The sequence below is a fragment of the Tenrec ecaudatus genome, chromosome 1 (assembly GCF_050624435.1).
Source record: "Tenrec ecaudatus isolate mTenEca1 chromosome 1, mTenEca1.hap1, whole genome shotgun sequence".
Lineage (NCBI taxonomy): Eukaryota > Metazoa > Chordata > Mammalia > Afrosoricida > Tenrecidae > Tenrec > Tenrec ecaudatus.
The window spans coordinates 146,079,485-146,149,043 of record NC_134530.1 but is presented as its reverse complement, the minus strand read 5'-3'; the positions used below and the strand labels follow the sequence as shown (position 1 = coordinate 146,149,043).

The 69,559-nt window shown below is 47.4% G+C and overlaps 1 protein-coding gene across 1 annotated transcript; it reads left to right on the top strand.

Moving 5' to 3' along the window:
* The first annotated feature begins 42,577 nt into the window (after window positions 1-42,577).
* On the top strand, window positions 42,578-68,790 carry ADORA3 (adenosine A3 receptor). Its single transcript, XM_075540401.1, has 7 exons — window positions 42,578-42,912; window positions 45,832-46,438; window positions 58,355-58,457; window positions 62,936-63,283; window positions 65,027-65,081; window positions 65,842-65,942; window positions 68,672-68,790. The coding sequence occupies exons 1-7, from the start codon at window positions 42,578-42,580 to the stop codon at window positions 68,788-68,790; spliced, it is 1,668 nt and encodes a 555-aa protein (XP_075396516.1).
* Window positions 68,791-69,559: the final 769 nt, after the last annotated feature.

Here is a 69,559-nt window from a genome sequence, read left to right as displayed (position 1 = left end):
ACCCTGATAGATGGCTACATGTTTAACTTCAAGCCTTTAAGACCCCAGATGCTATATCTTTTGATCGCCAGGCATCATCAGTTTTCTTCACCACATTAGCTTATGCTCCCATTCGTCTTCAGCGATCTTGTTGGAAAGGTAAGCATCCTAGAATGCCAGGTTTTTAGAACAAAGTCTTCTTGGGTTGAGGAAGGACTTAAGCAGAGGCCCAATGTCTGTCTGCTACCTTAATACTTAACCTAATAAATGTATGTACATAGACCTATATCCCTATTGTTATATATTAATATATGTACATATATACAGAAATAGTATTTCTTAATCAAGTAACTCAAACTCAGAAACCCAAACTCACTGCCATTGAGTTAATCCCAACTCATAGTGACCCTCTAGGACAGGGTAGAACTTCCCTGTGGGTTTCTGAAACTAACTCTTTGTGGGAGTAGCAAGCCCCAGCAGGTAACCAGAACTGTACACAAACACAGAGAGCTGGTCCTCGCCACACATCATGACTCAGATTCACCTCCACCTAACCAGATCGGCATGACTTTTGATTATGAATTCTCTGGAAACTCAGAGAATTTCAGCTACCAACTTACTCAACTACCAACTAATTCCATAAGATCCTAGAAGAGGATTCTGTATTCTCAAAATCTTCCCCTTATGCTGAGGATAGATAATGCACTAAAAAAGGTTTGCTCTGTCGGTGTTCAGAAGCTACCAGAATAAACCAAGCAATTCACCCCTTTCATCCATCCCATTCTCAGGTCAAGAGCTGACCCTCCAAGCTGATGACTGGCTTCAGGGAAAGTACAGCACCCCTGTACCAGTGCTTTTGGCTCAAAGCACCAACGAAGAATCATTGGCAGTCAGGCCTGATGGACTTCTGAGAATTGCTTCTCTGTTGATGGTATCTTCTAATGGTGAAATTGATCTGGGCAGTTTGTTAGGGTTGGGCTCTATTTCCTATTGTCTCTGGTAGATGATCTTAATGATCAATTATGTCACCTGAACTCAGGTTCTTAATCTTTATGTCACTGAGTGTCTCCCAAAGACAAATTAGGAGCAATCTGGAAATGAGGTGATTTTTTTAAAGCTGGCTCAAACGTTTCGTGACTGTGCACTGTAATGGATGACATTTGGTTACTCACCACAATGTGTCTTTAAAGACAGTGTCTTTTTTTTTTTAAATAACCTTTTCTGCTACAAACCACATAGGAAATACACTTTAGACTTTTTCTTGTGGCCAAAATGGAGTAAAAGTGAACAGATTTACCTTCCTGCCTAAAGTAACTGATTGGTGGGACAAGATTTATGAAACAACAGTGTACAGATTTTGAATATCAGCCAGTGTGGGACAGTCATCCATGAAATGAAGGGAGTCCTAAAATTGCCCAAACTTACTTCCATATGGACGTTTGCAGGCTGCAGTTTAGGGATGACAAGTCCAGGTAGGGCCTCGTGGTTGAGAAGATGACAGTGAGAATCCCACGTGGCCAGAGTTTGCAGAGCAAAATGCCGGAGTTTTACACAGAGAGAATGCTCTGGCTGTCAGAGTAAGGTTTCCATCGAGTCTGTCACTGAGTGATGAGCATGTGCATAGAAGGAAGTCACCGAAGGCAGAGGAAAGAATCACTTAAAAGGAGCAAAGTATGGTTACGTGTTGATCATTGCGATTGGTTCCCCTTTTCTCCCTTCCTCTCCCCGCTTTCCACTACCCTTCTGGGATTGCTATTCCTACTCATGTTCCTGGATTCCGTGTGTTGTGAGGCCCTTTTCTTATCTAGACCTGTGTACATGCTCCGATTGACACATAACCATACATCCTTCTCCAGGGGGGAAGAACAACAGAAAACATGGGGGAAGGGAGACAACAGTTGGTGTGAGATATGAAAATAATAATTTATAATCTTTCAAGGGGTTATGAGGGGAGGGGAAGTAAAGAAAGAGGAGCTGATACCAAAGGCTCAATAGAAAATAAATGTCTAGAAAAAATGAAGGCAACATATGTCCAACACGCCTGATGCAATCGATGTATGGATTATAACAAGAGTTGTAAGAGCCCCCAATAAAATTATCTTTTAATAATAAAAAAGGAGCAAAGTAAACAAGCCTTAGAGCTTAGACAGGGCCAGAGTACTTTATGTTTCTCCCTTCCAGTGTGGAAAACTTCATAATAATGAGCTATTGGATAGAGTACCCAGAAAGATATTGGCTCTATCACAGGGGAGAAAGGCTATTCTTCCACCTAACAAAGACTCAAAAGGATAAATTGGTTTTCAAATAGCTGTGACAAAAACAAAGATCGGGATTGTTTCTAGGAATGCAAAAAATGTCTAGCACCAATCCTGCAAAACTCACCAATCTGGAGTCCAGTTTTAAAAATCAACTAGCATATGAAAAAAACAGGAAAATATGGCTGAAAATGAAAGGTAAAATCAAAAGACATGTACCAGGGATGACACATGACAAAACTAATAGGTGAGGTTTAAAATCATTATCCTAACTAAAGAGTAATAAGTTCTATATCATGGGAGATATTTAAAAGACCCAAATATGAATTATAGAGCTGAAAAAGGATGGTATCATAGGTAAAAAACACTCTGGGTGAGAATCAAAGAGGATTCTCAGAACTCACTGCCATTGAGTCTATTCCAACTCACAGTGACCCCATACGACAGAGTAGAACTGCCCCCATAGACTTTCCAACCCTATACAAATGGTACTGGAGCAGAGTACCATGTCTTTCTCCTATGGAGTGGCCGGTGAGTTTAAACCACTGACCTTTGGCTTAGCAGCCAAACACTTCATGATGGCCCCGCCCAGGCTCCTCGGCAGAGGGTTAGAGATTGCAGAACGAGAGACTGTGAAACATAAAGACATAACAATAGAAATCATAGCACACGAAACACACTCACCTTTGTATCGTCACTGCAACACTGCATCTTTCTGCTACACCATGCTCTCAGCAAAGATCCATCTGAGTTCATCAATGATAGCCTTCCATTCACATCCTCTTCTAAATCTGACTTGAGTGTGTGGTCGTTCCTTTCCTTGGACTGCTATAGCTGTTTTAGAATTATCTTCAGCAAAATTTCACTTGTGTAGGTTAAAATGACAACGTTTGATAATGTCTGCATCCTCTTGGTTTGGCTTTCTCTGGAAGGAGCATGACTATGGATCTCTTCCAGTTGGTTGGTCGGGCTGCTGTCCTCCACATTTGTTGGTTTAGGCAAGTGGCAATTCCAGCACCGTGTTGGTTTGCTGAACATTTCATGTGCATGCCCGAAGGCTTATTTTAGCTGATGCTTTCAGTGTAGCTTGGATGTCTTCCTTCAGTGTCATTAGTCCTTGATCATGTGCTGACTTCCAAAAGGATTGAACACTGTACCATTCTTTTTAGTACAGTGAGTCTTTGTAGTTCTTCCTTCTTTTGATGGTTGCTGCATGGCTCAATATTTTGACCATGGCACCCCACCTTGTGACTTGAAGCTCTTTCAGCTTGAAGAATGCAGACCGTGTTCTTCCCTTTGGATTTTCTAACTCCAGGTCTTTTCACATTTCCTGGCAATACTTCACTTTGTCTTCTCAAGTTGCCCTTTTGAATCTTCTGTTGAACTGACTTCATCCTTTCTTCTTTTCATGTTAGCAACCGTATTTTTCTAGAGCAAGTTTCAGAGTCTCTTCTAACATCCACTTTTGTACTTTCTTTCTTGTACTTTTACTAACTTTTAAAAAATGTATGTCTTTCATGTCATTCCAAACCTTAGGGGGTCTTTGGTGATCAGTGTTCAGTGCATCAAATGGGTGCTTCAGAGGGTCTCTAAATCCAGGTGGAATCGACTCAATGTTGTATGTTGATGCTCATGGACTTGTTTTAATTTTCTTCAGCTCCAACTTGAACCTGCATGTGAAAAATTATTCTGGTAGAAGATACAAGGTTTTTAAAAAGTCAGTCTGACTAAAAGTTTGTCAAGTTTTGTTTCATTGATTACCCCCCCAAAAGAATTCCAAAGATTGCCAAACCAATGATCTTGCAGAAACAGTTTCTCAAACACCTCTTTAAACAGAAGTCCATTTGATTCCTGTGTATTCCATCAGTTGAGGTCTACATATATAATTGTCGTTTATATAAATAAATAAGAGTATTTGTTAAAAATACATTTGAGTCTAGGATATTTGCAATGAATAAGAAATTGGTTGTGCAAAAGTCCCTCGCGTGATCTCCGGCATTGTTTCTATCACCAAGGAAGTATTTTTTTCACTGCTGATCTTTTGTTTTCAGCGTTCACATTCCAATCATGAGTAATTATAAATGGATTTTCATTCCACGCTCGGTCAATTTCAGAAGTTGGTTAAAAATTAGTTTCCACATTCTTTACTTAGTGGTTAGTGCCTACATTTGAATAATAGTTGTATTAACTTGTCTTTCTTGCATACATATGGATATTATCCTATCACTGACACCAATGCACTTCCGCATAGAACTTGAAAGGCTCTTTTTGATCATGAATGCAGCACCACAGTTCCTTTTTAATTCATCGTTCTTGGCAGAGTTGACTATATGACTGTCTGATTCAAAGTTTACCAAAACCAGCCTGTTCCAGCTAATAATATATGCCCGGAATATCAGTCTTTACACACTCCGATTAATTTTTGATGAATTGCAATTTTGTTATTTAAAAAGTAAAAGCACAAAAGGTTATCACCAATGAACCAAGAAAGGAGATAATATGGAATTATTAAAATATGCAGTTAACCTGAAAGATGGCATAAAATATTTTCTACATACATTAAAAAGACAACAAGTGAATATTACTTACATTTTTTTTTGCCAAATAGAAACAAGCAGATAGAAAACAAATGGCTAGGTAGTAGATTTAGATCTAACACATCAGTGATTACATTAATTACAGAGATTGTCAGATTGACTAAAAACAAACAACGAAGACTCATCTATAGACTTCCTTTAAAGAAATCTGATTTAAATACCAAGACACTTTAGGCTAAACGTAAGAGGATGGAAATAATGTGCCATGGTAACACTAATGAATAGAATGCTAGAAAATGTCTATTAATACTGAAGTTGATTTCCGAGCAGGGACTATTGCCAGTGATAAAGAGAGTTATTTCGTAGTGATAAAATGCTCAATTCAAGAGGACATAATAATCCTAAACATTTAGGCACTTAATAATAGAGTTTCAAAATGCATGAAACAAAAATGGATAGAACTGTGATGATATTTGAAACTTCAATAGTTCCTCTCAGTAATTATTAGAACAACTAGGCAGAAAGTCAGCAAGAATACAGAGAAACCAAATAACAACATCAGTCAAGTGCGCCTAATTGAGATGTATAGAACATTCCACCAAATAATAGATTGCATTTTGTTTTCAAGTGCACATAGGACAGATTTATCAAGACCAAACATATTCTAGGCCACAAAAACAAGTCTCGGTAATTTAAAAGGATTTAAATTCTATAAATGACCATATGAAGTTTAAATTTAAAAGTAAATAATAAAAAGATATCAGGAAAATCCTCAAATATTTAGAAACAATAAAATCAAATTCTAAGCAAATGTAAGTTAAAAAAGAAACCCAAAGTAACTTGAAATAAATAAAAAATAAACCATGTCAAAATTTGTAGGATATAGCTAAAGCAGGGCTTGGAGGAAAATTTATAGCAGTAAAACATATTAGAAAAGAAGTTAAGTGTCCAATCAATGACATCCAATTCCACTTTAGGACACTAGGGGATAAACAAAGCCCTAGAGCAAGCTTAAGAAAGAAAATAACAGAAATGAATGAAATAGGAACCTGAAAGATAATGGAGGTGGGAGGGGGGCGTCGTTGAAACAAAACTTGTTCTTTTTAAAAACCAACAGAAGACAAAATTACCAATATCAGGGATTAAACAGGAGAAAACATTAGTATTTTCAAGTTTTTGGCAGTAACTACAATGTATATGAAATAAATGTTTCTTTGAAAGATATAGCCTAATAGAGCTAAAGATTAAAGCAAGGGGGGAAAAGAGTCCTGGTTAGAGAAAGAAAAGGAAAATAGTTTGTGTAGATAACACAACTGCTTATGTAGAAATATTTATATAAATTCAATACACACAAAATATTGTGTTTCTCTGTTCTACCACTGAGCAATGATCATTTGACCCTTGAAAACAGCACCACTTGCAATGACAACAAAAAGGCAAATATTAGAAACAAGAAATGCCTACGGATCAAGTTAGCACCTGTTGGTTACCCTCTGACCACTGAAAAGTAGGAACCATGCTGTGAGACTGAAGAAGGCCTCATGAAAGGAAGACCTCCCACGGGTTCCCAGAGGACATGACTGGCTTGTTGGGGTGGCAGGCCTCTCACAAACTGCTTTCTTGAGTTAACACAATCCAAATAAAATTCCCAGAAGGCTTTTTCCTTTTGTAATGTAATGGGCAAACTAATTCCAAAATGTATGTGAAAATTTAAAAAAACACACATGACTAGATGGAACCAATTTGAGGACTAACAATACCTGATTTGAAGACTTGTTCTAAAACTAGAGCAATCGGGATGAAGGAGAGATAGACAGTGATGGAACAGAATAGGGAGTCCAGAAACTGACTCACACCTGTATGATCAATCAATTAAAAAATAATTTTATAGGGGGCTCGTACAACCCTTACCACAATCCATACATCCTTCCATCCATGCCAAGGCAACTCAATGATGAAAAAACAACAAATATTTTCAACAAATGGTGCTTTGAAATAATAAAGTGAATCTCTCTCTCTCTCTCTCTCTCTCTCTCTCTCACACAGGAACTTAAAAGGAAGCATAGACATGAATACAAAACTAAAATTATATAACTTTTCTAGAAGAAAACCTAAGAGAAAGTTTTTGTTTCTGAGGGTTTAGCAATGATTTCTTTAAAATGATACAAGGAAAACTAAGTTGTTAAAATTGGAATGGAGTATGGGGCTTCAGAAACATCCCCCTATTTGGAAAAACAATGGAATGACTTTGACTTTGATTGTGTTTTGTTTTGTTTTGGTATGAGGCTCAGGGTAAGGTGATTTGGTAACTCTTAGAGAAATGTCGGCATCAATTGTTTCCTGTGATCACTGCAAAATCTGCTTTTTGTCACACTGTTTATGGTATCATTTCCTGGGATCATTATAGAACCTATTTTTTGTCACCTATCTCAGGGTACAGCTTGTTTGATTTTCACTGTATCTTCAAAGCCGATTAGAATTAGCAAACCCCACTGTTTGCTTCTGTCTTGTGCTTCAGAACAAACTGAAGAGTTTCTAGAATCAACCTGGTCTCGATCTCTGACGGAAACAGTGACAGGTAATCTCAGACCCTTGTTCATGGCAACAATTTGAGCAGTGACTTCACCACAGAAGATATGAAAATATAAAATAAGAACATAAAAAGACACTCAATTTCATTGTTCATTCAACTGAAAGCAAATCATTGCTGCCCAGTTCATTCTGACTCACATCAACCCTATTGAGCAGGGTAGACCGACTCCATGTCCAAGGTTGTACATTTTTATGGAAACAGACAGACACAGAGAGGCTGGGGGTTCAAACTACCAACCTTCAGGACAGCAGCTGAGCTCTTTCATCTCTGTGCCATCAGGGTTCTTTCATTGCTTGTTAAACCAAACTAAACCAACCCACTGCATCAAGTTCATTCCGACATATATTGACCTGATACAGGGTTGCTGAGGCTATAAATCTCCAAAGGAGCAGACAGGCTCACTTTTTCCCTGGCAGGGAGCGGTGGGTTTGCATCTCTGTTGCTGCAGTGAGTGGCCTAATGCCTAGCCCATGATGCCACCAGGACTATGCACATTAGCACAACACTAAATAAAATCAAAGCAACTAGCTATCCCAAGGATCATGAAGGACCTACGGGTGGGAATGGTGCAATCATTGTGCAATAACACAGTTTGCCAGCAATAACACAGTTTGCCAGCTTTTAAGAAGTTAAAAATACATCTACCCTGTTACAGCCAATCCACCATGGAGTATTTATTTACTCAACAGCCATGAAAATGTATGGCCACATTCCATGATGCTCACCTTTCCAACATGATCACTGAAGACAAAGCAAGTGTATAAGCAAATGTGGCGAAGAAAGCTGATGGTGTCCAGCTATCAAAAGATATAGTGTCTGGGGTCTTAAAGGCTTTAAGATAAACAAGTGGCCATCTAGCTCAGAAGCAACAGAGCCCACATGGAAGAAGCACACCAGCCTGTGTGATCAGGAAGTGTCATTAGTATGAGGTATCAGGAATCAAAGAACAAAAAATTATATCATTGTGAATGAGGGGGAGTGAGAAGTGGGGAGCCAAATCCCATCTGTAGGCAACTGGACATCCCCTTACAGAAGGGTTGTGGGAGGAGAAGAGCCAGTAAGAGTGCAGTATAGCGCCGATGAGACGTACAACTTTCCTCTAGTTCTTTAATGCTTCCTGCCCCCCACTATCATGATCCCAATTCTACCTTAAAAATCTGGCTAGACCAGAGGATGTACATTAGTACATGTCAGAGCTGGAAACACAGGGAATCCAGGACAGTTAAACCTCTTGGGACCAATAATGAGAGTAGAGATACCAGGAGGGTAGGAGAAGGTTGGGGGGGGGAAGAGGGAGCTGATCACAAGGATCTACATGTAACCCCTTCCATGGGGGACAGACAACAGAAAAGTGGGTGGAGGGAGACATTGGGCAGTGTAAGACATGGACAAATAATAATAATTTATAAATTGTCAAGGGTTTGTGAGGAAGGGAGGGTGGGGGAGGGAGAGGAAAAATGAGGAGCTCATCCCAAGGGCTCAAGTAGAAAGCAAATGTTTTGAGAATGATGATGGCAACAAATGTACAAATGTGCTTGACACAATGGATGTATGTATGGATTGCGATAAGAGTTGTATGAGCCCCCAATAAAATGATGTTATAGAAAAAAAAAGAAAATGTATGCCCACATGAAGACTTGTACATGAATGGTTATGGTAACTTGGTTTGTGATAGCCCTAACTAGAAAGAATCCAGCTGTCCATGGACAGATGAATGCATAAACATGTTTATATACAATTCTAGAAAACCGAAACTGACCCTGTAGTGAAGAAAAATGCAAATCAGTAATTAGAGGCAGGGTGAGTTGCAAGGCAAGTATTACAGAGGGATATAATAAGGTTTGGGGAATAATGGCTATGTTTATTATCTTGATTGTGCTGATGGCTTCATGAGTGTTCACAGATGCCCAAGTTTATCAAGTCATGCACATGAAATGCGTGAAGTTTATCATCTGCTAACTACAAACATGAAAATTTCTTCTCTCATATAGAGTTACTGTCTTGCAAATTCAACGGGGCAGTTCTACCCTATCCTGTAGGGTCATTATGAGTCAATAAAGGGATATGTACATATACCTTTATATATATATATAACATTTTAGATATCTACCCACTGTATTCTCAAGCATATAAATAAAACTAAAATACTTTCTTGATATGCACTATAATCTGTTATTTCCAATCCATTCATCTGTGACATTTAATTTAAAATATGTTCTAATCACAATCTACTAAGTTGATTTCATTTTTCACTAATAGGCTGACAAACTTACTGTCATCGAGTCGACGCTGACTCATAGGAACCCTGTAGGACAGGGTAGAACTGCCCCTGTGAGTTTCTAAGACTGTAACTCTTTTTAAAAATTTTTTGGTGACTGTAACTCTTTAAAGGAATAGAAAGCTTCCTCTTTTCTCCTGAGAGTAGACTGATAGAGGTAGTTTTCTTTTATTTTTTAAAATCATCTTATTGGGGACTCATACAATTCTCATCACAATCCATCCATCCATCCGTCCATTGTGTCAACCACATTTGTACATTTGTTGCTACCATCAGTCTCAAAACATTTGCTTTCTACTTGAGCCGTTGGTATCAGCTCCTCATTTTTCACCTCCTTCCCCACTCCCCTCTCCCTCATGAACCCTTGAAAATTTATAAATTATTATAATTTTGTCATATATTTCACTGTCTGACATCTCCCTTCACCCACTTTTCTATTATCCATCCCCCAGGGAGGGGGTTATATGTAGATCCTTGTAATCAGTTCCCCCTTTCCATCCCACCTTCCCTCCACCCTCCTGGTATCACTACTTTCATCACTGGTTTTGAAGGGATCATCTGTCCTGGACTCCCTGTGTTTCCAGTTCCTATCTGTACCAGTGTACATCCACTGGTCTAGCCAGATTTTTAAGGTAGAATTGGGATCATAATAGTGAGGGTGGGGGGAAGCACTTATGAACTAGAGGAAAGTTGTGTCTCATCGTTGCTACACTGCACCCTCACTGTCTCGTCTCCTCCCCATGATCCTTCCATAAGGGGATGTCCAGTTGCCTACAGATGGGCTTTGAGTCCCCACTCCACAGACTCCCTCATTCACAATGATATGATATTTTGTTCTTTAATGCCTGATAACTTATCCCTTCAGCACCTCGTGATCACACAGGGTGGTGTGCTTCTTCCATGTGGGCTTTGTTGCTTCTGAGCTAGATGGCCGCGTTTACCTTCAAGCCTTTAAGACCCGAGACGCTATATCTTTTGATAGCTGGACACCATCAGCTTGTTTCACCACATTTACTTATGCTCCCACTTTGTCTTCAGCGATCATGTCAGGAATGTGAGCATCATGGAAAGCCAGTTTAATAGAACAAAGCATCCTTGCATTGAGGGAGTACTTGAGTGGAGGTCCAATGTCCATCTGATACCTTAATACTAAACCTATAAATATATGCACATAGATCTATTTCCCCATCTGATAGAGGTAGTTTTAAAAAGAGTATTTTATATTTTTTAGATATATTTGAAAAAGTAATGGCTTGAACCCCAAACCATTTATTAAATACATTGACAAACTGCTGGGTGGACATTTCTATGTATTTACCACTACATGTTATCTTCCTTCTGCTAATGTGACTGAGAAATTATAGAGCCATAAAGTAAAAATTTTAATCTTTCAGATTCTTTCATTGGAGACTATTTGAGACTTATTGCCATCCTTGTGCCACCATCTTCTTATTGACACATTTGGAAGATTATTCACTATTAGGTTCTGTGTCAACCTGACTGCCCTAGGAGTTATAGTTTAGACCTAGTTAGTAGTAATCCTTCATAATTTGACCTAATAAAATGTCATCAATCCCCTCCCTAATGGGGTCTGCTGTGATCGTCAATCAGTTGTAAGAAGATGAGGGTGGGATACAAAAACTGTACTCAGATCATGGTCCTGAAGCCACCAGCAAAAAGGCATTTCCTCAGCGGTGAGGCCTGCTAAATGGATCCTGTGGGAAAGTTTGCTTGCTTTCTGTGGGAGTAGAACCCGGATCTGGCGCACCAACCTCCCTTCTCTGGATTTGAGTCAATGGCCTACCTACTGCCTGTCAATCCTGAGAGCCCGCAACAGCCTTCCATTTGAACCGCTGGTCTCTCATTCATTTGCCAAAGTTTGACCTGTTGACCTTGGACTCATTCACCTTGGTCCTGCCAATCTTGGGTTCATCTGACCCTGCAGCTACCTACGTCAAGAGAAGTCCCCAGCTTGAACTTGTCCACATCAACAACTGTGTGAGCCATTTACTTGGCACAAATTCACATACACACAAGCTTTACTGCTTTTGCTTCTCTAGAGAACCCAGCCAAAGACATTTGACTTTATAATCTCAGAATGATCATTCTTCTAGGAGGACTCTAGTCAAGACAAGTACAATGGGGACTTTGGGGAGATTCCTAGATGGCATCTACTTGGCTGCAAAGTTAATAAGGTTGTCAAAATCTTTGAACTTCAATCACATGGGTAGTAGCTATTAGCTCTCATCTCCCTGCACTCCCCCCATTAAAGGAACGCAAGCACGTTGTTCCTGGCAGTGAACTCGCTCTTTGGGGTAACACATGCAGTTTATGAGGAAGTTACTTTTAGATGTTGCTTTTGTCCGGCGCTAGAGAAGACCTCTGCATGGGTCTTGTTTGTTAGCTTGCAGCACATTAACAGTGGTGGTGATGCATGTCTGTGAGCAACAGGATTCCTGTCCCCTTACCAAAAAACAGAAAGACCTCACTGCCATCAAGCTGATGCTGGCTCATGGTGACTCTACAGGACAGGATAGAGCTGCCCCTGTGAGCGTCCAAGATTGTGGCTCTTTATGAGCGTAGAAAGCCCTGTCTTCCTCCTGAGTAACCACTGTCCCACCAGGGCTCCTGGCCCAGCACCAAAGAGGAAAAAGGCATGAGTCTACAGGACAGAAGCAAACATGGTGAAAACAAGCTAGCCTCGGGGTAATTTCACTTCTGCTCTGAATCAGCGTTCCTGTGTGCCACTTCATGTTTATGTGCCTGGGAGTCTCTTCTCAGCGACACATCTCTCCATATCACAGGAAGTGGTATATTTTTCAAGCTCTGTACATTTTATACCTGTAAAAATTTCACAAAGTAAACAAACCCAAAGGAGATAGAACTCAGGGAGAGTTGTGAGTCTGGTCTTAACCTCTTTCTAGAGAGTGGCTAAAGACAGACCACTGGAAAAGCTGCCATTATTTCCCAGCATGTCGGCCTTCTCCGTGGAACCAGCGGAACCAGAGGAGTGTCTGTGCAGACCAAGGCTCGTGGTACACAAAGGGGTCATAGGTTGTAAAGGACTTAAATGGCTAGGCTTGGCAGAATGGCGTAAGTCACGGTTAACTTAGCTCCAAAACCCTTAGATCTGGAGTCCACTCAGTTAAGAGGTAGCCAGAGGCTGTACATTCAGATTCAAACTGTCTTGGGGAAGGGACCTGAGTATAGCATATAGCGCTCGCGCTTTGGGGCAAGCGGGGACGTCAGGGTCACCTTCACACCGTCCTTATTGAGGAAGTAGGAGAGAGCAGGCTATAATGACAGGCCCTTTGGACATCGTGGTAGGCAAGTTTTGGTTCAGATTCCGACTGCTGCTCAGCATCCTTGGAGTTTTCTACTTCTAAGGAAAGGAGGAATGTTTCCAAGCCACGCCTCTGTTTGTAGCACCTTGGCTGGGCCTGTGGAGACAAACAAAGACGAGCAGGAGGAATTGCTTGGAGCGGGTGTATCTTAGTTCAAAGAATAACATCTTTGTTTTTTAATCCCTTAAAGAGGTTTTGTGCGGCAGATTTACCCAATGCAATGTGTCCTTTGCACGTCTTGACTGCCGCTTCCATTACCAACGATCGTGGATTCAAACATGATGAAATCTTGGACAACGTCAGTCTCTTCTCTGCTTATCATGATGTTCCTGGTCCGGCTGTGAGGACGTTGGTTCGTTTACACTGAGTGGAAAGCCACACTAGAGGCTGCAATCCTTGATCTTCATCAGTAAACAAGGTTGGGTCATCTGCATGTTGAAGATTGGTCATCAGCCTTCCTCCAGTCTTGGTGACACATCCTTCTCCATGGAATCCGGCTTCTCTGACTGTTTGCTCATCATACACATTAAATAAGTATGGTGAGAGGAGGATACATCCCTGATGCGCTCTTGTCCTGCTTCTAAACAATGCAGTATTCCCTTGTCTGTTCACCCAACTGCTTCTTAATCCATGTATAGGTTCCAAGTGAGCACAATTAAATGGTCTGGAATTCCCATTCTTCTCAAGGCTATCCATAATTTCTTATGATCCACACAGTAGAATGCCTTTGTATAGCAAATGAAACACAAGTAAACATCTTTCTGATACGTTCTGCTTTCAGCCAGGATCCATCTGAAATCATCAATGTTCAACACCCTCTTCTGGACCCAGCCTGAACCTCTGGCAGCTCCCTGCCAATGACGACTGTAACAGTTGTTGGATGACCTTCAGCAACATTTCACTTGCATGTGTGTGATACCACTTCTATAATGTGAGCCTCTGTTGGGTCGCCTTTCTTTACAATGGATACAAACATGGCTCTCTTCCAGTCAGCTGGCCAAGTAGCTGTCTCCCAAGTTTCCAGGCGTAGAGCAGTGAGTGCTTCCGGTGCTTCATCAGCCGGTTGAAGCATTTCAGTTGGTGTTCCATCGACTCCTGGAATCTTGTTTTTGGCTAATGCTTTCAGTGTAGCTTGGACTTCTGCTTCCGGTTCCGTTGGCTCTTGCTCATGTGCTGCTGCTTGAAAGGGTTGGATGTTAGCTGGCTCTTTTAGCACAGTGACTGTATGCTCTTTTTATCTTCTCTTGATGCTTCCTGCATTGTTCAATATTTTGCCCTAGAATGTTTCAATATTGCAACTCAGGGCTTGAATTTTTCCTTGGGTTCTTTCTGCTTAAGATATGCTGAGCATGTCCTTCCCTTTAGGTTCTCTAACTCTAGTTCTTTGCACATTTCACTACACTACTTGGCTGTGTCTTCTTGAGCTGTCCTTTGAAACATTCTGTTTAATGCCTTGACTTTCTCATCTCTTCCATTTGCCTTTGCTATCCACAATGAAAAGCAAGTTTCAGAGTCTCTTTGGACATACACCTTGATCTTTTCTTTCTTTCCTGTCTTTTTAATGACATTTTGCTTTCTCCGTGAATGGTGTACTTCATGTCACCCCACCGCTCATCAGGTCTTCTGGCATTGGTGTTCAAAGCACCAAATCTATCTGTCAATGTATCAGCCGGTGGTGGCGGTGTGCTGCCATGGTGCTGAAAGCTAGCTCCCCGATATTTCAAATGCCAGCAGGGTCACTCAAAGTGGACAGGTTTCAGCAGAGCTTCCAGACTAAGAGCAGACGACATGGAAGGGATAAGCTGTCCACCTTAGAGGGATTAGTCACCGAAACCCTCTGGGAAGAATCAAAACATTTCCAGTGACTGAAAACCTAATGAACTGAAGCAGGACATTGTCAGAAATCGTGCCTTGAGCTCCTTCGTAGGTCAGAAGCACTGAAAATATGACGGAGGAAGAGCTGCCTCCGCCAAGTAGAGTCCACCATAATGACGAGGATGACGTCGAACCTGAAGGGACCTCCATTTGCTGATGTGCATGACTCAAAATGAGAAAAAGCAGCTGCAAACATCAGTGAATAGTCAGAACGTGCAATGTACAAAGGATGGATCTAGAAAAAGTGGAAGTCGTTAAAAATGAAATGCATACAGATTGATATTCTAGGTGCTAGTGAGCGGAAGTGGGCTGGTATTGGCTCCTTGAATCAGAATCATATGGTTTACTCTGCCAGGACTGATGCCATCAAGAGGAACGGCGCTGCATGCTTTGTTGAACAGGTCTGTCTTGAAGTACAAGGCTGTCGGTGATGGAATCATTCATGTCTATCCACAGATGAGGAAATCCAACCAAGATGATTATTATTCAATTTTATTCACCCACCGCTACAGCTAGTGATAGAGAAATTGAAGAACTCTATCAAAATGTTCAGTCTGAAACTGATCAAGCATGAGATCAAAAAGCATGGGTAATGATTGACAGTTGGAATGCACATGTTAGAAATGAAAAGGAAGGGGCAGTAGTTGGCAGATATGGCCTTGATGATAGAAACGAAGCTGGAGATGACATGGTTGAATTTTGTAAGACCAGTGACTACTCATAGCAAATACCTCTGGTATGTATGGATTGTGATGAGTTGTATGAATCCCTAATAAAATGCTTTAAAAAAATAAAGAAAATACCTTTGTTCAACCACACAAAAGGCAATTATTCACGTGGATTCCTCCTGCTGGAAGACACAGAAGTCAAGTTGGCTACATGTGTGGGAGGAGACAATTCAGATGCTCAATATCATCCGCTACAACCAGGCAAGGGCCGACAATGGAACAGACCTCCAGTTGCTGATATGTCAATTCAGGTTGAAGTTGAAGAGAATTAAAACAAGTCCACAAGAGCCAAAATATGACCTGAGCATATCCCACTCAAATTTCAAGAACATCTTAAGAACAGGGATGTGTAAGCATGTATCAGTGCATTATGTGTTTATATGTATTTGTGGGTGAACATATGCATATGTGTGAGTATGGGTCTGTGTGTGTGTGTGTGTGTGTGTGTGTGTGTGTGTGTATTTGAGAGAGAGTGAGAGATTGTATAGGTAGAAGGGTCACGATGAGTCTAAATCAACTTGATGGCACTGAGTGGATTTTTTTGTTTGGGGTTAGTAGGATGGGACTACAAATATCTAAGCCTGAGCAGGAGCCAAGAGAGCCAGGAAAGGTCCCTGGTAGATGCTGTAGCTTCCTCTAAACAAACAGCTCTATGAGATAAGGGTAGGAAGAGTGCCTAAAAATACCCAGAAAACCTGAAGGTGGTCCAAGACTCTCTGTGTGGAGGTCACACACACCAATACTCGGGCTAAGGCTACAAAATAGCTGTTGTTCTATGGCTGGATGGCGCCGTGAGGCTGTTGTGGGCTACACAGTGGGCTGCTACCCACAAGGTCATGGCATGGGTTCAAACTGCTGCTCTGTGGGAGAACACTGAGGTTTTCTGCTCCGGTATAGTTTGATTGACAGCCTCAGAAACCCACAGGGTTGAAATCAACTCAATGGCAGTGAGTTCCCTTCTCCCCATCTCGTTTACACCCAGATAACCATCAGTGGAGACCTCCTGAGCTGCCCACCTCCAGACTGGCTCACCTCTGTGGTCTGCGGGGACCACGGGGTCTCTCACTCACAGAATTTCGGACCGATGGCCTCCTCAAACTGTGTCCAGGATGAATCACATGGACGGTTTCTGTCACCCTCCAGCCACTCACCCACCCCAGGGCGAGGGTCTCTTGTGCTTCTCCAGTCTTGCAGCTCACTCCACAGGATCGTGGTTCTGAAGGGCTCCCAAGAACCCCAGAAAGGAAAGGATCTGGCCTGGGTTTCTCACACCCAGCCCAGCAGAGGCCAAGAAGGAGCAAAGAGCAGACCTCAGTGTCGTCCTCCTGCCGTGTGTGTTCTTGTGAGGCTCTGTTCTCTGTTCATGTTAGAAATGCTGTCCCAAGTTCACCAACCTGATGGTGTAAATATAGGAGAGGAAACAGATGCTGGTCGGGCCGGAAGCCTCTGAGGAGAAGACAGGGGTTCGGGTGGTGAATTACTGATAAGAGTCCACCCTGAGCATGGCCTCACCGGATTTGCTTTGGGACCTTTCTGACGTGGCTCCAGCTGAGGCCATCAGAACTTGGCTTCTCCACAGGCCTCTCCCCACTACTGTACAATGGGAGGGGGGTTATTTTTAAGTTGATCTTTGTGACTTCCTCTATGCCTGCCTCCTGGCTCCCTTCTCTCAGACACGCTGTGAGCAGCTTCCTGCCCTGGCGGACTCCAGCTCAGGGCGCTGTGTGCACACAGTCCTGAGAGGCGAGGGCTGGCTGTGCTGTGCGGGAGCACTGCCATGGATGGGGGGTGGGGATGGGGTATCGTCGTGGCAGGCAGAGCCATGACAGGACTTCTGGGGACAGGCCCAGTGGGATGGGATGAATGGAGAAGGAGAGGCCGGCTGGCATCATGCCGCCCACCTGCAGATCCAGGACTCTCAGGGCCCACGAACGTCGATGGCAGGGCTGCTGTGGCAATCTGCAGCTAGTCCTGACCCGGAGCGCCTCTTCCAAATTGGCTGACCTCTGCGGTCTGAAGGGTCCACCCTTGGGGTCCCTTGGCTAACGGAATTCCGGAGGAGCTCGTCGGGCTGCGTGTGCACCCAGCATCCTCAAATTGTGTTGAGAATGAATCACACGAGGGTTGGTTCCACCCTGGCTACCCGCCACGTGAGGGCAGGGGAGGCGACATGACACCATTGTGACTGCTGGGGAGATTGTGAGTGCTTCCTCTCCAGTCACATGGGGCACATCCTGGGAGACAAAGCCCCATGCAACAGTCTCAGGAAGGCCCTCTGCTGCTCCTGGGGTCCCTGGGAGCAAAGGAGAGGGCCTGTCGGGGACCTCCTTCCTTGTCATCCACCGAGAGACCGGGAAGGTCCTGTGCTTCCTTCAGGGCACGCCACTCCCCACTCCCTGGTCTCTCCAGCACCACAGCCAGGGCCTCCCCCACCCCTCCCCGCCCTCTCCCCCTGGGACTGTCTCCTCAGAGCATGAAGGCCTGTGATGCTGCAGGGGACGGAGGCTTTCTCTGCCAAGCCCGCAGGGGCCAGTGGCCGCTGTGGGATCAGGCAGGAGGAGCCTGGGGCGGTCCCACAGGCCAGTAAGCAAGCAGTCCACGTTCTCCTCAGAACAGCCTTGCCAGGGCTCAACCTCGAACCAGGGGTTCCAGCGAGAGGGGCTCTCTCTGGAAGAAGAGCTAACCTGACGCCAAGGCTATCTCTCTGTGAATCCAGGACTCTGGTGGAGTGGGTGACTCATCTGTACAAACAGGCAGATCCCATACTTCAGAGTTCTTCCAGGATTCCAGGAGCTGCTCCGAGGCAGTGTGGGGCAGTGGTTAGGGGTATGTGTGTGTGTGTGTGTGTGTGTGTGTGTGTGTGTGTGTGTGTGTGTGTGTGTCTGCCCCAGGTGAAGGCTGGTTCTCCCCATTGGCAGCAGTGTACTCCTTGACCAGGTGTTTAACCTCTGAATGAGTTCCGAGCTACTGAAAGGTAGACATGATGAAAATGACCGGCTTTTTTATAATTAGTGTCGGATTACGCAGTAAACAAGGGCTTATGTGTGCTTACTTACTCATCCTTAATGAGCACGTTCACAGTTTTTCGCCACACCAAAGATCTTGCTGCTAGGTGTGGCCCGCATCTGACACTCTCCCTCCCCACAGCACCTTCCTACAGACTCAAAACCTCCTTTCAAATACGCAGTCCCCAACAGGGAAGAAATACTCAGTCGGCAAGGTGAGCATGAGCTATTTGTGTTTACTTACTCTTCTGTTGAGAACAGTTGAATGATTCAGTGCAAGTATGCCCCGGCATACCTTGCTTACTGGGTCATCCGCCTCAGATAGGAAGCCCCCATTTGGGATTAAGGGGGCTACCTGTGTCAGAGCCTTGAGCTCGCGTGAGACCCAGTCAGCCCCCAGAGTGCTAGTTGCTATGATTGGCAGTACTTTATGGCTGTATGGATCCTGACACACTGCCCTCAGACCCATTGACAATGAAGTCAATGCAGTCTCACAGCGACCCCCCGCTGTCAGTCTTAATGGGAGCAGACAGCCTGGTCTTTCCCTCTCAGCAGCTTGGTGAGTCACACAGTAGGCACTCAGTACAATCAAACCAAACCAGTTGCCGTCCAGGCTACCAGAGCAGCTCCTGGTGCCCCAGAGCAGGGTTTCCATGGCTGCTCTTTCGGCAGCACATTCTCCGGGGCCTTCTGAGGGGCCCAGGGGTGGGTTTGAACTGCCAACTTTTCAGTTAGTCGTGGCGCGACCGAGCTGTTTACAACATCCAGAGACTCCAGGCAGTCAGTATGTTTGGGGCTCTTTTGTTTCCCCCTCCCCCCACCCACAGCAAGCTGGCTGTAAGGGAGGCAGGGCGGCCTGCTGTGTGCCCTAAGCTCACACTCCAGCGTCAGGGTGGGGTGGCGTGGGCCCTAGTTCAGAGTTGCTTCTCACTTGCCTGTGTATTCCTTCTCTGGACTTCTGTGTTCATGTATACAATGATCCCTGCCCCCACCGCCCCGCAAGACCCCCGGTAGCTTTACCAAGGAATTCACCATGGCACATAATACGTGGAAACGAGTCGTTGGAGCAGCCACGGCAGAGTTCATGTCCAGCAAGGAGAAGGTCCTAGGGGTGTCGCCAGTGGCCCGTAGCATCAGTCGGAGGACTTTCTGGGGAGACGCGCCCCTCTGTGCCCTCCCGCCCCGCTCCTGGCCGACCGCAGAAGGTGCCAGTCTGCAGATTGCCTGCGCTCGCGCTGCTCATGTGTTCCGTTTGCTCAGAAACAAGAGCCAGCATTATCTGCAGGAAACGGAGAGGGTGCCAACTCCAGAACAGATACAAAACGCTCTAGTCATGGGCACCGGCAGGGCTGGGGGTGGAGGCCAGAGAAAGCGAGTAGGCCGGCCCCTCCGCAGTGACCCAGAGCGTTATCGCCCCGCTGACGTCATGGTCACTGAGGCAGTGTCGAGCTCCGCGGGGCCTGGGCAGGCCCCTCCTCTCACCTCCTTGCAAGGCCAGAAGGACATGCCCTGTCTCAGAGATCTGGGAGGACTCGGGCAGCCTAGCTCCAGGGCTCCAGTCTGGGGCTTGACCTGGGACGATTTCACTTCTTTGGCCCCTGGGAAATCAGGAGAGATTCCAGATCTTCGGGACCAGTTCCAGGGGTCACGGCGGCTTAGATAATGCCCGGTGCTTGGAGTGGAGAGGGCACACACATAAATGCAGGGCACACGATAGTGCGGGGCTCCCGCGGGCCCATGTCTTCCATGCAGCATTTTGGCTGGAGTTGAGGTGGCCCCTGTATCCTAGAGAGCGTTGTGGAGCCATCTGTCATTGCCTCCAAAATGAGTGACACAAGAGAAAACGGACACTGTGATCATGCTCTGAATTATCTGGCTCTTGAGACACCGCCCTCCCAGACTGAGGTCTCCTCCAGCGGATCCCACAGCAAAGGCCACCAAGGGTCAGGAAACGGAGCCCTGCCCCGCCCGTCCCAGGACACGGTGCCCAGGAAAATCCGTCAGTCACGAAAGGGCAAATATTGTAGGAGGCCAATATTTTGAGGTCAAGAAAAGGTTTTCACATTAAAAGAAAAAATAATAATTCTCTGATCATTATCCAGGGTAGGAGAGGAAGGGAGGGGGAGGAGGGTATGGTCTAAAGTAGTGCCCACTACCAGACCTTTCTAGTTTCTAATATCCATTGTAATGGCTACACAGCAACTCACAGACGAAATTCACGGTTAAAGGGTTTACTAAGCAGGTTAACAGGTTGTAATGTCCATGAAAAACGCTCAGGGTGGTTGTTTGCCAGGAAACATGGCAGAGTTTCAGGTCTGCTAAGACATGCCCAAGGGGGAGTACCACTCCACTGTAAGCCTCAACCCCAAGGCATTCAGCAAACCCAGCTCCCTGAATTAAGAGCTCAGAGGCACACCACTCCAAAAAGCCTCAGCCCGAAGGCATCCACCTTCACGTCCATGGGTCAACAAGCCCAATGTCCCCAATTATGTGCCCAGAGGCACCCTACTCTGCAAGCCAGCCTCCTGCACAAAAGCACTCAACTTGACGCTTGGCTTAGGAAGCCCGTCACTCTGTTCCATGCGCTGACTCCTGGTTCTGTTGCTGCTGCTCCTCTGATGGTACAGCTGTCCAGAGGATCCAGGAAGTTCACTGTGCAGGGATCCCAAATCCGGAGGACACATTCCACTCCGGGCTCTTGCTGGTAATAAGACCCTCCTTCCTCCTGCTTCTCAGAGGGCTCATTTTATACATTGCAGGCTGGCACTCCAGGGAATCCTGTTCACAGTGACTCACAGGTGACTCCTATCAAAATATTTTCCCACCTTCTCATCAGGCTCATGCAGGGAAAGGTCATTTGTTGGGAATCAGAGGTTTTGGCTGGAAGAGCCACATTAAATAATTCACTGCCCCTGCAGAGGGGACGTCACTGGCTAGAGGACAGACCAGGTTAAGTTGGATGAAGGGGAGGCGATATGTAGCATACAATAAGCAGACGATGATGGTGAAGGGCAGTACGTTGGGAGATGTGCAGAATTAAAGACAACATAGCAAGTACAATTACACACACAATACCAAAATAGTGGTGATCTACCGGCAGAGGCTCGAATAGACATGCAGCCTGACCAGGTGTAGGAGGGAGATAGGGAGCATACTCACAGATATAGAGATTTGACCAGAAGTGTTTGTATGTGTATATTTACTGTTGCTTTAAATACTATATCCACGAATGCGGTGGAGCATACAGGGGCAAAGTTATGAAAAGTTCTTAGGCATAACCAGATAGATATCTTGAGGGAGTGAGTCACTGGGCCTGGGACTCAGGGCAGCCATAGTCTCAGAGACACCAAGGTCAATTGGCATACCATCCTTCACAAAGATAATCGTCTACATTCTAATTTGGTGACTAGTAAATGGGCCTGAAAAGTTCCTGAACAGCCACATAAGACACAACTATTGGTCTCTCCTGAGGAAAGAGAATGAAGAAGATCACAAAACATAGGGAAACAATTAGTCCAGTGGCCTATACAAACATCAGTCTCTATAGCCTTGAGGCCGGAAGAACTAGATGGTGCCCGGCTGCCACTATAACAGCAGTAAAAAATTTAAAGTGACAAAGCTTACAGGATGGATAGAGTTGAATGCACCCCTTTTTAGAATAATCAGTAGGGCAGCATTTACCCAAGGACAACGCTCAGAGGACAAGGAAAGGACACAGGGAAACAGGAAGCCCAGGGAGTGGGTGGGTAAGCAATGGTATGCCGAGAGGGCTGCAATGGATGAGTTGAAACAAAATGTGTATGAACCGTCAGCTGGAAAACTGATGATCTGCTCTGTAAACCTTCACCTAATTTACAATAAAAAAGAAATAAAGACCCGGTGGTGTTCTATTTCTGAGAAAGCCACCCAAAACTCTCTGGAGCACAATTTTGTTCTGACACACACAGTTCATCCCGAGTCAGAACCAACTCTATAGCAACTGGTTTGCTGTAATTAAAGACGCAGCAATCCCAACCTGCTCTGCAAATGCTACAAGTCCTCCCGTAGGGCTCCTTTAACTCGGCCCCACGTGGTCAGAGCTGCTTCTAGCTATCCTGGATTGGGAAGGAAGTCTGTCGTCGTTGTGGTTGTCGGGTGCCTTCTAGTCAGTTCTGACTCACAGCCACACTATGCAGGAGAGGGAAACACCACCCAGTCCTGGGCCATCCCCCCCAATTGTTCCTGTGTTGGAGCCATAGTTGCAGCCGCGGTGTCAATCCATCTTCCTCTTTTTCCCTGCCCATCTCCTTTATCAAGTGGGACTAAAGCTGTCGGGTCCAAAAGTCTGCTTTTGTTAAGGAGGAAGTCTTTCCACAGCCCTCCAGGCTCCCCATCGGCTTTAGAGAGACACGGCCAGCATCCTTGCAGGGCACAAAGTACACAGACCTCGGAGCGGTGCAGTGTCGCATGCAGGACTTTGAGATGACAGATACAACTTTAACGCTGTGAGGGGGGCAGATACACAGACGCATGAGGCACTATAATTCTTCAGCGACAGTTTACTAGCTAGTGGGGGCAGCAGCCGTGTCAGTCACTAGCTTCACAATGGGGCAGTAACTGCTCACAGAGAGGAATGTGTGCGCTGATGTGGAGTAGGGAGGAGGGAGCTATGAGCACAGGCGGGGTGTCGCTTGAGTCCTCTGTGGAAGGAGGTGGGGTGTGCGTAAATAAAACAAGTTCTACCTGGGGGAATCATAATATTATGCTCTACCCAGCACCATTCCCCAGGGAGGGTTTGCCAGATATTGCTGACCATTGATGCCCCAGGTGCTGAGCTGGAAGCTCTCCTCCAACTCCAACGACTCCCTCAAGCTCAGCAGGCATTGTCTGTCTCATCACCTCTCTCTCTCTCTCTCTCTCTCTCCCTCCCTCTCTTCGTGTTATGCAAACCAATACTCTCAACTGTGATTGTGGAGTCCTCCCCCCCACCTGCTAGGAGGGCGGACAGGAACCCCCGACTGGAATCGTCAAGCCGCAGACCCCCTCAGAAACGGAATGCCAATCCTCCTAGGAGCACAAGTGTTCAAGCACGTGACGACTACCTGAAAAGGTTGGGAGTTTAAACCCGCCCAAAGTCACCGCAGAAGACAGGCCGACTATTCCCTTCCAAAAGGTCACCCAGCCTGGTCAACCCTGTGGGACCAATCTACACATGCGGCCATCATGAATCGGAACCGAGTCAATGGCAGCGAACAACAAGGCTGTTCTGGGGGTGCTGATTGACACCTAGCCCACTCCCCGGGGAATGTGAAGACGTTCGCAGCAGCAGAACAGGGCATGATGGATTGGCCAGGCGAGGGCCGAGGGAGGCTACGAGTATGTCAATGGCTGGGAAGACCTGGGCCAAATGCCGTCGCTGGGCTGCGCACCGGCCCAGCCTGCAGCGGCCCACGCAAACTGCAGCAGGGAGTCACCACTCCCAGCTCAAGCCCGCAGACCGGTTTATTAAGACGAGCAACCTCTTTTGAGCATCGGACGCCTCAGAGCAGTGTATCCCGTGGACTCCGGGGCCGCAGCCACGGCCCAGAGCTTCTTCAATCATGGCCGAAGGCTGCTACAGAGCCCATCTGACCGGCTTCTATATTAACCTTTAGTGAAAAGCAGCGGGAATCGGGTTACATGGGAACAACCTGACTGTCTCAGATAACGTTATTTACCGGGGATCTAAAGTAATACAGCCTCACAAAGCCCTTGCTCACAGGGGTAGCAGTTAGAGAAGGCAGAGGCTGGGAGGGACAGCTAGGTCTCTTCCTCGCTCCGTGACCCACCACATGCAGTGATGTTCTGAGTTGCCTTTGGCAGGAGCTGGAGGATGGACCATGGTTACTAAACACACTGCTGGGCTGGCCAGGGACACTCGCCTTACCCACTGACTTAGCCATTCACTAAAGACTTTCGGCCCTAAACGGCAATTTGGGTCTCAGTTGGACTTTGAAGCCCAGCTGGATTGGGGGTTGGGCCCCAGCGTTTCCAGTTCGTCCCCGTGATGCTCAGTCATGCCTCACTCACTCCTCACCCAGCCTGCGATCCCACACGTGTGAAATGAGCCCTGCAATGCGGACTCCCAGCGTTGCGGTAAGGAAGTGTCACAGATGCAAGTGAAGCGGCCAGCACAGTGCCCTACACGTGATAGAGCTGGCCTCTGGCCATGGCAGCGTTTGGCATGATCGCGAACGGGCTTGGGAAGATGGAGGGGGGGATACATTTGAGGGGAGTGGTGCGGGGCTTCAAAAAGTTGCTGGCAAAATGAAGTGAAAAGATAACAGAATTTCCCCAGTAACTCTTCCAAGTCTCCACGTTGGTCACCAAAATGGAAGGGGACAGGGGTCAGGGAGCCTGTACTTACCGCTTGCTCTAGCTGGGGGGGGGGGGGTGCCGGGGGGGGGCTGTATCTACTCATTAGAGAGTTTGATCACCTCTGTTGAGGCGAGGCCCAAGAAGAGATGATGGAGGATGTGGCCCTGCTGTAAATACTAGACCTGATCGTTTCTCTGTCTAGAGTGCACTTCTCCACCTGCTGGTGCTGAGCTAAAGGGCATGGAGATCCACACTGGGTTTCCCAGTTGGTCTGTGGGAAACCAGTAGACGAGGCAAGGACCTGGTGGGGCCTGGGAAGAAACAGCAACACCCAACCGTGATGGGGAGCATAAGTATTGTACAGAGGAAGCCAGGCTGTGAAGAAACTCAAAGGCACTGAGAAAACCCTGCGCCTCCCAAGCATGAAGCAAATGCCAGTGGACTCGTGTGCTGACAGAGGAGGGAATCGGTCAGGAGCTAGACCGATGCCAAGGGAAGGGCCCAGGGATGGTTGCTCGGTAGTAAGTAGGCATCCTGGAGGGAGGCTCTCACACTGGCATCCCCTTGCCCTGGCATCATCTGTGCTGGCCTTAAGTGAAGAGAGGTGGGACTGGGTGCCCACCACTGTACCATGTCACTCAATCTTTACACCTCCGTTTCCGCCTCTGTGAAGGAGCCCCGCAAACGTCTTCCGGATGGGGTGGCGGTTGTGGACTGAGTGAGCTGGCGTGTGTGAGGGGCATTATGCACGGTAAGGCAAAACACCGTCTTGTCTGTATCGGGGCACGCCAGGGTTTGGAAGGAGAACGGTGCGTCTACGCAACCTTGGTGAGTCAAGAGGGTTGAATCTGGACTATCCTATGGAATGGACTGGGCAGTTTGCTGTTGATACGTTCTCTCTCCATCTCTGGCTCTCCCCTTGGCGATTCATCCTCCCCACTGCCCCCTTGCCCTTAATTCTTACTTCTATTATCACCTGGACCACTGGAGGCCATTGGCTGTGCTGAGGTCACGAGGCTGCAATACCAAAGTGCCGTAGACAGAGATTGCTGTCTCCGCAGTCCTGGAGACTGGGGATCAGCAAGCAAGGTCTCAGGAGGCCACCAGGGAGGCTCTTCGTTCAGCTCGTCTTCGCTTCTGATGGTTCCCAGCAAGCTTTGGTGTTCCCTGGCTTGCAGATGGGTCACTTGACTCTCGGCCTCTGTTGTCACAGGGCCATTTCCCCTCTCTATTTCTCTATCCCTCCATGTATTTTCTCTTCTTTATCCATCAACACCGTTCCTGTCCGATTTGGGCCACCCCACAGGCCCTCGGAGTAACTCAACGGACAACATCATCAGAAAAGTCTATTTCCAAGCTAAGTCACATTCATAAGGACTTGGACTTAGACTTCAAATTATCTATTTGGGGACCGAATTCAAGCCATCACATGTACCGAGCCTTGCCCAGGGGTCGGGAAGTGGAGACGAGATTGCGGATAGGTGGCATGAAGTTACATGGCTTGTTTGCTTTCCCAGGAGCTGACTGGGTCTTGAGTGGCAGCGGGAATGTGCTGCCCTCTGGGGGCCGGTGCTGAGCACAGCGCCCCACCAGGAACGCAGGCATTTGAAACCGACTGCCAAGCTGAATTTCAGGCAGTTTAAGGACTTTCTCTATTTCTGGTGACCGGACCTGGAGCCTTGTGACACAGCCGGAATGGGTGTGTCCTGTACGGCCCCCCAGGCGGGCGGCTCCCTGGTCTGCTGGGCAGGATGTCCTGTTAGTCAGTGAACCTTGACCTAGCTTTCCAGGTCTCACACAGCCTCACGTGGAGCTCCTCCCCAGGAGCAAAGATCATCCTGCAATTCGACTGGAAGCCTTGGGGGCCACTGGCTCCTCCGTCACAGCTGCCGTACCCCAAGTCTAGGTCCTAGAGAGAAGACCCCTCACAGTCGTTCCCGGTCCGCTCCTAGGGAAGCATGACTGTGAAGGACCCCCCTTGGGATGAGGGCAGAGGAGGGGCAGCGCCCCTGCCATTCCAAGTCCTCTGGGCCGGACAGAGAAGCAGGGAGGGTGTGAGGTTGGGGTGCCGGGGGGGTGGTGTATTAGAGCAAGCGTGGTGACCCTCAGTTCTGCTGTGGGTTGCAACCCAAATGTCGTGTAAAAGCAGAAGACTTTGGGGAAGTGGCGAGGGGGGCGAAGAGGAAGCGAGCCCGCGGAGCTTGTGAAACTCTGCAGGCAGCTGGCAGGTTGGGGAGAGAGAAAAGGCCCCTCGCCAGTCTGTCCGCTCGCTCCTGTGTGCTGTTGCCTAGGGTCCGTCAGGTCGATTTCCACTCCTAGTGACCCCTGGCTGCAGAACACACCTGTCCCATCGGCTCCCAAGATTGTGATCTTTGTAGGAGCAGGTGGCCAGGGGCCAGGGCGCTGGGCTCGAAGGGCCCGTTCCGCCGGCTCCTGCTCTAAACCGTGCTCCGCTTTTATTCGAGAGGTTTCTGAGCAGCTGCAAAGATGTAAGCCAACAGTCCCTCTGGCCAACCTCTGGGGAGGCTCGACTGTGTCCTAGAAAGAATCTCCCCAAAGGCAAGGCTGCAGCCCTGTGGTTCAACTGGGCCGGTTGCATCAGACCCAACTGGGTGCTCGCTAGGCCAACAAATGTCCGGAACAGGCCGTCTGTTGCCAGGAGGGCATGTTTCCTCCTAACCCGGCCCATGCTTCCTCCCAGCTCTTTTCCTCTTCCATGGAACCCTGTTTCCTTCAGTGGAACTGAAACAGACATGCCCTGTCTTCTCGAGGGGAAAATTCCCTGGGGCCACATTTTGCTGATACGGCATTCTACACCAAGAAGCCTTTGGGCACCCTGCCCAGATGAACGCTTCTTTCGGTCCCTGGGCTCTCCGTGGGGCCTCAGCCACCCCAGTGGCCTGCTCTTGCAATCACCCTCGGGTCCTTCCATTTCTTCTGAACTCGGAGTGCCTGTGGAGCCTGCGTTAGACCGGATCCGGCTCTGTCCCCATCCTCTCAGATGCCCCTTTCCTTCCCAGAGCCGAGTCCAGAAACGCCTACTGATGATCAGGCAGCACCAATCTGCCGGGTGTCTGGTCCTGGAGACGGCGTCACATGAGCATGTGCTCAGACGCTCACTGTGCGGCCTGGTGACTCAGGACAGGTACTCCGAAACCAGGAGCCTGGCTTTAAATGCCAGCTCTGTCCCGCCTAGCTGTACAACCGTGAGCAGGTTACTCAACCCTTTGGAGCCCAGCTTGCTCAACAGTGACGATAGTATCTGCCTTATCAGATAGCATGAGAGAGCTCCGGGGGATAAAGCCGCTGCTCTGGCAGCTGGTATGATGGACAGTGCCCACGAAGGTCTCCCTGAGGCATTGCTCTTGGGTGCTCATAGTGAGCCTGGACGGGGTTTCTGAGACTACACGTCTTGATGCGAGCAGACAGTATCATCTTTCTTGCCAGGAGCAGCTGGTGGGTTTGAACAGCTGACTTGGCAGTGAGCAGCCCAGTGCTGGACCCGGGGTGCCACCAGAAACGTCTTCATTATTGTATATCCAGGCCGGATTTATTTTTTGGATCATTTTATTGTGGGTTCTTACAATGCTTATTGCAATCCACACAGCTATTGTATGAGGCATATTTTTACATATGTTGCCATCATTCTTTTCTAGACAGTCACTTTCTATTGAGCCCTTGGTGTCAGTTCCTCTTTTTTAAAATCATTTTATTGGGGCTTGTACAACTCTTATCACAATCCATACATACATCCATTTTTATCAAGCACATTTGTACATTTGTTGCCATCATCATTCTCAAAACATTTGCTTTCTACATGAGCCCTTGGTATTGGCTCCTCTTTTTTCCCGCTCCCTCCGCACCCCTCCCACACCCTTATGACCCCTTGATCGATTAGAAATTATTATTTTCATGTCTCACACTGATCGCTGTCTCCTCCCTCCCCATTGTTTCCATTGTTCTTGCCCCTTGAGGGGTGTGTGTGGTTATGTGTCCATCTTTATGAGTGGTTCTCCCTTCTTCCCCTCCCCCATTACCCCTTCTAATCTGATATCTCTGTTCCCATTCCTACTCCTGGGTTGCATGTGTTGTGAGCTCTTTTTAAAAAAATCATTTTATTAGGGGCTCATACAACTCTTATCACAATCCATACATACATACATTGTGTCAAGCATATTTGTACATTTGTTGCCATCATCATTCTCAAAACATTTGCTTTCTACTTGAGCTCTTAGTATCAGCTCTTCATTTTCCCCTCCCTCCCCACTGCCCTCTCCCTCATGAACCCTTGATAATTTATAAATGATTATTATTTTGTCATGTCTCACACTGTCCGATGTCTCCTTCCACCCACTTTTCTGTTGTCCATCCCCCAGGGAGGAGGTTATATGTAGATCCTTGTGATCAGTTCCCCCTTTCTACCCTCCCCATATCACCACTCTCAGCACTGGTCCTGAAGGGATCATCTGTCCTGGATTCCCTGTTTCCAGTTCCTGTCAGTACCAGTGGACATCCTCTGATCTAGCCTGATTTGTAAGGTAAAATTGGGATCATGATAGTGGGTTGGGAGGGAGTGGGGAGGAAGCATTTAGGAACTAGAGAAAATTATGTTTCCTTGTTGCTACATTGCACCCTGACTGGCTTGTCATCTCCCTGAAAGCCTTCTGTAAGGGGATTTCCAGTTGCCTACAGATGGGTCTTGGGTCCCCAATCTGCACTCCCCCTCATTCACAATGGTTTGATTTTTTGTTCTCTGATACCTGATCCCTTTGACACCTCATGATAACGCAGGCTGGTGTGCTTCTTCCATGTGGGCTTTGTTGCTTCTGAGCTAGATGGCCGCTTGTTTACCTTCAAGTCTTTAAGACCACAGATGCTATATCTTTTGATAGCTGGGCACCATCACCTTTCTTCATCACTTTTGCTTAGGCACCTGCTTTGTCTTCAGCAATCGTGTCAGGAATGTGAGCATCATGGAATGCCAGTTTAATAGAACAAAGTATTCTTGCATTGAGGAAGTACTTGATGGAGGCCCAATGTCCATCTGCTACCTTAATAATAAACCTATAAATATATGTACATAGATCTATTTCCCCATCCTCATACATTAATATATTTACATATGTATATACCTTTATTTAGACCTGTATAAATGCCCTTTGTCTCCTAGTTCTTTCCTCTATTTCCTTTGACTTTCCTCTTGTCCCACTATCATGCTCAGCCTTCATTTGAGTTTCAGTAATTCCTCTTGGTTACATTACCCTTGACCATGCCCTATCAGGCTTCCCACACCCTCCTCACCACTGATTTGGATCACTTGTTGTTCCCTGTCCCTGGGTTTATTTTGGAAAGAGGGACCAGACTTCAACCTGGTGCTCCAAGGTGTGAATGCAACATGCCGGCGTGGAGTAGGGAACCAGTGGAGAGGTCTGAGGGGCTGGCCCCAATCCCAATTACATGGACACCTGCCCCTCCACCCAGAAGAATTTATTTCAGAGGACAGCACTGAAGGTGCAGCTCAGGGAGAGGGACATGTCTGATCAGAGCACACAGGAGCAAATGAAGTGGGAGGAAGAGAGAGTGGAGCACATCCTGGCCCACCAAGCCTTGAGGACGATATTCCCACGCAGAGCAGCCAATCCATAGAGAAAACCACATGGCTGCCCCACTATGAGACATGACTCCCCTCACTGACCCATAGCCCTACAGGGGACAACACTGGAGACACAGTGAGGGAATTCCGCCCGATCTGATCCCACCACACTGAGGCAAAACACTAAGGGTGTGGAACAGAACAGCAAGGGGAACAGAGCAAGAAGACCCCAGGGAAGACCAAAAATAGACTTTGGGTCCAGGGAGTGGCGCCCCATCAGACTTGACTGGAAAACACTCCTAAAGGTCAACAAACAGTCCTTGAACTAACTACAGGCTTTTCTTTGTTGTTGTTTGTCATTGGCTTTTGTTGTTGTTTTCTTTTCTTTTCTTGGTTTGTTTTGCTCTGTCTTGCTTTTGTGCATATTATTATCTCTACAGGTCTGTCTAAATAAGATAGGCTGGATGAACAATGAGGTGGAGAAAACAATGGAACCGGTGGTTACAGGGTGATATGGGAGAGGGGGAGGTGGGGGAAAGGAAGTGGTGTTGTGAGCTCTTATCTCTTATCTACGGCTGTGTACATGCTCCAGTTTAGTCTGAAGTGAGAGGCATCACTGGGGTCATGGTGGTGGGGGTGAGGAAGCCTCAAGGAACCAGAGGAATATTTTGTGCTTTATCAGTGCTTTCCTGTGCCCTGGTTGACTCATCCCTTCCCTGTGACCCTCTGTGGGGGATATTCCATTGTCTACAGATGGGCTTTGGGTCTCTGCTCTGACCCCTCTCATCTTCAACCATACGGTTTTGTTTGTTTGTTTGTTAAGGGTCTTCTGATGCCTGTTACCTGGCCCCGATGACACCTCATGATGCACAGGCTGGTGTGCTTCTTCCATGTGGGCTTGTTTTTTCTCTGCAAGATGGCTGCTTGTTTCACTTTAAGCCTTTAAGACCCCAGATGCTATATCTTTTAATAGCCAGGCACCACCTGCCTTCTTCATCACATTTGTTTATGAACCCATTTTGTCTTCAGCGATTGTATCGGGAAGGTGAGCATCTCAGATTGCCAATTTGTTAGAACAATGTGCTCTTGTATTGAGTGAGGATCTGAGCAGAGGCCCAAAGTCTGTCCACTACCTCACTGTACTGCCATATAAATATATGTACATAGGCCAGTATCTCTATTTTTATGGATTAATGTTTTTACATACGGCCGCACGTATGCACGTACCTCTATCCATAGCTTTGCTTCCTAGATTGTTCCTCCTTCCTTTTACCTTCCTCCTGTCCCACCCTCACACTCACCCTACTTCTTGCCTCATAGTACTTTCTCTCAGCTAGAGTGCTGTTGTGCCACCAGGATCTCTAGATCCTCCTTGTTGATGATTTTTATTCCCTAGTTGTTCCTCTGTCTATGGCACTGCTTGCCCGCCGCACCTTTCCCTGTCCCCTTCTCCCTCCAAGTCCCCCAGGACTGCTGGTCCTGCTGCTTTCTTCTCAAGCTTGCTTCCCATGCCTGTCTTATGCAAATAGGCATACCAGCAATGGCATAGACCAAACAAATAGAAAGAAAACGATTGAGGGACAAAAAGTAAGAAACAACAACAAAACATGATGCTTCCAGGGCTGTCCGCTGACCTTTGTGACTCTCTCCCCACTGGTCCTGGGAATTCCGGGAACTGCCTCTCCTAGCCTCAAGTCTACTTTGAAGGGCTCTTTAGGGGCTTTGTGGCTTGGCTTTGCTCCCATTACTGATCTGTTATGTTCCCGTCTTGGTTTTCCCCACTGCACTTCCACACTTCCTCCCTGCTGTGTCCCCAGTGTTGTCCTCTGTCTCAGCGTGCTCCAGTAAGGGGACAACATGTCATGAGTTCTTGTCGGCCCTACAGTCCTCTCTGTGCCTTCGCAGCTCCGTGCAGGGCGTCATCCTCCGTGCTTGCTGTGCCAGTATGGGGTCTAGTCTGACCATCCCTTTCTCCTTTCCTTCTTGCTCTGTTTCTGTGTGGGCGTGATATGCTAGCCCTTCACCCCAACCTGTAGGGTTAGTGTTGTTCTCTGTTGCACGTACTTCTAGGGAGGGAGTCGGCTTGGCTCTGGTGGGGGCCGGCCTGGTAGCCCAATCTTTTCATGCATTCCTCCATGTGGTTACATTGCGCTCATGGTTTGGTGCACCATGTTGGGGTCTGTATGCACACTCCTGAGTTTGTGGAGACATAACCAATACTGTCCCCCTGGGTGGGTCCCTCCATACCATCTTCTTACTCTCACCCTCCCCTTTTCTACCTCTCCCTTCCACCCTTTCCCCTTCTTTGTGTTGGATTAGTATGTACCTCCTTGGATTTGGTCTGACCTCTACCCAACTGGTTGTACCTCAATCTGTATATTGTGAGATAAGTGGCTTGTCTTCTCTACCTACTGTACTGATGATACTTACCTCGGGGGATTCATGTTGTACTTGATTGGCTCATTTAGCTTAGCATAATTTCCTCCAACTCTTCCCATGAAACAAAATATTTCATGTGATCATCAGTGCTTTTTAGTGATGCGTCATACTCCTTTGTGTGTATGTGCCAGAGTTTACTAATCCACTCATCCACTGATGGAGATTTAGGTTGTTTCTAGCTCTTTGCAATTGTGAATTATGCTGCAATAAACACTGGAGCATAGACAACTGGTTGGTTATGGTCTATTTTTCCCCTCTTATGATTATATGCCCAATAGAGGGATAACTGAGTCATAAGGTAGATCAATGTCCATTTTCTTTAAATATCTCCATATTGTTTCCTACAGAGGCTGTACATATCTACATGACCACCAGCAGTAGAAAGAGTTCTTGTCTTGCCACATCCCCTCCAGCATTTGTTGCTCTCTGATCTTCTGATTTGGGCTAGTCTCAAGGGTGTTAGATGGTATCTCATGGTTGTTTTAATTTGCAAATCAGATAGTAATGATTGGGAGCATTTTCTCATATGTTTATTGGCCATATGGATCTCTTCCCCAGTGAAGCTTCTTTTCCGTTCTTTTGCCCACTTCCTCAGGGGGTTAACTGTTTTCCTCTTTTTGCAGATCATGAGGGTATTGTAGATTTTAGTAATAAGCCCTTTGTCTGTGAGGTAGTTAGTTTATTGTGCCAACATGGCCAATAAACACATGTGGGGTTAATTGAAGGGCAGAGGGATAAATGGCTTAGTGAGCCTCACCTTTCTAAGTTCTCGGGTCTCTTGCTTTGTGATGGTCGGACCAGGGTGTAGCTGCCTTAGCCAGTTCCCTGCTTCAGATGGCAAGGCTCACTTCCTGCAGCAAGACATCCCTGAGGAGAAGCTGCATGGACCTACCCCGATGCAGCCCTGGGTTCTGGAGCAGCCGTGTGGAGACCCCTGCCAGCGCTGAGATGCGTAAACATTCACTGACTCAGCTTTCCTCCTGCAGTCGGCATCGTTGAGTCTGTTTTGTGAGATGGAGGAGGACTTTGTGGATTGGTGTTGGACATATCGGTTAATAGGCTAATGCCGGACTTGTGGGCTTGGGCAGCACTGGGCTGGGATGTTTTCTTGTTGCACACTTAACCTTTATATAACACTCTCTCTTCTACATGAGTTTCTGTGGATTTGTTTCTCTAAAGTACCCAGACTCACACAGTCTGCTGTATAAGTGCTAAAAATCCTCTCCCAGTCTGTGGATTGCCTTGTTACACTCTTGGTGAAATCTTCTGATGCACACAGGTGTTTTATTCTTAGTAGATCCCACTTGTCACTTTCAGGTTCACCTGTGTGTGTACCTTTCTCCAGGGCTAGATTTATGCTACCCTGTTCACTGAGGGGCTTTCCTAGTCATCTGTTTGTCTGAATGCATTGAGCACGTACAAGATATCCGTCGGGCACTGGGACAAGAGAGAGGAACGCAGAAACTACAGGTCCCAGGTCCTAACTTCCAGGAACTTTGGGCAGGGGTTCTGCAGAGGCAGTTTAGCAGAATTTGTACTGGAGGGGAAGCTGTGTGGGAAGTCTTCAGGGTCAGTGGGAGAGCCATCTTGCAGGGAAAGTGAGGCAAAGACAATGAGGCAGAGCAAGGCCTTTGAACCGAGGAAGCAGACAGCGCAAAGGGGAGAGGACGTGGACGTGAATAATCCTTTGAGGAGTCACGGGTGGGGTGTTCAGCCCAGTTGGAGCTTTAGAACATTTTGGGGGGAGAAAAGCAGGGTATTGTAGAGCCTGGGAGACCCCACAGGGGAGGGTCAAGTGAACCGTTGCAAGGAATCTGGACTTGAACCAGAGGCCAACATAGGGACGTGAGAGGTCTCTAAGCAGGAGAGCAGTGTGCTCAGGTATGAGTTGGAGTTCAATAATTCCAGCCCTTGAGGCAGGCAGGAGACTCGAGCCCAGAGCCCAGATGGTCATCTCCTTGAGAGGTGATGATGGTGGAACCCAGAGTGGCTGAGGGCAGCACAGGTACATCAATCAGCAAGGTGGCTGCCACACTGGCTTCTCTGTCCTCTTTCCAAGATTACCTTCCAGTTTCCATTTAGAGTAAAACTGATTCCTAGACCAAAGGTCGGGTGGTTGGGAAGCCTCCTCTCTAACTTCTCAAATTGCTCTACCTGAGCAGCGAAGGGTGTGCTGTTTTCTCAGAAATGTAAGGAAGGGCTTCCCCAGTCCACGGAAAAGAAATTCAGGGTATGGGCAGAGGAGGGTCCTGGACATAGAATTCCTGGGGGATGGGGTAGAGGTGAGAAGTGGGTGGCCCCCAAAGTGTCCCCTTTTCCAGTCCCTCACAGACTGGACGTCCTACCCCTGTGTCCACCTCACCGCTCTTTGATGGTGCTCAGACAGGAACCCCATTCCTCGCTTTGCTAGCTCAGCTCAAACGAGATGCAGCCAGAAGAGCCTCCACGTGGATGGGGGGGGGGGGGGGAGAGAACAAAAGGAACAAGAATTTGAATAATCCAAGGGAGCTTGGTCCTCCAAATGCAGGTGTCCCCAGTGAAGTCTCTCTCTGTCTCTCTCCCTCTCCTCTCCTCTCCTCTCCTCTCCTCTCCTCTCCTCTCTCTCCCTCTCCTCTCCTCTCCTCTCCTCTCCTCTCCTCTCCTCTCCTCTCCTCTCCTCTCCTCTCCTCTCCTCTCCTCTCCTCTCTTCTCCTCTCCTCTCCTCTCTCTCTGTCGTGGGCCACACACACATATCAGCCCCTCTTTCCTGGTTTCTGTGTCCTTTTCCTAAGCTCGGCTCTGGACCACAGACAACTGTTGGGTTGCTCTCCTTTTCCTCCTAATTACATCCATTCTTCATTGGTCTACATGGTAGGGTCCAAAGACCGGGCCAATATGTGAAAATCAGAGGTAGGCGAAGATGGGAGGCTGACCACATGATCACACCATGGCCAAAGTTTGCCTAACTGCCAAACCACAGAGAACCACGGCCCAGCCTAGCTGACGCATGCACTTTACCATCACAGCCAGAGAGACTGACACCTCGACATGTGTTCCTGCCACACACTGACATTGACTGTTAGTTTGCAAAATCACCAGACAATACATGTTTCTAATAACTGCCGTACATGTAAAGTGTCGGTGCTGTGTATTGAATTGTGTCCAAGTAGGTGCCAGCCTGGCCGGACCATGATTCGAAGTGGCTTGGCAGTTACGTAATGATCTAATTTGGCGGTTGTGTGATGACGTAATTTGGCAGTTATGTCAGGAGGCAGTTATGCCTGATGATGTGATTCAATGTAATCAGCTAATCCGTTGCAAGGGGATTAGTGGGGGGAGAGGGAATGAAGCACTCTTACTCAGATCACAGCCCAGAGCCAACGTAAGGAGAGTGTCCCCCCGGGGGTGGCCTGTTTTACCTTTTATCTGTAAAGAGCTCACAGGAGACAAAGATGAGTGGAGAGGAGGGTCCGAGGACCACAAAGAGAGAGGAGCCGGGAGCCAAGCTCCTCCTCAAACCCAGCGTCCCTGGGTAGAGGGCTCCCCGGGTCCAGGGGAAGATGGACGCCAAGGCACATGGAGCCCATCCAGGACCAGAAGCTAAGGGCCTTTCCTCCAGAGGTGACACAGAAAGAAAGCCTTGTCCTGGAGTCACCCCACCCTGAACAGCAGCTTCCAGCCTCCTGAACTGTGAGAAAATAAATACCTGTAGGTGAAAGCCATTGATTGACTTGTGGTACTTCTCATGGGGATAGGGGAGCTGCTCAATGGTCTGACAAGCTCTCTTAAACCAAGACCAAATGTCTGTGTTCCTGGTCTGCCACCAGGACACATGGGCACACACCCCCTGCCCCCGGGTGCCCGCAAAGTCAACTGTGATGCAAACAACCTGGAGAAACACCCCCACAGCTTTCAACCGCCCCAGGGCTTGTTCCCACACCTGAGGGTCTTCCTCCTACATGGGATTACTTGGCGTTGCTGGGGGTCTGGAAGGGGGGAGGGGAGGGAACGTACTTCCCCCATTGAGCCTCATTTTTAATGACGATGTCACCACCACCCAAAGATGATCAAGACTACTTTATAGGTGGTGGATAGGCTCGCTCCTCCCACCCCACCCCCACAGTCCCATGAACCTCTGCACATCAGCCTCTGTAACTGTGGGCAGCCTGCCCCCCAAACGTAAAGAAACCGCTGCAATAGAAGCATGGTGAGAGCCCCTGATGGAGGTGTGTGGTGTGGGCTGCGCTCGACATGCTTGGGAGACACACAAGTAGCGGCCATGCCATGGAAGAAGCGGGGCCCTTACAGTCGGGTCTGCCTCTGAGGGAGCAGTGATGGGTGCAGCATGGCAGAGCAGGGGTTTGGTCAGAGTTGGACCCAGGTGAGGTCAGTGGATGGTGTAGAAGCAGAGTAAAGAAGGACCCAGACAGGCCCTGCGCCAAGGCATCTTTCCAGTGTTAGTAAGCCCCCAGGGGAGCATTTTGTTATCTTTGGATTTTATTTTTCACTGTTCGGATATTGATGCTTAAGGAAAGGGCTGTAAGTCCTTCAGCCCTTACTGTAGATTTTGTTGTGTTTGTGTCGCTGTTGCCAGGTGCTGTGGAGTTGGCTGCCACCCTCTGTACAACAGAACAAAGCACTGCCCGCTCCTGCGCCAACGTCAGATACCCCGGGATGTGTGCGCCCCTGTGGCAGCCACTGTGTCCGTCCCTCTCACTGAGGATCTTCCTTTTCGCTCACCCCCCACTGTAAGTAGCAATGATGAAACATATAACTTTCTAGTTCTTAAATGCGCCCCCGACTATCACGATCCCAATTCTACCTGACAAATCTGGCTAGACACAGGATGTACATAGGCACAGATAGCAACTGGAAACACAGGGAATCCAGGACAGATGACCCCTTCAGGACCAGAGGTGAGAGTGGCAATACCTGGAGGGTGGAGGGAATGTGGGGTGGAAAGGGGGAACTGACTACAAGAATCTATGTATAGCCTCCTCCCTGGGGGATGGACAGCAGAGAAGAAGGCGGGGGGAGACGTAGGACAGTGTAACATATGACAAAAAAATAATAATTTATGAATGATGAAGGGTTCATGAGGGAGGAGGGAGTGGGGAGGGAAGGGGAAAATGAGCAGCCGATATTAAGGGCTCAAGTAGAAGGCAAATGTTTTGAGAGTGATGATGGCAACAAATGTACATATGTGCTTGACACAATGGATGGATGTATGGATTGTGATAAGAATTGTATGAGTCCCCAGTAAAATGATTTAAAAAAATAAAATCAGGTTTATCCCTGTGGGGAGGAAACCAAAAAAAAGAAGAAGCATGATGTCCTGAGACCAGGGCATGGCCTCTCCCGATAACATGCTCAAATGTGTGAGATGAAGCCTCCTGCTTCCAAGGCGCCGTCTGGCTATATTTTTGTTGTTGTTAAAGTTTTATACTTAGTGAACAGATTTTTAATTTTTATTTTCCCAAACCATTTTACTGGGAGGTAATACTGAGAGCATATCATTCGGTAGTTCAATCACATCGAGCAGTATTGTGCCATTGCTACCACGGTTTCAAAGATTCTCTTCCTTCTAAAACTCCTTGGTCTCGGTCCCCTTCCCCTCCACCCCCCCAACCCCCACCCCACCCCACCCCACCCCCCACCCCACCCCCACCCCACCCCACCACCACCCCCACCCACCCACCCCACCCCACCCCACCCCACCCCACCCCACCCCACTGCACCTCCTGGGAACTCTTATTCCACTTGGTGTTTCCTTGGGTTCGTTGATCCTGGGCTTCATCTACCAAAAACCAGGAAAACATATAACCCAAACTGGAGAGGGTTATCCCCAATGACAAAATGCACCTGAGATAACCCCCAATATGAATCCCACCATCACCAAAACAGAGAGATAGGGAGAGAGAGAGGGAGAGAAAGAGAGAGAGAGAGAGAGAGAGAGAGAGAGAGAGAGAGAGAGAGAGAGAGAGAGAGAGAGAGAGAGAAAAACATTGAAAATCAGACCAGGACAAATGAGCATCAGCGGTGGGGATCTCCTGACAAGATTTCAAGGTTTTAACCGTTCACGTCAGGTTTATCATTTTGATCTCCTATAGTCATCTCTCCAAAGCATTTATAATCTTTCCTTCCCATCTCTCTCTTCTGGAGAGAGAGAAATCACCAAAGGCTTATTTCCTATGTAGATTTCACAAGTGTATCTTGGGTTTTTACTCTCGTCTGCAAACCAGAATCTCACAATTTAGGCTCCTTTGGCCTCAGAGTATAAGGTCACTAATGGTGAGCTTCTTCCATGGGGACTTCGTTGACATCTCACTTAGATGGCGGCTGGATTGGAAACAAGCCTTTAAGACCCCAGATGCTATTTTATCTGGTAGCTGAGCACCGTCTAATTTCATCACTACACTTTGCTTTAGTGCCCATGTCTTCTGTTTCCTTCCTGAGGGGGAGTGTCGAGCAGGGCTATGATGTAAGAACTAATTGCTCTTCAATTGGAGCTAGGATTCAGTATGAGCCCAAAACCCATTCCTGGATCTATGCTTTTTTAAAAAAAAAAAATCTGCCTTTGGCTCCTTTTAGAGGCTTCTTTGATTATTTGTGGTAGAGAGTCTTATCGATCATCTCCCTGGAGCATAAAGATCTTCCATTAATAATGTCATTGATTAGCCCTTGGTATTAATTTTTAAAACACTGTTGAGAGAGGGATTTTGAGCCAATGTAGGCTAGCTCCATATCTCAATACCTGAATTACCCGTTGGCACAGAATAAATCATTTCATGGATGGATGGTATTTACATAAAAATGGGAGTTGGTTGCAGGTAAATTTTACAATAATATTCACTGAGAATGTCAGTCACAGGTTTTTCAGAATAATATATATCTTCATACAGCATATGAAGGGCAGTGCGATAGTGAGACAATGATTGTCTGCCTACTGGCAGTTCAATACGCTGTCTTCTGCTTCTTCAAACACCATGAATTTTTAGTCTTAAGTCCTCAGATTACAAGGTGTTTGAGATAGAGTCCAGTTCACCTAGTGGAGGTTTTGCATTAGATCTCTTTGCTGCAGCCTTTGGAATGTGTTGTGCTCCTTGAAGATCCAGGATCCAGTGCCCCAGTGTTCTATAGCACTTGGCCTGGGTCCCCAGGATGTGCCCAGAAACTTGGGCCAGTGTGGTTTATTCAAAGCATATTTCTAGGGATACTCCCTCCTTAGGGTCCTAAAAAGTAATTTTCATCATGCAAACACATGTCATGCACACAACAGTCATGCACGTGTGTTCTCCCAGACATGTCTGTTCCCTTTCCCCTCTGCTGACTTGACGCTCCCATCAGTATGCCTACCTGTCTGGGGGGAGGGGAGTCCTCGCCATAACTTTGTAGGGTAGCTATTGAGTAGTCAACATCCCCTCCCCTCTCTTGACAATTTGATCCCAGCTGACATGAGCAGCCCTCTACCAAAGTGACTTTCACGACACATGTCTAGAGAGGGTAGTGTATGGTTCATTGGCACCAGTCAGGCTGTCCTGCCACCCTGGCCAGTCGACTGGATACCCTGTCAGCCTGAGCTTGTGCCCATTCTGGGGGACAGATTTTTTAAAACAACTTTTATTGTGTATTAGATTGGGGTTTTACATTTCAGATCATCATCAAACAGTATCCAACGGTTGAAACGACGTACCAACCTTCCTAATAGTTTGCCCCAACCCTTCCTTTGACTTCCCTTCTCCCTCTGATGGATTGGTATCCTCCCCTTGACCACAGTTCGTGCCTGTCATCCCCGTAGACATCCGGGCCGTCTTTCCCCTGAAATAGGCCCGTTTGTCTCTGGCAGGCCCTAGGACTTTCAGCGTTCTTCTCCAACACCATCATTCGATGTCTCCATTCTTCTGCAGGCGTCCTTAGTTCTTGTCCCATTTGTACAGCCGCATGAGTTGATTGAAAATGCCATGGCTCAGATCAGGTGCTCTTTCGCCCTCGGAGGGACCTCTTTGCTTTGTAACACTCCACAGAGTTGTCTCCTGCAGCAGATTTGCCCAGTGCAGCCCAGTCTCAGTATTGGAGCTGGGGGGTGGTTCCGACTCGTTCTTCTTGCTCTCTGTTACAAGCCTGGTTAAAGTAAGCCTTAGGGGGAACCCCAGGAAGCACTTGATCATTATGGCTCCCAACAAACAGTGACCTTCAAGGGTCTGGAGTCAGGAAGCACTCTTCCTCAGAAACAAGGATCTGCTTCCCACGCAGAGGCCGTGGTGCCTGAAAGGGAAAGATGTACACCAGGTGATTACGTGCCTGCCTTGCCTCTTCCCTCCCAGGTGCGTGACTGGCCATGCTGGTCCTGCTGCTCCTCCAATCGGTTTGCTCTGTGCTGGCTGCTCGTGTGAAGGGCAGACAAAGTAATGAATCTTAACAACTCACAGCGACCCCGTCAGACAGAATAAAACTGTCTCTATGAGTTTCTGAGACTGTAACTCTCTTTACGAGAGCCGAGAGCCGCGTGTTTCTCCCAACGAGTGGCTGGTGGCTTTGGACTGCTAAGCTCACTTACTTTGGGCATGTTATCAGGAAAGACCAATTGCTAGAAAAAGACATCATGATTGGCAGGGGGGAGAGGACGAAGAAATAAGAGGAGACCTCCCTGGGATGGCTAAGACAAAAGACTCAAACATAGCCGTGATCACGAAGATGGTGCAGGATTGGGCAATGCCCCGGGCTGTTATTCCAAAGATTGCCAACTTGACAGCAGGTGAGATTGCTGGGCACGGGAGCTGGAAAGGCGAGTCGGAGGCCTGCACCTTAATGTTTATGGGAAGCCGTGAGGTCTTTGCTCTTCTGCGCGCCCGTCTTATCCGTTGAGCAAAGACTCTTTGGGTGCACTGGCTGGGCATCAGCATCTCTCAGCAAACAAGCCTACTACTCAAGCTGCCAGATTCTCAGTGCTCGCTGGTGTGTGAAGGCCAAGATTAGGATCAAGTGCCTTTTTTGTCCCTCCTCGTTCCGCATTTTCATCCCTTGCACGGGATCTTTCAGCTAAGTCAGCTGAAAGCAAGCCTGTTCTGTAGTCAGAGCTGGCAGCTCCTCTCCCACCCCACTGCTGCGCTTGCATCTAGTCCCTGAATAGACGGTGATCTCACGAGAAGCCTTCTCCACCACGCCACTTACACCACCCCCTCCTCTGCTTTTTCGCTCATCTTGTTGAGTTTTTCTTGCTCTGTACTTCCTCTTGGCCCATCTCACTTCCTAAAACACCCCTAAAGAGCGCTGCTTATCTTGATGGAGCTCTAGGAGGGAACAGGAGGCTGGGGCTTTGAGCACGCCTGTTTGAGGAAGTAAGGCCCATAGGACATTTAGATTCAACCTTCAAGAACTGCCCCCCAGGCTTCCAGCAACCCAGGGATCCGTGGTCCCCACTGGCGTTGCAAGTGATTGCCCTGTGGTGGGTACCATCTAAGGAGAGAGGGGGCCATCTTGAAAGAGCATCCCTCCAGAACAGACAAGGAGAAGGGCTGTGAGTTTTAGACAACTGCTTTGTTGGTCCTCCGGGAAGATGTCTGGCAAGAGATAGGCTCACCAAGATCCAGCTGATGCAGCTGTCTCCTGTGGGAAAGCAAGACACCTGTCCCCAGCATGGCCTTGACGTTGCCCAGCATCACCTACATCACCGTGGAGATTCTCATCGGGCTCTGTGCCATCGTGGGCAATGTGTTGGTCATCTGGGTGGTCAAATTGAACTCCAGCCTGCAGACCACCACCTTCTATTTCATCGTTTCCTTAGCCCTGGCTGACATTGCTGTTGGAATACTGGTCATGCCTTTGGCCATTGTCATCAGCCTGGGCATCACAGTCCACTTCTACGCCTGCCTGTTCATGAACTGTCTGCTGCTGATCTTCACCCATGCCTCCATCATGTCCTTGCTGGCCATTGCTGTGGACCGATACCTGCGGGTCAAGCTCACTGTCAGGTAACCTGTGTGAAGAGGGTGGAATGCAGGTGCTGAGAAAAGTTCCTGGCAAATGGGCCACCGAGTTCAGAGCTCATTTTTTTTTTTTAGTGTAAAAAAACCCAAATTGATCCCTGAACTTGAAAAGGGGCAATTGAAAACAAAAAAAATCTCTATATATAGGGTCACTGAGGATTTGGCTGCTAACTGTAAGGTCCGTGGTTCAAATCCACCAGTGGCTCCTAGGGAGAAAGCGGAAGCTGTCTACCTGATGCTCAGGGCTGTGATGAGTCAGGATCCACTCGATAGGCATGGGTTTGGTTTATCTGGTCTATGAGGAGTTGATGCCTATGAGCCAAGGCTCAGAAATCAGTAATCGGAGTACTTTAATATCCCTCACCATTGATTAACGGGGCCTATTTGCTTCCCTGGGGTAGCTATGAGGAAAATATGATGCATCTTTCAATAACAAAAGGCTCTTGGCTTTTAAAAATGATAGGACCCGAGTAGATAAGAAGCAGAGAGATAAAGCTGATGGTTCTATTATCTACCAAATACGCGTAGGCTATTATTTCACCTTGGCTTCCTGTTCTGTGCCCATCCCCATCTTGATCTTGATCAAGGGAACCTCAGAATAAATATACATAGGGCTTCAAACATTTTGTGGAGCAACGGACTTCACAGATAGGGCGTTTCCCCATGAATTTTCAAAAGCACTCTCATGTCTGTTTATGGAACACTGGTAGTGCTGTCGCAGTGACTTTATAGGACAGGGCAGAACTGCCCCTGTGGACTTCCAAGACTGGAACTCTTCAGAGGAGTAGAAATTCTCACCTTTCTATCAAATGGCTTGTGGTTTTGAACTGGTAACCTCTCACTATGCCACTGGCACACATGCCCAGGGTTGGAATTGACAGTGAGGGTTTGGTTTTTGTTCTAGTTTGGGGGTGCTATAGGTTAGGCACTGGGCTGATGGCCAACTGAAAGGCTGAAGGTTTAAACCCTCAGCCACTCTGCAGGACTGAAATGAGGCTGTCTGTTTCCTCAAAGATTCACAGTTTTAGAAACCCCATGGAGAGTCACTATGAGTCAGAATCGACTTGGTGGCATCAGTGAATGCGTTTCCTTGTCTCCTTCTGAACTGTGAGAGCCATTCCTGAAATAGTTCTCCATTGTGAAAGTAGTACCAGCCTTTCCTGTGACCAAGTAAAGAGAACAGATTGCCAAATGGAGAAATTCCAATTCCCCAGGGATCCTTAACGGTGTCAGTCTTAGGGAAAGAGCATGATAGGGAGCTATAAGCAAGCTGTAGCTACAGACCAGTCTGCCTTCAAATCCCAGCATCCTGAGGCTTGGTAGGCAAGTTATTGAGTTTTCTCTGCCTCATTCTTTCATCACAGTGGTTCAGATGTGTTGCGCTCAGATTCACTCGTTTCAATTTTCGCTCCACCACTTCTAGTTTGCACAGTTGCTTCACTTGTCTGTGGTTCACTTTTCTTACCTCTGAAATGGAGAGGATAACTGTTCCTTCCTCATAGAGCTAGCTGGGTTAACACATGTACAGCGCTTAGAAAAAGATGCCTTGCACGCAGTGGTTTTAACTGCTGTCATTTTCATCACTAGCATCAATAAAATGAAGACTATCAGAAAGATAGCGCATTTGTTGTGAGATTTCATTGAGGTGACGTCTACAGAGGAAAGAGCAGGGACTCAAAAAAGAGGAGTTGCCTTCTGGAAGGTTGTGTAGGATCTTGTCAGGAGGGAAGATTGAAGGAGACATGGTGATTCCCCCCCCCCGCCCCCACCGGATGAGACTCTCAAGGTTCTTGACATGATTCAACACCATCTTCGAATCTCCATCGAGGACTCATGTAGCTCAACACCAAGAGTGCATGTATGCCACTTGCAACAGAGGCAAGTATGGGTAGGGAAGCGTGGGAGAAGCACAATAGCCAAGTGGGACAGTGCACAGCACAGCAGGCAGCCATATGTTGAGACCATTCCTTACCAGGTAGACAATCCCATGAGACTTAAATGACTATTAATGGGCTGGAAATGGAGTCATGAACGGGTTATGCAAATACCTGACTCAAAGTTCTCACATTCCTAGTTCATTCTGGGTAGGTCCCAGAGAGGGTCACGGGGAGGAGATGAGCCAGTCAGGGTGCAGGCTAGCAACGATGAAACATACAACCTTCCTCTAGTTCCTAAAGGCTCCACCCCCTGCCTCCAACCCCACTATCATGATCCCAATTCTACCTTACAAATCTGGCTAGACCAGGGTATGTACACTGGTACAGATAGGAACTGGAAACACAGGGAATCCAGGGTGGATGATCCCTTCAGGACCAGTGCTGAGAGTGGCAATATAGGGAGGGTGGAGAGAAGGTGGGGTGGAAAGGGAGAACTGATTATAAGGATCTACATATAACCCCCTCCCTGGGGGATGGACAACAGAAAAAAATAGTTGAAGGGAGACGTCGGACAGTGTAAGATCTAACAAAATAATAATTTATAAATTCTCAAGGGTTCATGAGGGAAGGGGAGCGGGGAGGGAGGGGGAAAATAAGGAGCTGATGCCAGGGGATTAAGTGAAGAGCAAATGTTTTGAGAATGATGAGGGCAATGAATGTACAAATGTGCTTGACACAATTGATGTATGTGTGGATTGTGATAGGAGTTGCATGAGCCCCTAATAAAATGATTAAAAAACAAACAAAAGAAAGCTACCAGAGAAGTTGGCTGGATTTTTTTTTTCTAATTGCTATCTGTCTGTCTTGTCCTTATAACCAGTAGAGTTTGGCTGCAGTCACTGTGTGCCCTTAGTGCTTAGGAAACCGCATGCTGCACTTCTCAATTTCGATAATTTTGCTAGCTCCAACTTCCCAATCCTTGAGCAATTCCTGCCATGAACTTATGGGCTCTTTTCCCTTCAAACAGATACAAGAGGGTCACCACTCAGAGAAGAATATGGCTGTCACTGGGCCTTTGCTGGCTGGTGTCATTCCTGGTGGGATTGACACCCATGTTTGGCTGGAACATGCAACCGTTCCTGGAGCGCAACCAAAATGTCACCTACATTCCATGCAAATTCCGTTCTACTATGAGAATGGACTACATGGTCTACTTCAGCTTCTTCATCTGGATCTTGATCCCTCTGGTTGTCATGTGTGCCATCTACCTTGACATCTTCTATGTCATCCGGAACAGGCTTAATCAGAGCTCGTCTGCCTCCAAAGAGACGGGGGCATTTTATGGACGGGAGTTCAAGACAGCGAAATCCCTGTTCCTGGTTCTCTTCTTGTTTGCTTTGTCCTGGCTGCCTTTATCCATCATCAACTGTATTCTCTACTTTCAGGGGGAAGTATCAGATGTTGCGATATACTTGGGTATCTTGCTCTCCCATGCTAACTCCATGATGAACCCTATTGTCTACGCTTGCAAAATAAAGAAGTTCAAGGAGACCTACCTCTTGATCTTTAAAACCTGTATGATTTGCCAGTCCGCTGATTCCCTGGACTTAAGCAACGACAGGTCTTCAGATGCAGTCCTCCATGGAAAATGACTTTCAGACTCAGACTCAGAGACTCTTGAGGACCCAGTCACGTGGACCAGGGCTTTGACATTCCTTCCACCGGGAGGGAGAGCATTTGGCGGGCTGCCTCCAGTTGTACCTCTCCTACCCTCTTCCTTGAAAGCAAGGACCTTCTGTAGACCTGACTTGAGGACAATGTACCATTGCTGCGACTGCCTCCTGCGTTCCTCCTACCTGTACAAAAGGAGACCCAGGGAGTCTGAAGGTGCCTCTCCTTCACCTACTGCTTGATGTGTTTGTGATGGTGACTCAGTTAGACTCTGTGGCAGTGTCTAAGAACCCTGCTCTTAGGAGAAGTCCAGGGGATGTTGGGAGCTCAGGGTGTAAACTGCTAAGCCACTTGTGAATGTATGTGAGTGAATAAAAAATTAGTTAGCTGTCGCCTGCAGCTGTTTGCTGGGGGTCAGGATTTTGAAACTTGGAGACCCAGCTGGCTGGTCCTGACTCTCAGCCTGCAAACGACCTAAAGCCATGGTGGGCATCCAGCGGTGTCCATTCTGGGCTTCTCGTGCCTTTTTGTAGAACACCTTTCCCCTTATGTCTGGGAGGATCAGAGCATTTTCTGGCTTTCTGAGCCATTCATCTATCGATAGAGAAAGAATGCTCCTGACTCTAGAAAACCCATTTCCCTTGAATAATTTCCAACTCATAGTGACCCTGTACACTAGACCTGTTATATAGGGTCAGCTCGATTCGAATCATTTATCCTGGTGCTTCATTTTCAAAGGAGTACAGAGCTATAGGGCAGCGTGGGTAAGGCCAGAAGAGACAATGGATTGCTATTATGCCGAGCACTTTGTCAGCATGAAGGAGTCATGGTGCCCAAAGAATTCATGGCCATGGTCCTAATTATAGAATAGCAGAAAACACGCGAAAGTGGTCCCCAAATCGTGATTGGCGGAGGAACAATGAATCACTGTCTCAAGCACAACTACCAGGAAAGGAGGGTCGTGATTGTGCCATGTAAATGATTTCAGATCCCAAGACCTTACAGTAGGGATTCTCAAACTATGGCCCACGGGCCACATGTGGCCCGCTGGGGACATTTATCCAGTACGCCGGGTGTTTTTGCCCGTTTTGGTTTTTTACTTCAAAATAAGGTATGTGCCGTGTGCATAGGAATTTGTCCATAGTTTTTTTTTTAAACTATAATCCGGCCCTCCAATGGTCTTAGGGACAGTGAACTGGCCCCTGTTTAAAAAGTTTGAGGACCCCTGCCTTACAGGATTTTCTGTGGTGTGACTCAAAGCCTGAGGCCCTGACCCCACACTCTCCATCAAGGATACACCCAGGCAAGTTCCAGGCCTGACTCAAAAATTCACTGCCATCAAGTGGATTCTGACTCATAGTAATCCTATAGGACAGGGTGGAAGAGCTCGGTGGGTTTCTGAGATGACAACTCTTTAGGAAACCACAAAGTCTTCCTCCTGAGGAGCCACTAGTGTTTCAAACTGTTGACCTCTGACTAGCAGCCCAATAAGTAATCGCCACACCACCAGGGCTCCTTCCTGGCCTGGCCAGGCAGTTTTAATCCACTTTCAAACACACCCTGCCCAAGGGCAAAACATTTTACTTGGCCAGTTCATGGCCAGAGCCCTGGTGGTATAATGGGGCATGCACTGAACTGCTAACCACAAAGTCATGGGCTCGAACCCACCAGCCTTTCTGAGGGAGGAAAATGAGGCTGCTTATTCCTATAAAGACTAAAAAGTCTAGGAAGCCCAATGGGCCAGTTCTATGTTGTTCTGTGGTATCCCGATGAGTTGAAATTGACTTGATGGCAGTGAGTATGGAGTTTTGGAGTTCATGGTCAGGAAGAATTCAGTGCAGGCTGGATTGATGTCAAGACTCCAAACAGAGTTGTTTTGTGGTATACAGTGTAGTTGTCTACAAACCAGTTGCAGTTCTAATATAATATTCACGCCCCTACTGATGCCAGAGTTTATCACCGCCCTCTCCCCCCCACCTCACACCACTAGTGAGAATAGTTTCAGAACAGAGGATTTGAACACAACCCCACTGTCCTAATAATGATTGGTCTTAATAACTTCCCTCTCAACATTTTAAAGGCTTGTTGGGGTAGCAAGGACTCCTGGTGGCATAAGTGGGTTAGGTATTGGGCTGCTAACTGCAAAGTCAGTAGTTTGAACCTACAAGCAGTTCCTTGGGAGAAAGAAGAAAGAGCTCCTGTAAAGAGCCACAGCCTCAGAAAGATTTACCGATTCGGTGACAGTGCATAGGTATTGGGGTAGCAGCATTTTATTCTTTTTTAAAGTAACAAAACACTTTTTATTAATATATTTTTAAGAACCCTGGTGATACTGTTGAATAAGCATTTTACCATTAACCATGAAGTCTACAGTTCAAACACACTAGCTGCCCCACAGGACAAAGTTGAGGCTGTCTGTTCCTGTACAGACTTACAGCCTTGGAGACTGTCCATAGGCCACTAGGAGTTAGGATCAACTTCATGGCTGTGAGGGAGGGACTATGTCAACTCCTGGGTAAGGATAGTGGTGGCACCCAACCTCTCAATGGGAGCCCAGCCTGATGACAAGTCACCTCCTTGGTGTCATCAGCCTTTTTGTATGAGAGAGAAACAACACACACAGAGTCATTGATTAAGAATGAGAGACTGAGCAGAATCAAGTCCTCTTTGACCCTTTGTCTTTTGCTGAAGCTGTTCTTGCATCTGGTTCCTCAATCTCCTATTGCGCTGCCTACTGATCTTAGGGGTTACCAGAGTACTACCAATGGGGAATTGACTTCGGACCCCTGCATCCACCAGCCTGTGCCCCCTGCTCTCTTTGCTTCATCATCATGCTTCCTGTTCATCCACTGCCATGAGCCAGGGGAAGCCTGACTTCACCCAGACTGCACCTATGAACTTCGACTTCTACATCAAGCCTTGTCTTGATCTGCATTTCATGCTAGACAGACACAAACAAGTGTGGTTTTCCTCCTTTAGAGAACCTGACCAAACACAATGGCAGTGGGGAATATATTTTTATTAAATAAAAGTAAAGTTTCATTGAACATTGATTTAGATAGATAGATAGATAGATAGATAGATAGATAGATAGATAGATAGATAGATAGATAGATAGATAGATCGATATTTAAACCAAGTAAATTAAAGCGTTTTCCTTAAGGTCGTTCCTGATTTGATTTCAGATGTTTTCCCATCATTTTGTTAGGATGTCTTCCCAAAGGATTGGGTTGATTCCGGGAAGGGCCTTTCTCCAGTTGCAGAACTGCGAGGAAGCACGCCTCAGCTCTCAGTCGAGGGCAACCTTCCTACAACACTGCTTCATTTAGAACCTGCCCTTTCTGGAAACTTGACTCAAAGGGACCACTTCCTTCAGAACAAAGCAGCATTCAATCCCGAATGCTATGCAATGTTATTTGTGCCATAGGACAAGCTGTTATGGTGTCCGAGGTTCAGGGAAAACTCCTGCCCCTTACATTATCCTCCCCTTCTCCCCTGTCTTGACTACTGCTGTTTAACAAACCCACGGATGGCTTTCAGGAAGGTGGTGTGTTTTTGTTTTTGCTTTGCTTTGTTTTGTTTTGTTTCCTGCCAGCTGGGAATATCCTAAGAAGATAATGTGTTCCTTCAGCCCAGGTAACATTATGAAAAAAGGTTGACGTCGTCCAGGATTTTGTCTTGTTGGATCCACAATCAATGCTCATGGAAAGAGCAGTCTAGAGATCAAACAACACATTACATGGGGTAAATTCTGCTCCTTAAAGTGTTGAAAAGCAAGGAGGGTTACTTTGAGGACTGCAGTGTACCTGATCCAAGCCATGGTATATTCAGTCACCTCATATGCGTGTGAAAGTTGGACAGGGCATAAGGAAAATCCAAGAGGAATTGATGTGTTTGGATGGTGGTGGAGCATGGCTTGCCAGAAGAACAAACCGACCTCTCTGGGAAGAACTGCAGTCAAAATCTCTCTGGAGGCAAACCTTCACGTGGGGCATGTTGCCAGGAGAGACCAGTCTCTGGAAAAAGACATCATGCCTGGTGAAGTAAAAGGGCAGGGGGAACAGCAGGCCCTCGAGGAGATGGATTGACACCATAGCTGCAACAATAAGTTCAAACATAGGGTCAGTTGGGAGGAGGGCTCAGGGCCAGGTCGTGTTTCGATCTGCTGTACACGGGGTGTCTGTAACACAGGGTTTCAGAGCCCCCTCTAGGTCACCTAGCACCACCCCTACCCCACCACTGGCAGCATCCCAAGAGAAGCCCTAAAAGTGAAACTGTCTTTGGTTTGAAACCAAAAAAAAAAAGATGAACCAAAAATCGCTGGTGAGGAACTTGGCTAGAAGTGGTGGGAGCCATCCTGCTTTCGGGTTCAGAAATTAGTGCCACAGGAATCTCCCCTGAGCCACTTTCCTGGCACCTTTTCAGCTAAATTATAAAGAGCAACTGGCCTTCTCACGGCTCGCCTCTGAGCGAGGAAGAAAGGGAAGTTGATGTTTTCAGTAGGTGGCACCAGTGAGGACGCTGACAGCCACACAGGTGGTTTTGATGGCGTCCTGCTTGGGAATTCAAACCCCTGGGGAGGCAGGTACTCTTGTTTTATATCAATTCCGGTGTCAGGATAACCACAGGGAACAATTGACGGTAGGCAAGCAAGCAGGGCAATGAGATTCTTCAAACTGTCAGGATGTCTCTGGTGACTACCCAGACAGCAGGATCTAGCCTTTCGATCACTAGCAGTTAGGCACATAAAGGAGGTGCTCCACTTGTTTGCCTCTGAGCCAGGTAGTGAGTTCCAAACATTCCAGAGACTGCAGGTGTTAGTCTGGCACTTTAGAGAAACAAATCCACAGAAATTCACGTACGAGAGAGTTTGATATAAAGGTCAAGTGTGCATCAAGAAAACATCCCAACCTGGCGCTGCCCAAACCCACAAGTCCAGCATTAACCTATATGTCTGACACTAATCCACAAAGTCCTCCTCCATCTCACAGAACACACACAATGATGCCGACTGCAGGAGGAAAGCTGAATCAGTGAACGTGTAAGCATCTCAGTGCTGGTAGGGGTCTCCATGCAGCTGCTCCAGCACCCAGGGCTGCATCAGGGTAGGTCCATGCTGCTTCTCCTCAGAGATGTCTTGCAGGAAGTGAGCCTTGCCAGCTGAAGCAGAGAACTGGCTAAGGCAGCTGCACCCTGGTCCAACCATCACAAAGCAAGAGACCCAAGAACTCAAAAGGCAAGACTCATGGAGTCATTTATCTCTCCACCCTTCAATTAACCCCACATGAGTTTATTGGCCAGGTTGGCACAATAAACGAACTACCTGACTGCATAAAGTCATGTAGGCTGACTGTGATAACTTTTATTCCAAAGGAACAAGGTAAGAGCGCATACAGCAGAACCCAGGGTTGCCTCCCCCTTCTTCGCAAAATGAACTGAAACAAAGGTAGAGGCTGAACCTACATGCCCATCAGTGCATGAAAGGATAAACAAATGATGGAAGAGGACATCGCTCATTTGACAGTAGACGGGGAAAGACTATAAAATAAGGGGGAGTCGGCAGAACGGCACCAGAACAGACACCGAGAGGTATGGGAAATACCACGACATACGTAATCCTACAAGAGCAGTAACAACAAACAATAATGTCTGTGTGAAACATAAGTAGATATGTAGGTTGAAGAGGTATATACCACAGGCATATATAAGTTTGGCAGATGATATTGTTACATATGTATTTCTGTGCGCTGCAAATATACCCAGGTTTTTAGTACACCATACAAGGGGGCAAAGTTATGTAGACTTCTTAGCCATAGTCAAATACCTTGAGGGACTGAGTTAGTGGTCATGAGGGCTTAAAACTATAGTCTTGAGCCAGTCAGGGTGCAGTATAGCACTGATGAAACATAAAACTTTCCTCTAGTTCTTTAATGCCTTCCCCCAACCCCACCCCCATCATGACCTCAATTCTACCTTAGAAATCAGACTAGACCAGAAATGTACAATGCTACAGATAAGAGCCCGCACAGAGGGAATCCACGCTACATAAACCCCTCAGGGCCAACAATGAGAATAGAGATACCAGGAGGATAAGGGGAAGGTGGGGGGAGAAAGGGGGAATTGATCACAAGGATCAATATATAACCCCCTCCCAGGGGGAATGAACAACAGAAAAGTGGGTGAAGGGTGATAGAGGATGATGCAAAAGATGAAAATAGTAATCTACAACTTATCAAGAGCTCATGAGGGAGGGAGGGTGGGGGGGGAGGGGAGAAAATGAGGAACTGATATCAAGGGCTCAAGTAGAAAGAAAATGATTTCAAAATGATGATGGCAGCATATGTACAAATGTGCTTGACAGAACGGATGAATGCATGGATTGTGATGAGATGTAAGAACCCCCAATAAAAGTATTTAATAATAAAAAAGAACTATATACAGTCTTGGTGGTAGTAAGGGAGTGGATATCTAGGTCAATTGGCATAACAGTTCATCAATATTCCACCTTCTACGCAACTGGTATCGTAAAAAATGTGTGAGCAGGTATCTAAGGTGTAACTTTTGGTCACCTTTTGTTTGGAGCAAAGAGGAGTGAAAAAACCCAAAGACTCAAGGAAACAACCAGTCCAAAGGACTAATGGACCACACAAGCCACAGCCTGCACTTGCCTGAGACACGAAGAACTAGATGGTGCCCAGCCACTGGTACCAACCACTTTGACCAGGATCACAATAGAGGAGCACAGAGTGAGTGGGAGAAAAACATGGAGACAATATTCACAATCATAAATCGGACCAGACATCCTGGTCTGATAGAGTGGTGCAACTCCAAGACTGGGCCCTTAGTCACCTTTCAAACTGGGACCGGAATCCCTTCCTAGAGAGCACTCATCAGCAGTAAACAGGCCTATAAAGTGAACAATCACACCCATGAGCAACATTCTGCTCAGAACAATCAACCATACAAAACCAAAAGGCAGCGCTGTCCCCAAAACAAATGCCAAAAGGCCGGAAGAGGCAGGGAAGGTGACAAACGGAAACGGGAAACCAGGGAGGAAGTGGGAAGAATACTGCTGTTACATCGAGGGGACTGTAACGAACGTTATGAAGGAAAATGTGTATAGCCTGTTGAAGAGAAAGCTAATTTTCTCTATAAACTTCCATCCAAGCCATACATGTTTTAAAAAATGAGATGAAGTTTTGAGAAAAAAACCAAAGGCACATTTTGAATAAGTATGTTTCCTTATCTTATTTTGTCTTCATCAAGTCAACTCAATGCCTATTTTCTAGAGAAATTCTGTCCTTACACCCTAAGGACTGAGGAGACCGAGGACTTGAGCTTGTCCCAACTACATACTTAAATAGCAGTTGTTAACACCACTTCCTTTACCCCCACCTCCCCTTCTCCCATGTCCTCCTGGAACTGCCAGTCCCATTGTTTTCTCCTCTGGATTGTTTCCAGGGACAAGGGAACAGCAAGTGATACAAATTGGTGGTGAGGTGGGTGTGGGAGGCCTGGTAGGGTATAATCAAGGGTAATGTAACAAAGAAGAACTGCTGAATCCCTGGTGGGGACTGAACATGATAGTGGGACAGGAGGAAAGTCAAGGGAAATAGAGGAAAGAGCTGGGAGGCAAAGGGAATTTATAGAGGTCTAGATAAAGACATGTACATGTGCAAATATATTTATATATGAGGATGGGGAAATAGATCTAGGTGTATATATTTATAGGTTTGGTATTAAGGTAGCAGAAGAACATTGGGCCTCCACTCAAGTACTCCCTCAATGCAAGAATACTTTCTTCTATTAAATTGGCATTCTATGATGCTCACCTTCCCGTCAAGATTGCTGAACACAAATGTGTGCATAGCAAATGTGGTGAAGAAAGCTGATGGTGCCCAGCTATCAAAAGATAGAGCGTTTGGAGTCTTAAAGGCTTGAAGATAAACAAGCAGCCATCTAGCTGAGAAGCAACAAAGCCCACATGGAAGAAGCACACCAGCCTGTGTGATCACAAGGTGTTGAAGGGGTCAGGTATCAGGCATCATCAGAACAAAAAAATATTACTATAGTGAATGAGGGGGGGAGTGAAGAGTGGAGACCCAAAGCCCATTTGTCAGCCACTGGAGATCCCCTTTCAGAGGGGTCTAGGGGAAGAGATGAGCCAGTCAAGGTGTGATGTAGCAACGATGAAACATACAACTTTCCTCTAGTTCCTAAATGCTTCCTCCTCCCCCACTATCATGATCCCAAATCTACCTTGCAAGTCTGGCTAGACCTGAGTGTGTACACTGGTGCAGATAGGAACTGGAAAAACAGGGAATCCAGGGCGGATGATCCCTTCAGGACCAGGGGTGTGAGGGGTGATACCGGGAGGGTAGAGGGAGAGTGGGTTGGAAAGGAGGAACCGATTACAAGGATCTACATGTGACCTCCTCCCTGGGGGATGGACAACAGAAAAGTGAGTGAAGGGAGACGTCGGACAGGGCTAGATATGACAAAATATTGATTTATAAATTATCAAGGGCTCATGAGGGAGGGAGGAGCGGTGAGAGAGGGAAAAAAAGAGGACCTGATGCCAAGGGCTTAAGTGGAGAGCAAATGCTTTGAAAATGATGAGGGCAAAGAATGCACAGATGTGCTTTATACAATTGATGTATGTATGGATTGTGATAAGAGTTGTATGAGTCCCTAATAAAATGATTAGAAATCAACAAACAAGCAAATAAGTAAATAAATAGCAGTTGTGCAGAGGGAGACTCTTGGTAGCCTCTCTAAGGTCTTCAAGTGTGTCGTCTGATTGCTAACGAGGACGCGGCATCATGTAATCGAGTGGCTTTGCTAGCTACGTGAAGTTGGGAAAGTTACTGAAATTGTCCTCGTTTGCAAAGCAAGTTTGATTAATCGCCATGTGTCAATTAGTTTGCACTCTAATGAGGTAAACAAGTTGGGTCATGTGATGTCTGTAGGTTTTCTACTTTTTCTTGTGGACATTTTCGAACGTGAAAAGTGGAGAGACGACAAGAATGCACCCTCATAGGTTTGACATCCTGTTTTCACAACCATCAACTTTTGAACTGACGGTAGGAGCAATTGTACAATTATGCTTGATCTAATTAAATTAACTAAGATCTCCCAATTAAATGATTCATAAAGGATAAAAAAAACCTATCAACTTCCGGCCAGCCCCGCCTCATTTGTATCCACACCCACTTATGCCCTAAACAGATGACTTTGACTTCCTAGGTGTCAAGATAGTTCATTGATAAAACATTTCCCTATGTAATTCCACAAAATGTTAAAGTACATTTGGTTTTTCTATCTCGAATTTTCCATTTGCTATTTATTTAAAGACAGTGAACTTGAATTGTACCCTCCTGGAAGTGTTAGATTCCTCGGGGGAGAAATACCCCTGTCCTGGCTTCACCTGAGAAAGAAGTCACACCAAAGCCAGGTTTGTGATCCAAGAGGGTTTCTATAAAGGATAGAAGCAGTGTCAGGCATTACAGAAACTGAACACAAGCACCCTCATGGCACTCACACCCACCTGGCGGAGGCAGGAGGCGAGGGAGAGGTGAGGGGAGAGGGGGGAGAGGAGGGAGAGAGGAAAAGGGGGAGAGGAGGGGAGGGGGGAGAATGGAAGGGAGGGGAGGGGAGGAGAGGGACACCAGGACCCCAACTTTGAGGGACCTTGGAGGAGCAGCTGGAAAAGAGAGGGTGGTCTCAGGTCTGGTCTTTTTAGGGCCCTCCACTGGGAGGCATGGTCCATGGTGCTCGTTGACCCCATTGGCTGAATTAAGCCCACCTGGCCAGATTGGGGTCCACCCAGGTGTACCACTCCCCTGGCTCAGGGCTCGAATGGGTGCATGTCCTTTAGCCTTTACCGGCTTCTAACTTGCTGTAGGGGCCCCCTGGGCACGGAGAGGAACAGCCCCCCATCCACTACCTAACAGAAGAGGCAACAGAACTAGCAGCAGCCAGTGATTGGTAGACAGAGGCACTCATTCTCGCCTTTCATTTGCTTCAGAATGGTACTTTTCCATGGCTCAGACTTTTAACATTTTTAACCAGCGTCTATCCATGCACAATCCACTTCTTCTCTGATGGCATTTTCTCTGGTATCCTAGGCACCATCTCCAAGCAGTGTTGTGTGTGTTTGCTTTGTGTGCTTCCGATCCGGGGTGAGTGCTTTAAAAGGCTGTCATCCATCTTGCAGCCAAGCAACAGCCGAGCAAAGGAACCTGCTTCTCCGAACACCCAGCCACATGAAACCAAACGGGCAGGATTTGCCCAAAGGCAACACTCAGGGGCCTGAAAGGACAGGAAAGATAGGCGAATGGAAAGGAGGAACCCAAGGACTCAGTGGGAAGAAGGCACGTTATGAAGCAGAATGTGAATAAAATGCTAAATGGAAAACAATTTACGCACTTTCACCGAACCACAGCAAAAAGACAAAAAAACAAAAAACAAACAAACAAGCAAAAATCTTTTCTTTTTAGCATGTATCATGCTCTCTCCAGATCAGAATCTAAGGCCCATGAAAGTCCTTGCCTGTCTTCTCAATGTCTCCATATTGCCCAATTAGATGTCCATTAAATTGTGTGCCCTTAATAAAGATCTGCTAGGTGAATAAATCAAAGAATTAATTCACCACACATAAAAATGAAGTGAACTTTAAAATAGTTCTAAAGCAATAACCACAAGTTCCAACTCTATAGTACTTATCTATTGATATGAAACAAATGGTCCCAAACGTGGAGGGTTAAAACAATAGCCATGCATTAGCTCCGCTGGTTCCTCGGGCTCAGGACTTCAGGGGCATCTTGGTTGGATGGTTCTCACCTTGGGTCTCTCCTGAGGTGTCTGGTTCTACAGTCATCCGAAGGCTTTGTTGGGGCTGGAGGGGCCTGTTTCGAGATGTTTCTCCTCTATATCTGGCAAGTTGGTTCCTCTGAGCAACCTCACACAATGGTGGTTGATGTCCTCAAGAGGGAGCAATGTCAGAGGGAAAGGGAAACTGCACATCTTTTATGACCTAACCTCAGATGTCACACACCATCAATTCTGCCATAATTTATTGGTCACACAGGCCTGCCCTGACTCATCTTGGGGAGAGACTACACAGACACCTGTATAGGAGGCTCCATCTTTGAGGTTGGCCTACTCCCAAACCATTCTCACGTCCAGAAGCAGAACGCAACCACAGTTTTCTTGTGAAAGCGTTTCACTGTGAGTTGGACCAGGACTAGCGAGCAGGTCATCGATTTGCCTTCAACATCCCGTACGTCGTCAGGTTCAGGTCAATGATGGCCTCCCTCCACTGTACCAGCGCGGGTCCCTTTTCCTCTCTGTCTCCTTTCCCCTTCCTCCTCCTTTCCCAGCCCTCTGAACTTTGTCCATGGGGAAATTCTGCCCTTCTGATCCCCCGTGGCTGATTAACCTAACACGGGGCGGAGTTCAGTTCCAAGTTTGAAGGGCAAGGGCCATCTTATTGGATGTCCCACGAGCCTCAATCTGACCAGTAAACCTGGCCTCTCTTATGATTTTCGGCTCGGTTCCACCTCTTTATCCCACTCCAGGCAGGACCTTCTCGTGTGTTCCTTCCCAGAACAACGGCCCTTTGATTTTCATTTCCCTCCTCTCCTCTGGACAGCAAGAGACCTTAAGCTTCTGAGAGTCCAGTCACAACCCACCAAACTAGGATGTAGAACACTGTCTTCGTGAACTAGGAGACGCCAGTTGACCTTGGTGTCCACCGAGACTGTGGTCCTTAACAATAATTTTCAAACATCATCAGTCCCGTTGGCATTCATTGGGTGCTCCCTCTGCCCCGTTCTCCCTCCAAGCAAGATAGCACATGATCTATTGCCCTGAAACAGATGCTGGATTCCGGAGAGTCCTGGGTACGTTCATTCCTGTCGAAGATTTGTTTCTTTCCGGTGATGGTGCTCTTCCTTGTACTCTCCTTGGCTCTCTCCTCAGGTAAGAGGTGGGGCAGGACCGTCTCGAGCCCGCCAGTCTGCGGTCCTTCCTGTTGTAGTTGTCCGTTGCCGTCAAGTGAGTTCTGACTCATGACGGCCCCATGTGTGCACACGAGAAGTGCTCATAGGATTTCTGAGCTGGTGACTTATTTTAAAAAAATAAATCATTTTATCGGGGGTGACTTCTTTTTTCTTTTAAATAAATTATTTTATCGGGGACTCATACAACTCATAACAATCCATACATCAATTGTATCAAGTTCATTTGTACATATGTTGCCATCATTTTCAAAACATTTCCTTTCTACTTGTACCCTTGGTATCAGCTCCTCTTTTTCCTCTCCCTCCCCTCACCTCCCACCTTCGTGAACCCTTGATAAATTATAAATTATTATTATTTTCATATCTTACATTGTCCACTGTCTCCCTTTGCCCATTTTTCTGTTGTCTGTCCCCTAGGCAGGGAGGGGCAGAGGGTGGGCCTTATACATTGAACATTGTGATCGGTTCTCTCTTTCTCGCCCTTCTCCCTGCACCTTCCCCGTACCCTCATGGTATCGTTACTCCCATTATTTTTCCTGTGTGGTTTATCTGTCCTGGATTCCCTGTGTTTCCAGCTCTTATCTGTACCCATGTACATGCTCTTGTCTAACCAGATTTGTAAAGTAGAACTGGGGTCATGATAGTGGGGAGCGGGGCAAGCTTTGAAGAACTAGAGGAATGTTGTGTGTTCTGTCGGTGCTATGCTACATCCTGGCTGACTCCTTCTTTCCTTGTGACCCTCCTGGGAGGGGGTGTCCAGTTGTCCAGTCCACAGATGAGCTTTGGGTCTCCACTCTGACCCTCCTCATTCTCATTGACATGATTGCTTGTTTTGGGCCTCTGATGCCTGATACCTGATCCCATCAACACCTCGTGATCACACAGGCTGGGGTGCTGCTTCCAAGTGGGCTTGGTTGCATCCCTGCTAGATAGCTGCTTGTTTAACTTCAAGCCTTTAAGACTCCAGGTACCATATCTTCTAATCACCGGGCACCATCAGCTTTCTTCACACTTGCATAAGCACCCATTTTGCCTTCAGCAATCATGTTGGGAAGATGAGCACCACAGAATGCCAGGTTCTTAGAACAAAGTGTTCTTGCATTGAGGGAGGACTTGCGTAGGGACCCAATGCCCAGCTGCTACCTTAATACTTAACATTTAGATATATGTACATAGACTTATATCCCTATCATTATATATTAATATATATACATGCGTGTATGCCTGTGTTTATACCTCCATAAATCTTTTGTTTCCTAGTTTTCCCTCTATTTCTTTTTACTTTCCTCCTGTCCCATCATCATGTTCGACCTTCCTCCGACTCTCAGTACTTTCTCTCGGCTACATTGCACTTGATCAAACCCCACCAGGCATTCTATGCCTTCCTCGCCATTGATTTTAGATGTCTTGTTGTTCCCTTGTTCCTGGGTTTGTTGGCACCCCCACCTTTCCTCTCCCATGCCTCCCCCTCTAGAACCGTCAGTCCTGTGGTTTTCTCCTCGGGATTCTAAGCAATCCTGCCTATCTAATATAGATAGACATTTTTTGAAGCCTATAAATAGTTCCAGGCCTGTCTGTTGATCCTTATGAACACTTTCCAATCAGGTCTGATGAGGTGCCAGTGAAGTCTATTTTCAGGATTCCTCGGGCACTTTGTTGCTTTGCTCCCCTTGCTGCGCTGTTTCCCCGCAGTGTGGGGGGCTCAGGCCAGGCACAATTCCCTCACTCTGCCTCTGGTGCTGTTCCCCCCCGTAGCACTTTGGGTCAGTGAGGGGACGTCGTGTCTCATGGTGGGGCCGGCACTATGGTCCTCTCTCTGCATTGGCTGCTCGGAGCAGGAATGTCGTCCTTGAGGCTTGTGGGCCAGGGTGAGGTCCACTCTCTTTCCCTCTTAGTTGGCTTCGGTGTGGTCTGGGCAGACCCACCACTCTCCCCGGACTAGTCTTCAGTGCTGCCCTCTGCAGTGCATTCTGGGCGTAGCTGGGATAGGGGCTGCCCCGCAGTCCTCTCGTCCTCTCGGTTAGTTCCATGCTTCTTGCCAGGATGCTGCCCCTCAAGGTTGGGGGGTCCAATCCCTCTCTCCCTTTCCTGTGGAGACATGGACAATACTTTCCCAGTGGGTGGGTCAGTGCCCTGTCTCCCCACTACCCTCGTCTGTTTTTCTTTTCTCCTCCTCTCAGTTGGCTGCCAGATGCATCCCTGGGTTGGATCTGCCCTCTCCCAGAGTGCCTGGATGTCGCCCTGGGAATGTATGCGTTTAGTAGCTTTTCCCCTTGTGCTTTTAAAACTTACCGCAGTGTACTCATGTATTTGTTGTTTTGTGCTTGGCTTACTTCACTTAGCATAATTTCCTCCAACTCTTCTCATGAGACTTTGTGCTTCCTACGTTCACCACTGCTTTTGGGGACGTGTAGTGCTCCACTGTATGTATACACCAGAGCTTTTTAATCTACTCTTCTGCTGATGGCTGTTTTCAACTCTTTGCAATTGTGAACTGTGCTGCAACGGACACTGAAGGGCAGCTCTCTGGTCGTGGTCTGTTTCTTACTTCTTCTGGGTGTATGCCCGGTAGGGGGATTGCTGAGTTGTAGGGTAGCTCAATTTCCATCTGTTTTAGGTATCGCCAGATCGATTTCCATAGTGGCTGTACATACCTACAGGCCCACCAGCAGTGGATGAGAGTTCCTATCTCACCACAGCCCCTCCGACACTTGTTGCTTTCTGATTTTTTGAATTAGACTATCTTTGAGAGTGTTAGATGGTATCTCATAACTCTTTTTAATTTGCATTTCCCTTACAGCTGGTCATCGGGAACATTATCTCTTATGTTTATTGATCATTCGGGTTTCCGCCACTGTGAAATTTCTGTTCAGGTCATTTGCCCACCTCCTCAGTGAAGCCTGTGACTTTTCCGAAGCCGATCTCCAGACTTCTTTTCCAAGGTGCCTCTGGGTAGTGAGAAGTCGCGCACGACCAGTCATACCCAGGGCTCCAGCCATCTTCCTAAACCACACACTGTTCATTCCAACTCCTAAGACCCCTAGAGTGCAGAGAACAGCTCCCTCCAGTATCTGAGACAGAATCTGTCCTGGAGTCCACAGCCTCCTTTTCTTCCATGGAATCGCTGGTCGGTTCAAACTGCTCACCTCCTGGTTAGCAGTCCAACGTATAACCCACTAGGCCACAAGAGCGCCTTGTAGTCTGCCTGGCGACACTGGGTTTCCTTCTCCCCTCTTACTTTGGATGCCTGCCTATTAGCCCTAACCACCAAAAGGAACATAAAAGGAGGTGAAAAAGAATGTGCTTGTGTTTGCTCTTGGCCTTCACTCTACTAAGCAGAGACATGGGGCCTTTGAAACACGTGGTTACATGAAGACCTTCCTGGTCTCTTTCCGTTTACCTAAATTCCTCTCCCCCTCCCGACCCCACTCCAGAGTGTTTGTGCAGATATATGAGGATGGGACTTTGCCCTTTCTGTCCCTACCCCATCCCCAAAGATGAGCCTCAGCAGACTGCCACCTCCAGCCCTGTGACCTTGGAGAGGTACTGGGCCCTCTGCGTCCATGCCTCTGCCTGTAAACCGAGGAGCACAGGCTCTTCCCAGTAGGGTTGTTTTCACCATAAGATGGTGTCAAGTGTGTGGACCTGCTGGGCAGCATTGTCCTGTGGAAGCAGCATGTCAAGGGTCCCTGGGGCAGTTCTGAAGACTCAGAGATAGGTGGGCTCTGCTCGCTCCATCTTCTGAGCCAGCTCCTTCCCCAGCCCTGGTCAAGCTGGGCACGGTGTGTATGACTTCCTTATGACGCAATGTCCTGGCCTGGCAGAAGTTCCTCATACAGATCTCGTACAAAAGAAATATGAGGTTCTTAGTCTCTCAAGACAGAACCTGACTTCTTTGTTTTCAGTCCCTAAGCAACCAGCATAAAGAAAGAACCTGCCCGGGCGTCTCCCTTTCTCTTTGAGGTGTCATGGTAGGTGGGGGAGAGGGGAAGGGGATCTTGCTCAAAGTCCAAGCTTCAGGCTCCTCCAGTCAACCCCTGCCGAACAATGGTGAGAGGCCTTCTAAATCCTTGCAGCAGATGGGGCCCATAATTTACCCTTGGGTGAGGGCAGGAGTCTCCGGGAGTGCGAACGTTAACACGGTTGGCTGTTCACTGAAAGATTGGCGGTTCAAGTGCACCCAGAAGTGCCTCCAAAGCAAGACCTGGTGATGTACTTCTGAAAAATCAGCCACCAGGCATCCTAGGGAGCACTGTTCTCCTCTGGCGCCCTTGACATTGTCATGGTTTGGAATCAACTCAACAGCAACTGACTTTTGCTTGCTTGTTTGACACAAATCAGCATCTAAGTCTTTTATTAATTGCCCTTCAGGAGGGCAGGAGCTGCTATGAGCTAGAAAGAACAGTGGCGTGGGTGGGTTTGTATGTATTTTGACAGACGCCATGGTCATGGATGAGAAGGTCAAGGAAAGCTTTGCTCTGGACACAGCCTTCGCCATCTGCAACTATGATACCTACTACAAGGACTACCCCAAATACTGGTGCCGAGGCTATTTCCGGGACTACTGCAACATCGTGGCCTTCACCCCCAACAGCACCGGCCGTGTGACCCTGAAAGACACAGGAAACCAGCTCATTGTCACTGTGTCCTGCCTGACCAAGGAGGACACCGGCTGGTATTGGTGTGGCATCCAAAAGGACTTTGCCAGGGATGACATGGATTTCACAGAGCTGGTTGTGACGGACAACAAAGACGTCCTCGAGGATGAGTTTGAGCCTGAGAAAGGTAAGGGGCCTTTCAAGGATCTCACTGAGGGCAACCCATGATGGGTGAGTGATTGTTAGTGAGATGAGTACTCACCGAAACCAGTCAACACTAGCTGTGGCCCTCTCGAGGATCTCTGGGGGGAACGTAGGTCTCTCCCTACTTCCAAGGCAGCACGGTTGTGGATGGTGCTGGGATTCCCTTGGAGAATGGGGGAGAGAAAGGCAACTGAGCCCTGGGAAGCTCTTGGGAATTCTATCCCTCACCAAGATCTGATTCCTGGGAATTTGGAAGATGCTCAGGAGATCAAACAGGTGTGAGGTTTTTGTGTGTATGGAGAAAATGAATAGACAGCCAGAGGAGACTGTGGATTTGATCTTGAATCTCTGTGCTCCGTGGCTTAGTGTCAGCTTGGGAGATCTTAGATTCTTAGCGTAGTTTCTTGTGAGGTGGCTGAGGCTGCAAAAGGTAACTCAGGTACCTGGAGGAACACCCTCAAATATTGTCCCTTTAAAGAACTTAATAAGTCACAGGGGGCAATATAATTGCCTAATGGTTCCATGTCTCCTATTACTTTTAAGGAATGCAGTTGACACTTGGAGACCCTGCTGGCTGGGTAGGCGGGACTGGAACCTCTGGGGACATTTTCCCCAAGCCTATCAGTTGCGATCCTTAGCCAAGACAAAGACATGGGGTCTCTATCACATTTCTTCTTTTAAATGTAAAGAAGAAAAATATATCTCTTTTTACACCAGAAAATCTCACGCTCTTGGACAGAGGACTTTTGGAAGGTATCTATCTTCTTCTCTTTTTCCTCCTGTAGAGTCCTATTGTGTCCATTTCTGAAAAGCACGTCTTCTGCTATCAACGCCCAGTTGGACAATGCCAGTAGGCCAGAACTAGGGACACAAAACAGACTTAAGAGAAGGGAGAGGGAGTTTTGTCTGTGCTAGAAGCAGAGCCTTGCTCACCTTGAATCACCTGGTAACTCATTCATTCAACAATACCCTCCACACCTGGTGTTTCTACTGTGGTTTGGTTCTGCATTTGCCTAACTGTGTAGCTTGTCCCGAGTTCTAGGTTCCCAATAAGAGAAGTCCCACCTAAATGCCCCCCCTTAGTTGCCACAAAGCACAGCACCTTCCTGGGCATTATCAGGGGAGCAGGTGGGTGGCCTTGATTGGATTTCTCCCCCTGGGTTTGGTGGCTGTTAGGAGGATGCTGTGGTAGGTAGAGACTGACCTTGAGGGGGCCCACGCCCCCCTCCCTAGAATTTTCCAACCACAAACCACTTCTAGTCCATACGGTGCCTTGGTGCAAATCTGGAAAATGAGCCTCTTCCTCCAGGTGCCCGGCTTGATTGGCAGGGAGTGGGACGGAAAGCCACCATCACGTGTTCCATGTAGCAGACACTGGTGGGGCAAGCCGTTAATGCATTCAGCTGCTAGCGGAAAGGATGGAGGCTGGAGTCCACGCAGGGCGGAAAGGATGGAGGCTGGAGTCCACGCAGGGCACCTTAGAACCCTGTGGAGGCCAGCCCCACCCTGACACACACCCAGGGTCACCAGGAGTTATGCTGTGGAGGACACGATGATACAGCTGGACCTGGTGCCCCTGCTCTGGCCCGGAGTCAGCCAGGGTAGTCCCGCTGTGGGGACTGAGAGAATGGCGGGCGGGCACGCACGCACCTGAGAGGCAAAGGAAGGACCAGGCTGTGGGCCCTGCTTGACTCTCAACAAATTCCTTCTGACTCCGATCTTCCAGACAGGAACCAAAGCTGCAGGACTTTCAAGTCTGTCCAGAAGTCCAAGTACTCCAGGTGAGAACCTTAAGGACACACGTGGATGTGAGTAGGTAGGGGGGGGGAGGGGGCAGTGGGGTGGTGGTGACCGTGTGTGGCAACCCCAAGACATGACAACTTGCACGTGTTACTTTTCACCCAGATGAGGTGTGTTTCCCTCAACCGGAAGCATACATTCTCAACGTACCTATTTGGTTTCCCTCAAACAAGTGTGGTGTAGGACCTTTGATTATAGGCTGCAGAAATACCCCTTCATTATTTTAATTGAAAGCGAGGGCGGGGGTCCTTTGGAAGAAGAAAGCAGTGTCTCATGAAATTCAGCGGCCAGGGGCGTGACCACTCTGAAAACGCGCCAGCACCCTCTCTCTGGCCCTAATCTACAGGGTGGCTGGGAGCCGGAGTTTTGTTTTGTTTTAATCGCTAATATTGTTTATGTGTGGGTCTCATCATCTCTCTAGACTGCCCTTGCTTGTTTCTTTACCACGGGAAAAGATCTTTCTCTTGGCTTATGAGTTTTTATTTCCCTCATTCAAGAGACCTGCAAGGAAACTTGATTCTCCTGCTTCCGGGCCTAAATTAGTTCCCCATTTTGATAAGGGGATCGCCGCGGGCCCACTTAAATGTGGTCTGGGGCCCAGAGTCACACCGTAGGAATACGGTTGGCAGGAACTGCTATGACCAGGCAGGAAGAACAAATTCCAGAGCAGAGTGTCGTGCGCAGAGAACCAAAATGTAGTTTCTCTCAAGAGGCGTGAAGGCTATCTGTGATTGCTTCCAGGATATCCACCCTCAGCATCTGCATACTTATCACGGCCTTGGGGGTGATCTCTGCAGTCAGACACTTGTCCAAACGAAGGCAAAGTCAAAGGCATCGGAGGGGTAAGTAGTAGTTGGGGGCAGGACTTAGAGAAAAGGAGTCCGGAAGCAGCTTTCAGACAAGTGAACGTGACCTGACAAATGTGGTCCTCCATTGTCTGGTCACATGGAGACCCAGGCGGTCAGTCTATCTGCTTCCTGGTGACAAACATGACCTGCGTGAAAGCAGAGGGTACTATGGTCTTCTTTGGTAGAGGTGCATGTAGCTCTGGAGGAGCCCTGGTGGCATCAGGGTGACCCACCGGGCTGCTGACCACAAGGTGAGCAGGCAGGTTCCACCAGCAGCTCTGCGGGAGACCCCCAGGGGCAGTGCTAGCCTATTCTGTCCTGTTGGCGGCTATGAGTCAGAATCGAGTGAGCCAGTGTAGATCTGGACAGAAGGAGGTCCCAGGACGGAAGGAGGCCGGAGCCTCTCCAACACACACCCTTTGGAGGCAGCCTTACTCTTTGATGGGAGGAAACGCCACCCATCTGAAAGGAGTAGGAGCCAAGGTCCCTGCCAAGGGAGTCTCTGGGACCCCGGAGTGAGCAGGCATAGAAAGTTCTCCTGAGATCAGTTATTACCTCACTTGGTCCTAGTCCTGAGCCAAGGACGAGGCTCAGTATCGTTGTGTTGCCCTTTGCCTCTCAGTGATTATAGGTAAAAGCCTACCGAGCAGCTCCCCGAACGGCCAAGATTCTTCTGTGGTTCCCACACACTTGGTAAGTTTCCTCTCTGGGTTTTGTCCCAGGACCTGCTGTGCACAGCCGCCTCCTTCCTGATAGGTGCTCTGTGGATCCGTCTTTCCTTCCCTTGGGGGCACCAGGAGAGGGCTCTCAGGAGCTGGGCTCTCAGTCCAGTGGACCTTGGGGGCCACCATGTGGTGATTCTGTAAACACACAGCTGTGTTCTCTAGACACAATGGCAGAAAGGTCAGATGCGGGCCACTGTTGCCCCTGGAGGGTTCCCCCCCCCCCTTTTTTCTTCTTCTTTTAAAAATGATGCCCCAAAACCACAGATACACTCTAAGATCATGAAGAGACAGTCGGCCTGACCACAGGCCCGGAGATGACCAGTGAGACACCAATCTTCTCTAGAGACAGAGGTGCAGGAAAGCACTATTTCAGAGAAAGAAGGAAACAACACCTGCTAAGGCCCTGCACAGGCTGTAGCCATAAGAATTTAAAATCTAAAGCTTCAGGCCATGAGGTCTTGTGGGGGAAAGGCCAGCCCCCTCCCCAACTAGCCGCAGGTTCGATGGGCGCAATTGTACTGTTGAGATAAAGATTATAATAAAGTCATAGAGAGCATGAGAGCTCGAAGAGAGATTGAAATAATGGAGTCAGACACATGTCACGGTAGCATGCTTACCTCAGCCTCACTTGGTGGTCCACGTGCAGAGAGAGAGATTTATTGCTAACTAAGGCTTACATATTCTCTTGGGACATGCAAGCCCGCTATTACAGGTGAAGACATGCGTCACAGGAAAGAGCTGTGCTATGGGTAATACAGTAATGGGAGGGGGTGATCTAGGGGTTCATATGCTATTGGAAGAGGAGGGAATAAGGGTACACATGTGACAAAATGGGCAGACCCTACATTCATGATGGCGGCCTAACCCTGGTTGCCTTACAGCTAGAGACTCTAAGATTCCAGGGGGGAGCGATCCACTGTCCCTAACAGCAGGGACTGAGCCCTGCTGATTGTGGGAGGGACAATGGTGTCTGCTTGCTCTGGATAGCTGGGAGTCTTCAGGGAGATACCTTGACAATCATTTACCATTAGTTGCAAGCAATGTCCTATATCTAACATATATTTGGGGGAAACTACTTAGGAGAAATCATTCTGTTTCCCACAAGGTCTGATACTTTTCATGTGACATTTGGGACCACTGTCCAGATAGCAAGAGCCCTAAGAAGTCGAAGCATTGGCTCCTACAGACGCCTTGGCGTGCTTGCCCTTAGGGCCTATAGGACCGTGGCGCATGCGAACACCATTTTCTCCGTTTTTGCTCAAGACAGCTCCCAGGGGGATACAATGGCAGTGTGGATTTTTACAAAAATCATGGCCACTTCTTTCAGTCACCATGTTGGACAGTTCTTCTTCTCCCCCCACCCCCAGGCCTGTTTTCTGCTCTGTCAATTGAAAACCTCCTCACATTCCCCAGGAATTGTTTGTATGTGTGTTCATTCGTTCATTCATTCATTCAACAAACAAGGACCATGCTACCTGCTGGGGATGAGCCAAAGAAGAAGCATCTGCCTTCCCGGTACTGCTGATGTAGTGTGAGCGAAGTGCCCACTAACACACACGCACACACACATGCACGCACGCACACATGCAACATTGCCAATGGGAAGAGGTGCCCTAAAGGAGAAACACGTGGTGCTGTGAAAGTTGAGGCACCAACACCCAACCACATTCCTCCTTAGCAAGGCATTGTACAACCTGCTGTGGCCTTGGCCGGTTACCTTGCACTCAGGCAATTGAAACACCACACTCTTGGACCACAATCACGTTCATATCACAAAAGCTTGGTGATGGGTGAATGCAAGCCAGGTGTAACCAATAATTTCCATTGAATGATCACTGAGCTGTCCCGAAATGTCATCTGTGAATATTGTTATATTGGTGACAAACTTTGATGTGTAGGCCCCAGATGACAGGGTTTGCCAACTTTTGCTGCATAAAAACGAAGCAGAGGCAAGTGCTAGGTCTCAGCTCCCTTAACCTTTTCTATTCCCCAACAAAGTAGGGGACTCTCTGAAGCTCCTCTTGCGTGTCCTGACTTCAAAGGAGACAGCTCAGACCGAACGGATGGAACTGAAGATTTATCTTATTTCATTCCTAAATAAAGTGATGCTACGTTAGAACCACCACGCCAAGTAAGTGGTCACCGTCTCAGACTGACTCCGATCTCACAGGCCCTTTGAAGGTTCTCTGCCACCTTGCTCACAATCGTTTGCTTTCAACAAGAACCACACTGGCCAGAGCAGCTGTGAGGGCTACAGTCAGGCTCTCAAGATCTTAGTCCTTGTGCATTCGATTAGTCGGAAGCAGGTCGAGGGAATAGGAGGTGCTTAATCTGGGCCTGGGGATCAGAGGTGACTTGTTATTTTCATCGTTAGCCAATAAATCTCTGGCCAGTGTTGAATGAACTTCATGGTATGACTTCTCTGGGCATATCATGGGAACGGTCTTTCTGGAAAGGTTTTTTTGAAAATGTAATCTTCCAATTCAGTTCAGACTTGGTGCCCAATGCTTTGCTACCCAAAACGATGAAGAGATTAAAACAGTAGTGCTCAGGCTTTCTTGGTGAACAGACTGTGGACATGAATCATATGCTTTATGGGGAAATAACCACCAGACTGAACTGAGATGTGGATCAATGCGGAACCACAGAGTGATGAATTCAGGCATGTCTAGAGATAGAAATCAGGATGGAGATATTCCACAGCCTTTGGGCACAAGTGAGTGCTAATTATCATCAATTCCATTAATGACTATTGCTCTTATCCCTCACCTACACGACTGTGCCCTTGTCCCCTCAACCCCATCTTCCCACCACACACAGCGTCTCTCCTGCTATTTCTAGAGGTTTCCAAGCCCACCCCACCCCCACTATTACCTCCGCTGCTCT

Bases quoted from the DNA above. Each gene is read 5' to 3' on its own strand.
- ADORA3 (XM_075540401.1), top strand. From the start codon at position 42,578: ATGGCCTTGACGTTGCCCAGCATCACCTACATCACCGTGGAGATTCTC. The intron at 46,439-58,354 runs GTCCTCCATGGA...GCCCTGAAACAG, and splicing joins ACGACAGGTCTTCAGATGCA to ATGCTGGATTCCGGAGAGTC. The intron at 58,458-62,935 runs GTAAGAGGTGGG...GTATTTTGACAG, and splicing joins CTCCTTGGCTCTCTCCTCAG to ACGCCATGGTCATGGATGAG.